This window comes from Populus alba, chromosome 19 (assembly GCF_005239225.2).
Source record: "Populus alba chromosome 19, ASM523922v2, whole genome shotgun sequence".
Taxonomy (NCBI): Eukaryota; Viridiplantae; Streptophyta; class Magnoliopsida; order Malpighiales; family Salicaceae; genus Populus; species Populus alba.
Window position 1 is genome coordinate 19,754,345 of NC_133302.1, and position 61,082 is coordinate 19,815,426.

The window sequence follows — 61,082 nt, forward strand, 5'->3', positions numbered from 1 at the left end:
CCATATGCAAATCAGGGAGGGAATTGCTTTCAAAACTTAACGTTGAAAGGTTGCAGCCTCATATTCGGATATACACTACAATAACAATGCACTTTGCAACGAAGGGCTGTTAGATGAAGCATTGAAAGCTTTCTGAAATATGAAAAAGGATGGTTGCTCTGCAGTGAAGGTTCTTATAATGTTATTGTCCGAGGATTTCTCCAGCACAAGAATGATATAGAGTCAGTGCAACTTATTCGTGAAATGAGCGACAAAGGTTTCGTTGCAGATGGGGAAACAGGAAACTTGATACTAGATCTGTTCGTCAAGGTGATGTGAATTTTCCATGGTTCTAATTCATGTGGCCAATATCAAGTAGCTTTTTTTCTCTGTAAATTTTCATCATCTTGTGTAAAATTGTGATGCTTTTGCTATAGTTTCGTCAGAATCCAGAAATCTAGATTTTCAGTAACTGTGTTGTTATTTTTATTATTTGTAGCCTGTAAATTCATGGTCAAATCTAGAGATTGCAAACATCCTTTATAATACATCATATATACTGATAAACATTAATTTCTGCGATAGGTTGGGCAGGCAAAATGTCCTTCATCCAGATAAAAAGGAGAAAGAGAGAAGGATATCAGAAAATTCACATGTATGTGAGCGATCGATTTACAGGTTCTCTCCCCTGGTTTTGATTTTTAGAAGTGATTGTTCACCCATAGGTTATGTTCATATATATATATATAAAATCATTGTGACACTAACAAGACTCAAAGGAGAACATATTATTATAGTTTTGAAACCCGACCTGCCTAGCGGATTGTTTTGGAACCCAAGGCTCAAAATGGGTCAAGTTTAAGAAAAAATAGGGAAAGTTAAAATCCAAGGTGACTTGACAAGACCCGATTAAAAACTCGGTTACAACCCGTTGACTTTTGTTTTTCTTCTTTTTTTTTTTTTTTACTAAAATAACATTGTTTTGATTTTTTTTTAAATTAAAATTAACTCGAGCGATCAAAACCTAGAACCCAGGTCTTGAATCGGGCCAGCTACCTTGCCAAGTTAAAAAACTCTAATTATTACTCCCAAGTTTCTCTCCTATTTAGTCATCAATTAATGATATAAAACTAATGTGATGTTTTCTGCTGGATTTACAGCATGAGATATTTTTATAAACTGTATGCATATATCTTTAGAATATAATATGTTTTCTTTAAAATTAAATTATGACAAGCTTTTCAAGTAAGTTGGCAATTGATTTTCCTCAGAACTTCAAGCCAATGTTGGGACAGAATGGTGTCGGTACTTTTCATTGTCCACTGAAACCTAGAATGATAGTCTTAAAGCAAACTTGATTCTCAAGACTTCCTTGGAGTTTTCTTGGGTGCTTCATGCCAATGTTGTCGTTGCTGAAGAGAAATTAAATCGTTAGTTTTTGAAAAGAAAATAAATAAAAAAAATTAAATTGTTAGTTGCATATCTAATTATAACTGGCCTGTGTTTTACATCAGGCCAATAATTTTTTAAAAAAATATCAAAAAATATAAAAATTATAGAAAATATTTTAAATATTTTGGTTTAGTGGTTTGCAAGACTCAATAATATTGGATTTGTCTTGTAGCTAAACTTAATGTTGTTGGGTTTGGTTGCCGAACTACATCCAATGACATTGGGTCTAACAACTCCATTGGAAGAAAACTTGGGTCTCGTTGTTTAGCCAGACCCAATAACATTGGGTCTGGCTAGGGGTCTAATGAAATTCATGAAATTCTTTGATCCCACAACAATGATCCGTTTTATTTGATTTAAGGAGGTAACAAATAATTAGTTTTAATAAATTAATATAATCTTTAGAAATAATATTAATGCTAAAAAAAAAAAAAGAACTTGATTTCGCTCTCCTTCCCTCTCACTTCCTGGTTTGATCAATTTTGAAATGGGATCCACTTACCTTTCCTACTAAATATTTAAATAGTTAAACATTCTCTTAAAATAACAACATAATTCCGGGTTGCTCTATCAATAATAAAAAAAAAATCGATTATTAGACAGTGCAAGAAGAACTAACTAATCGTCAACCCTTAGTTCTTTGGTCGATTATTGGTAAAGGAACCTTCTAGTTGGTTAAGTTAAGCAAAGTAGGTAACTATTACTGGGGTTTACTTGTGACAGTCAGCTTTGAAAGCCAAACCCAGCAACTTTTGAAAGAAAACACACAAAAAAAAAACAACACTGAACAGGTATTGTGTATATAGATTCATTGAATTGTAGATCACATTGTAGACATATATAGATCACACTATAGACATATAATATTTGTACTATAGACAACATTGTAACACCATGAGAGGCGTTGTCTTTTCTGTATTTTCTTCCAAAAGCTGCTGAGTCTGGCTTAACAGTCGGACCCAATACTATTAGGTCATGCTTGACAGCCAGACCAAACACTATTGTCCAGCCATACCCAATAGCATTGAGTACGGTTGCTAAGCGTGACCCAACAACTTTTGATACAATATCACTGGTGCTATAGTGTCTTTTATAGTGAAAAAGTTATGCTTACATAGCTACTTCTATTAAACAATTTCTCCATAAATCCTTTAACAACTTCTCTAAAACTGCAGAACATGATGCTCATCAGCTCTAATAATAAGAGCGCTGGCCAACCAAGAATCTTAAACCTCTCTTTATTCCTTGGACAGATAATGGCATCCTTCATGGCTTACCCGTACATGCGGTTGCAAACTATGTGATTTTTCATAGTCAAGCTTCTTCTTGTCGGATTCACATTTGCATGATTATCCTTGGACAAATAATCGGACATGGTATGATTATCGCAGCACGAAACTTGTTAAAAATGATCAAAATTCACCATGAGAGGAGCTATTTTGATGGGAATGATTAGTTTAAGAGGGTGTTTGGGAGTGTGGTAGTGGTTGCTTTTCAAATAGTTTTTTGTGCCGAAAAGCATGTCAATAATATTTTTTTCATTTTTTAAAAATTATTTTTGATATCAGCACATCAAAACGATCCCGAAAATACAAACCGCACTCAATTTTAACAAAAAAAAAATTAAAATTTTGTAAAAAGCAGGTTGGACCGCAGTGCCAAACGGCCTCTAAGTTGTTATGTGAAATCTTTTAGATTTAAAATTTATATATATTCATATTATCTTGTATTATTAATTTTTTATTATTATTTGATCATGAAAGCTTTAATATAACATTAAAGAATTATATCAATTCAAAAACTTAAATTATTAACTAACATCACAAAATATATAATTTATATTATTTTTGATATTATAGTATTTTTTGGTTAACAAACATTAAAAAAAAGTAAGGAAAATCTGGATTGGGTTTTCAAAATAGAAAGAGAAAGGGCACACACCGTAAAAGACAATTAAAAGTTTATTTGTGTCAATTAACCCTAAAAAACTAAAAGAAAAGGAGATCAAAAACCTTTGTTCTTTGGCTGACAACCAATATATGTTCTTGGATAAAAAAGAGACGACCCCCCCACCAAGAAGTTTGATGGAATTTCGTGGAAAGGAAAGATGGACAAGAGAGGAAAGTTGCACGCAGGTGTCTATCTCTCACCCTAACTTGAGACCAAAGCACATAAAAGTGAAAAAATTATGATAGCAAAGAAGCCATATCGTCAAGAAGTCAAAGAAATAAAGAGAAAAAAGCTTGGGCTAGACACTGCACACGCAAAGTATACGAAAAACACTGCTTAAATCCCTAGGGAAAACACTCTTTAATCTACAGAGATTAATTTCTGATATCTTTTAGTTTTTTTTTTTGTTAATTTAATTATACATTGAAATTGTTCATCTACATTTATTTGAACTACGTACGTGCAGAGACAAAGCGTAGTTTATACGTACTTGGTAAATTATTTCAATAAATTAAACAAGATTTCATTATAGACAAAGTGTCATGTTTTTTAAGGTAGGATAATAAAACGAGGAGAGTTTATCTGTGTCCTATAGCCAAAGATTCATGCTTTCCAGTATAAATGATAAAATATAAAAATTCATAAAAGAAATGAAAAGGAAAAAGATGAGCGAAAACATAAAAAAAAAAAAAAAAAAAAAAAAAAAGATGAGGAGCTCCATGCTTAAAAAACCAAACTTCTTTTATTATTGATTTAATATTTAGCTGTTTTCTTAAGTGACTCAAAACGCCTTGAATGATTGATGAATATGATCACATAGTTACAAATGCTGTCATGGGCGAATCCAATTCAAAAAAAGTTGAATTTTGTCCTCATGTCTTGTCAAAAATTTTGATTTCTGGAGTCTACTCTAATAATTTAAAACTGCCGTTGGACTGTTTTTTTTTTTTTAATTACTTTTTTATATTTTTTAAAATTATTTTGAAATACTAATATTAAAAATAAATTTTAATATATTTTTAAATAAAAAATATTTTAAAAGATAATCTCTTCTATATTCTTAAACAAGCATTAAAAGAGATGATAAAAAGAAATACCTCGTATGTAAATTATATAATTATTTTGTTAAATTGGATAGAAAAATAAAAATAAATATTAAAAAAATTCATTTATTGGCATTATTAAAAATATATTAAAAAATAGAAACTCGAAAAGTTATCATTTAATTTTCTTTTCTTTTCTTTTTTAAAATTTTCTTTGCAATTGCTTGACCCTCACAAAGAAAAAGATGGTGGGGCTTACAAAACTTGTAGAAAAGTTTTGGGAAGGCGGTGTTGCTTTTTCCGTTACATTCCTTTTTCCAAAGTAGTAGATTTTGAGATGAGACGAGGTTTGAGAACAAGTGCAGCGCAGTTTCATATAGCCAAAGATTCATGCTTTTCAGTAAATGATAAAATATAAAAATCCATACAAGAAATGGAAAGGAAATAGATGAACGAAAAGAAAAAAAAAACATTAGAGAGGTAGCTTCATGCTTAAAAAATTATACTTGTTTTAATTTTTATTTAATTTATGCAAGTTTGGACTTTATCAAATATAATTTGTAATTAAATTAATTTACAAATAATTGCATTATCAATATAGTATTATTTATTTATTTCAAAATAATATTATGATTAAACTTGATTAACCTAATAAATCATCTCACTGATTGACTTCACTCGTATAAAATCTGTTTTGATATAGTTTCAAGAAAATTAAAATAAAATATTTTTAAATTAATGTAGACTAATTAGACGTCTACTAAGAAGTCGAGTCCAGTCATTGACTGTACGGATTTTAATAATAATGACTACTATGACCCTTAAGTGTGAACGGAAAATCAAGATATTGAAAATGAGTTGAAAATTTTGATGGCAGTTCAGTCACTATTTTCTTCTTTCCGTGGAAAAAGTGAGGAAAGAGAGAACAGAAAGATGAGTATTGTGCAGGTTACATGAATTTGCCCTATTTTTTTTTTTCCAATATTCATTCCTAATAAAAGAAGAAAATCATAGAAAATGCCCATTATTATGAAAATTAAAAGCTACAAACACAATTAATATGTGTTTAATTAGATGCATAGCCAAATCCTGCCTTTCGGGGGGGGGGGGATTGGTTTAATCCATCTTTATATAAAACCTAAACTTAGAAATCATGTGAAATTCAATTTAAAAAATTAGTTAATTTAAATGATGTATCATAATTTTTTTTTAATTTTTTTTTTTATAAACAAACTACATATGATATCTTAATATGAGATAAAAATGTATTCTTAGGATTTACGATTTCTTTTAAATTTTTTTTTTTCATGTGTTAATTAAAGACACGAAAAAAAGTACAATTACATATTTTTCTTGCATTTCTGAGTTATTAAAAAGAGAGTCATAATTAGATTTTAAAAATTAAACTTGAAATATATAAAGTTAATTAACATGCATACATTTATTAATTTAAATAGTATGTTATGGTAGAATATTGATATATTTAAGATCCAATAAAAAAATATATAATAAGTATAATTATATATATATATATATAAAATTAATGGAAACATCATTTAATTAAGGACAAATGAAATACTTATTGTATTCTGAATAAAAGACATCTTTATATAACTATTATTTTAATTTCAATAGAAAAAAAATTAAAAATACATATAGAGGAAAAATCATTTGTTCAAATAAAAATTAGAAACTCGCATAATTATACAAGGAAAAACATTATTTTCTTTTCTTTTCTTCAAATTTTATTTCCAATTGCTTGCTACCCACGAAAAAGAAGATGGTGGGGCATACGAAACTTGTAGTAGTGCAGTGCAGTACTGTGCTTTTTATGTTATATTCCTCGTTCCAAAGTAACGCGGCTTGAGCAGAAGTGCAGTGTAGTTTTTCCCTATATAAATGTGATGCCTTAATTTGCTGTCCCCGGTGCCACAGCCAGCCACACCAGTTGAGCTCCTCACTTCATATTTCGTTTTTCCTTCGAAAAAAGAAGACTTGTAGTCCTCTTGTTCATCCCTCTTCAATGTCAAAAGCTTCATCTCATACAATTAAGAGGCCTAGCTAGGTCCTCGATTCCTGTTTTAGGAAGAGGAATGAAATACAAGCTTCTAACAGTGAGTCTATATATCTTATTTTATGCTACTTTTCTTGCAGGCACGCATATTTAACGGCAAAAGATGACACCTTCTGAATATAACGTTGGAGATAGATTTAGTCCGACTATGGTCGAACTCATAACTCATTTTCTAATGCAAAAATTACTTGGGAATGATCACCTAGTCAGCAGAATCCCCCTACATGATGTCTACCAGCGTGATCCCTGGGATTTACCTTGTAAGTAGACGATCCGAGTTTTGTTTTTCTTTCTCTTATAAATTTTCAAGTGCGGACTAGCTATCTAGTTGTGTTAACTATTTTCTAAGTTTGATTAGATTTTGCTGGGACAGATTCAGATGATGGAGAGGTATATTTCTTTTCTCATCTCCATCCAAAGTACCCGGGCACAAAAAACGGGAGAATCAATAGGTCAACAAGAACAGGTTCATGGCAAGCAAAAGGAAAGGATTATGAGATAATATCTCAACATAATGGAGAAGTGATTGGTATCCGAAGGATTTTTGTTCATTCTTGTAATGAAGATGGGATCAAGTATGTGATGCACGAGTTCAGTATACCTAACCAGGTGCGTAGTGTGTGTTTATATATACATGTGTGTGTGTCAAAGAGTAGAAGAAGATTATTGTTTATATTTCCTTCAAACAGCTTAAGTTTAGTTCTGATAATTAAGTGATCAGGAGTTAACATCTCACCATGGTAATTATATAATTATATTAGAGCGAATTCGTATGGTTCCATCATTTTTGAGTTGTGTTTCTTTAATCCCATTTGCTGATCCATCGTTTGTAGAATTCTCTGGTTCTGTGTAAAGTAATGAAGAAGATGCCAAGGAAGAAGGGTGAAGGAACATGTAAGAAGGTTAAAAAGAGAAAGGAGGCGGCTGAACTGCCACTGCCAATATGTAACGAGGATAATAGTACTCTATCATCTGGTCTAATGAAGAAGAAGATGCCAGATAAGAAGAGTGTAGGACCATGTAAGAAGGTTAAAAGGACACAAGATAGGGCTGATATGCCATATAACAAGGAAAATATTACTCCAGTACCAGATGAAGGTTCTGATTTCGAAAACTGGATTATCAGTGATAAGAATGATTATAATAATATTATCAATGATAAAGGTGAGGAAGGAGGTTCAATTTGTTGTAATCTATTCATCTAGAAATCTAATCATCAAAATAATTAATGTTCTTGAAAATGAATGTGCAGATCAGCAGACCGAAAAATCTACGTTTGATAATGGCGGAACAAATTGCCTGAAGACTTCTTCTGCTTCTGTATACCACTTCGCAGATTTTACAACTCCAGAAGATCATCAGGTGAGACTTGAGGGCGGATTCTCATGGGAAATTTTCAATCTTTACATATAAAAGCCTAATGCTTGGTTTTTTTGTTTCTCTCTACAGGGAGACCCTGAAATACTACCACATCTGCAATCATTCTCTGGTTATGATCAGCAGGATCTTAGCCTTGATCATGACTTCACTCTAGATGATCTACCATTGATGCTTCCAGAGCAAGTCAACACTAACAATGGCCCTGCAGGAACTTCCATGTCCGTACCGAAGGATGATCTTTACATCTGGCTTGAACCTCTGTGGCCTTGACCAGTCGGTGGAGAGTGTTTCTTAGCTACACCCTCTTGTGTACTGATAAGAAACATAAACTAGAAAATAGAAAATAAGAAAACAAACTCTCTTTTCCCCTAAGTTGATTTGATCACTGGGGTTAATATTATGTAGCTTGTCGAAGTGTGTAACTATAATCTTCTTCGAAAACAACCTAAATATTTAATCGCATTTAAAAATAATAACTCAAAATATATTTTCAATTAATTTAAGAAATTAATAAGGTATTATATATATAATATATATTTATTTAATTAATTTCAAATTAAACAAATATAAAATGTAAAAACAAAAAGACAAATTAAGTAGGGGCTGGATGTGCTGCTCTGGTAGGTCCATAGCGCCTGACCTACTGAAATTTAAGCTTGTATTTCGGCTTAGCAATATAAAAATTATTTTTTTATTTTATCAATTTTTTTTATATAAAAAATAGATGACGCATTATAGTCTATTAATTCAAATAATGTATTATAATTTTAGTTAATTTTTCTTATATAAAAAAACTACATAATATCTTAATTAATAATATGAGATAGAAATTTATTTGAAGTACTTTTTTTTCATGTGTTAATTAAAGATTAAAAAAAAGCGCAAATTAATTACATATTTGTCTTGCATTATTGAGTTACTAAGAAGAGAATAATCGGATTTTAGAAAATCAACTTGCAGTATAGGTGTGTGTATGTGTACAAGTACTTACCGGAAACACCATTAATTAAAATATAAAGACGGATGAGCTATTTATCTATATCATAATAAAAGGCGTCATCTGCTAGTTATGTAATTATTATGTTAGTTTGGATAGAAAAATAAATAGAGAAAATATAAGAAATTGTTTTTATTTAAAAATTAAATTAACACAATTAACAAAAACTAAAAAAATTAAAGGTGGCACTGTTCATATGAACAATTAGCCTTATGACTAGTTTTGTTTTTAATTGTATCATTTACGGTTTAATTATATGAAATTAACATTTAAATTAAAATACAGAGAAAATACATGAATGATCCTGAAATCATAATAATTTTTACTTTGTTTTCAATTTTTTTTTTCAATTCCTGAGTTAGAGAGAGAGAGAGAAAAAGTTGTTTAAAAACAATGAAAAAAAAAATTATTCAGTTCTTACAATATTAATAACAAAAATGATCAAACTTGATACTAATAAGTTCTATTTGACAATGAAAGTTCAATGATGGTGAGTTTTTTTTTTATAAACATATTTTTAAAAAATAAAATAAATTTCCTTTGTAAATTTTAAATTTGGTTGATTTTGATATTCATGGGTGATTTTAAAGTATTTTAAGATAGTATGTATTTTTAGAAAAACATTTTACCTTCAATTTTTTTTTAAAAAAAGTTAAAACCATTTTATTCTAGTCGTCCAATTTGATTGGCCAAGCTCCCACACCCAGGTTTTTGTTTAAAGCTATGATATGATGGGCCCCTCAAACATGTTCTCCTAATTTGATTAGTCTTTTTCTTAAACAAAAAATCCTTCAACAATGGGTTTTTGATGAATTTGTTATTTTTAAAAATTTTATATTTTAATATTACTTTAGTTTTGAATTGATTTTTATTTTTTATAATATAATTAAAATAAAAAATTTGTTATTGACCTCATTAAAATCTACAAAACCCGAATTATAGATTTGACAAGTTAATCTGAGTTAACTAGAATTAATCCAATATGTGATCATCTCAATATATATATATATAAATGACAATTTTATTTTTTTTAAATCAAAATTTTTTAATAATCATCTAAGTGTTTTTTAAATTTATGCATTTGATCTTTGTTTTTTATATTAGTTTTTATCTTTTGATTATTTTTATTTTTAGATCTACAAAATCACATCAAAATAATTCTCACATTATTTAATTAAAAATATAAACTTTACAAAAACTCAAATTGAAAGCTTTTAAATTGTTAGATTAAATTTAATAACAGTATAAAAAAATCACCCACAACTTCAATATCCTTTTTACATCATAAAAAATTTAGTTCAGCCACAGCGCTAAGTAAACTAGATTAAAAGATAATAAAAGAATAGAAACTCGCATCATTATATTATATAAGAAAAAACATCATTTTCTTTTCTTTTCTTTAAAAAAATTTATTTCCGAGTACTTGCTGCCCAAGAAAGAAGATGGATGGGGCCTACGAAACTTGTTGAAAGGTTTTGGGAAGGCGGTGTGCTTGTTCTGTTATATTCCTTTTTCCAAATCAACGCGGTTTCAGCGCAAGTGCAGTGCAGTGCAGTTTTTCCCTACATAAATGTGCTGCACCTCTCTCTCCAGTGCCCCGCCAGGTGAGTTCTTCACATTTTTATTTCGTTTTTACTCTTGATCTCTCTTCAGTATCTAAATCTTCATCTACAATTAAGAGGGCCTTTTGCTAGGGCCCCCCAATTCCTGTTTTAGGAAGAGGAATGAAATATATCCTTCTATCAGCGTGAGTATACATAATTTTATCTTTTAGTTTTTTTTTTTTCAACTAATAACGATGTAGACAGCTGCTGTTCTTAATCATATATTTAGCATCTTGTCACTGCTTCTTGTTGTTTATAGTTCGTCTTATGCTAGCAGGCACGCATATTTAGCGGCAAAAGATGACACGCATGACAACAACTTTCGAATTTAACGTTGGAGATAGATTTAATCCGAATGAAGAAGAACTAACATATCATTTTCTAATGGAAAAATTATTTGGGAATGATCACCTAGTCAGCAGAATCCCCCCATTTGATCTCTACCAGGTTGATCCCTGCGATTTACCTTGTAAGTAGATGATCCGTGTTTTGTCTTTCCTTCTCTTAGTTGTGTTAACTATTTTCTGAGTTTGATTAGATTTTGCTGGGACAGATTCAGATGATGGAGAAGGATATTTCTTTTCTCCTCTCCATCCAAAGTACCCGGGCACAAATGACGGGAGAATCAATAGGTCAACAGGCACAGGTTCATGGCTAGCTAAAGGAAAGCATTGTGAGATAACATCTCAACATAACGGGGAAGTGAATAGTGGTATCAGAAAGATTTATGTTTATTCTCCTGTTAAAGATGGGATCAAGTACGTGATGTACGAGTACAGTATACCCAACCTGGTGCGTAGTGTGTGTTTATATACATGTGTGTGTGTGTGTGTCAGAGTAGAAGAAGTTTAGTTTTGATAACTAAGTGATCAGGAGTTCACATCTCATCATCTTAATTATATAATTATATTAAAGCGAAAATTCGTATGGCTCCATCATTTTTGAGTTGTGTTTCTTTAATCCCATTTGCTGGTCCATCTTTTGTAGAGTACTTCTCTGGTTCTGTGTAAAGTAATGAAGAAGATGCCAAGGAAGAAGGGTGAAGGATCATGTAAGAAGGTTAAAAAGAGAAAGGAGGCGGCTGAACTGCCACTGCCAATATGTAACGAGGATAATAGTAGTCTAGCATCTAGTGGAATGAAGAAGAAGATGTCAGTTAAGAAGAGTGAAGGACCAAGTAAGAAGGTTAAAAGGACAGATGAGAAGGCTGATATGCCATATAACAAGGAAAATATTACTCCAGTACCAGATGAAGGATTCAGTGAGAAGAGTGATTTTTCAACCTATAATAATATTATCGATAATAAAGGTGAGGTAGGAGGTTAAATTTGTCGTAATCTATTCATCTTGAAATCTAATCATCAAAATAATTAATGTTCTTGAAAATGAATCTGCAGATCAGCAGACTGGGAAATCTACCTGTGATAATGGCGGAACTCCTGCTTCTGCATACCCTGTTGCAGATTTTACAACTCTAGAAGATCAGGTGAGACTTGAGAGCGGAGCCTCATGGGCAACTTTCAATCTTTGATAAAAGCCTAATGCTTGCTTTCTTGATTCTCTCCACAGGTAGACCCTGAAATACTACCACATCTACAATCGTTCCATGGTTATGATCAGCTGGATTATAGCCGTTATGACTTCACCCAAGTTGATCCACCACTGACAGAGCAAGTCAGCACTAACAATGGCCCTGCAGGAACTTCCATGTTCGACTCAGAGGAAGATCTGTACGACACTTTGTGGGATTGACCTGTCAGTGTACTGATCAGAAACATAAACCAGAAAGTAGAAAAAGAAACAAACTGCCTTTTCCCCCCAAGTTGGATGATCACTGGGGTTAATATTAACTAGTAATCAGTAGCTGTTTATGTACAGCAGAAGTGTGTGCTTTCTGTAAGTGGTTGTCTATGTTAGTTTTATTCTGTAGATGAGCAGCTTGGTTTTACAAAGGTAGTTGAACCTCTGTATTCCATCAACTCTGTTTTCTAGTTTGATGAAATAATTATTTAGAGCAGAGTTTGCATCACATTATACATTATAGCAACATGAAATCTCAAAGGAATCGTTGCATAAATAAATTTCATCATGCCATGAGAATCCAGAGCCCTCGTAAAAGCAGTGTAAGAAGCCCTCATAAATATTTAGATAGGAACTAAATGCTATTTAAAAGTACCTCTGAAAGAACCAATAATTGACATGGAAGGAAGACCATGTTTTAATAATAAAATTCCAACATGTCGGTGATTTATGATCAATTCAATCAAACCTTGAAGTATAAATCATCATTTTTTTCGGACTTTTCTTACAAACGATGGCATAAAACTCATATCCTAGTTGAAAAGTTTTCTTGCAAACTAGTTATGAGCATAACAGTTGCCTGAACTGCATGCTATCTTCAAGCACTTCCCTTGAGTCATCCCTGTGCCGGAGAAATCCTCGGTTAATAACATTATAAGAAAATTCATCTGGAGGGCAGCCATCCTCTTCCATATTTCAGAAAGCTTCCAATGTTCCATCTAACAATCCTTCTTTATAAAGTCTATTCATTATTGTGGTGTATATATATATGAACATCACGCTCCAACCCTTTGACAAAGAGTATTTGTGACAACAGCTCCCTTTCATCTTTAAGATTCCCGGATTTGCACATGGCATCAACAAATTCCATTTGTATGGACAGAGAAAGCACATTCTCATAATGTCTCGTTCTAACAGTTCCAGACAATAATTTATTGAATTGGATAATACAAGGGCGGGGTTTACCATGAAGCATGTGATTGAAACAAGGCAAGGGCATCATCAATGTTTATAGAAGAAGAAGCATCTTTCTTGTGTTTTTCTCCACTCCTAATGCTTCTGCTACTGCTACAAGAAGAAATGGAGTAGGAGTGGTTGCTAGTTTTTTTTTAAGTAACGACATTAGGCTCTCTTTGAGTCATTGTTTTTAACCTACTTTGAGCCTCTGAAACCTTGCTTTCTTTCCAAATTGTATCAACCAACATGCTGAAGGTAACAATACTTGGTATGATATTCAAACTTGTCATTTCATTTAGCAATGCCAAAAATATTTAAATGTATTTTTTTAATAATTAATTTTTAATAATAATATATATATATATATATATATATATATATATATATATATATATATATATAACCGAACCAAGTTTGTCAAACAAACCTTTAAGAGCCCAAAAATACCTTTTTATCATTATTTTTAATTTTGTCAAACATGATCTTAAACGCTAAAGATTCAGTCCAGTCTCGTTAGCTAGGCTTTCCAGCCCATTCTATAAACCGAAGCAAGCTTTATTTAAAGACACAAGAGGGCTTTAAAAAAGCAACACATGGCCCAGTGTCTTTTCTTTTTAAAACGAGTTTGGAAGGGCCTGATCCATAACCAGCAAGTATTATTTTTGCCCATCAAAATAGATGTTATGGCAACCAAAATCCCAAAACTTTCCTGCTGTCTTGCCCAGAATTATGAATAAATTTTGATCTAAAAATGATCTTCAATGTTTAATAATGAAATCTATATATAATAATATTGATTTTATGATTTTCATAAAAAAATTAATTTTCCTTGAATTTCTAACTTAATTATAAAATTAACAAAATGTAATTAGTGTCCATTAAAACAACTCATCATTTCTTTAATAAAATTAAATTTAATTTCATCAAATTACAACAAGATTCAATTTCCCTTAAATCCCAAACAAACCTTATCACACAAATCATGTATTAATACAATAAATTTCTCTAAAAAAAAATTGTAAAACACTTAAATATACAAATATACTATAAAAAAAAACAAATAAAAAATTTAATCTGAAACATAAATAGGTTATAACAAGATGGGCAAGTCGGCTTATTTTATGTATTGAAACTTCATCCAAAAAAAAAAAAATCTATGATCTATGTTGACAAATCCGACCATTTATATGAATTTTTTAAAATCTTTCTTGATGTAGAACTACTCCTACAAAAACTAATCTACATATATAAATTTATATTAATATGCTAATTAAAGACATGGAAATGATGTAACTTAAATTTAAGAACCGTTGAAGTTATCTAATGTCTACAACAATATGACAAATATAGGAAGACGTTGATGGGCACAAGTTTCTCCTCTCCAAAGCCAGCATGCTTCATGAGTTCATGAGCGTGTTGCCCCATTTACTTAATTTCTTTAAGGCATTCAATGGTTTTGTGACTAATGAAAATAACCATTTTTTTTATTTTTTTAATAAGTTAGTGTTCTAAACTAATAAATCATTTTCATCATCAGGACCAGCAAGGTTTCGATATTCCCGTAGTGAATAAAAAAATTTAAAGCTTTTCAACTCCATTAAAAGGCTGTTTGGCATTGAGGTTCAACTTATTTTTTAAAAAATTTCAAAAAAAAAATTTTTACTAAAATTTAGTGCGGTTTGTACTGTTTAAATCGTTTTGATATGCTGATATAAAAAATAATTTTTAAAAAATAAAAAAATATTATTGGCATGCTTTTCGGCACGAAAAGCTATTTAAAAAGCAACCACTATCACATTTCCAAACACCCTTTAAATAACATACAAGATAGCAGAGATTTGTTCAAGAATAAATGCCAGCAACATCATCTTTGGTTGGAAGACAAAAAATGTCAATGTCTTCTTCCATTAAGTAACGCTATGATTTGCTTCTTCGCGTTTATCATCCATTTTCTTTGTTTAATTATGGAAGCTACTTTAATGAAAAGTCCGTTGTCCACTCTTTTTTAAACCCTGATGCAGACGCTATTAACTTAGGATTTAGCCAAGTGTATGGTGGATATCAACCTCATCTTGCATGAGCTACACTATAAATACAAGGTCAGAACCTGGTAATTGAATCATCAAGAGCGAACCAGCTTGAGCAAATTCAGTTTCTAAGCAAAAGCTTTCCAGGCCCCTTTATCCTATTTTACCTGCAGAAAATGTCTGGCTGTAGCTGTGGCTCTGACTGCAAGTGTGGCAGTGGCTGCAAGTAATTACTAGTTCTTTTCTTGTCAAGATTCTACTAATTAGTCCCTTTAAAGATACTGAAAAGGGCACCAATAGATTAATTACTTGTATATTCTCTCCTTTTTCTCCTTGAATTTCCTTATACTATAGTCTGAAACTCACTTTTCTGTGGTTGCAATCTTCTTGTGCTTGGCAGATGTGGCATGTACCCTGACTTAGGTTTCTCAGAGAACACCACAACTGAGACAATCATTGCAGGTGTTGCACCAGTTAAGATGTATGTATCACATAATTCATGTACTATTATTTTCATGCATCAAAGTTTTACTAAGCCCCCGAAGGAGGCCGCTCTGACGCACTGGGACATTCAAATGATTAAGGATTTGGATTTCCAATCAATATTCTACTCTTATATTTAAGATCCAAAAATGTTCTTTTTAGAACACAAATGTCGTGTTTACTGATATTGTTCTGCTACTTCTGCAGGTTCTATGAGAGGTCTGAGATGGACTTCGGTGCTGAGAATGGCTGCAAGTGTGGATCAAACTGCACCTGCGATCCATGCTCCTGCAAATGAGGAAACATGGGCATGGTTCCAACAAAGCAGTAGTTAATCTATCAGTTGGTCAGCTCATGTATGTATAATGGTGCTTCTTGTTAAATAATAATAATAAACAGCCAAGGGTTCCTAAAAATCCTTTGTCTTGTGTACGCGTCACTGCTTTGTTGGCTGCTTCAACTTTCAAGGTGTTTTCATGTATGCTTGGAAACTTGAACTATGTGGAGTTGATGATTATTAATGAAAATGGGTTTCTGTTTGCATGGTTGTAAACCTTTTCTTCTCTTTTACCTCTAGATAATAGACTTCTTCTTACCTGCTTTTGACTGTATTGTTTTGTCCTTTGTTGTTAATAAAAAATAATATAAATTCTATTTTAAAATTTTATTTATCAATTTAAATTTATAAATTAAATAAATTTTTTTAATATAGTATCGTATTTTTTATAACCGAACAGTTAAAAATTTAAATTTCATCATGCTAATTTATTTGATAAAAATTAAATACAAGATAATGTAAATATGTATAAGTTTTAATCTTCAAAAAATTTCATTTAAGAATATATATATATATATATATATATTAAAAAATAATATAAATTGTATCTTAAAATTTTATCTGTTAGTTTAAATTTTTGAGTTAAATTGATTTTTTAATATAAAATTTAATAATTAAAATTAATTAATGATATAAAATGATATAAATATATAAAAGTTTCAAAAAATAAAATTATTTAACAGCTTAACCTAATCTTTCACATCCAACTAGACGTTCCTGTCACGATCAATTTTGACATTATTAACAAGTTTTGTGCCGTGATAGTCTTATCGTGTCCGATTATATAACATTGAAGTCTACAAGCATACAACCATCTGAATCCAACCAGAAGAAGCTTCCCTACGAAAAATCACTTCGTTTACAACCGCATGTTCGGGCGTGTGCAGTACAAAATGTTCATAATATTCCTAGGTGATATTTGTGACTTGCACGTCACAATGCCCAACTCGCTAAGACCGGATCTCACTCTAATTCTATTAACACATTTTCTCTTTTATTTGTTTGATTTAAAAAAAAAATCCAAAAAAACATAATTACTCGTAATCCCTCCTGAGAAGCAGGGAAGGGAAAGTAAAGTTTAATTTCAAGTTGTCTAATTCATCATGGTAATTCTTGAAGGCAAAGAAGAACAAAGATGCAAGGATTACTATAGCTATATAGAATTTCAGTTCCATTTAGAGACATTCACATGGAGAGCATAAGTAGAAAAATAAACTTCAGATTACACAATCCACCAAGCCAATCACACAACACAACAACAACACAATTTCTTAAAAGAACAAACAATTTCTTAAAGGGGAAAAAACCTTCCCTTTTGCACTTGAGACTGGAGAAATTGGGTAGAAAAATCAAGCATCGGACCAATGTATTTCCATTTCGCCCCATTGGCTTAATGGCACTTCCAGCGCCGTCCAAACAGCCTTAGATGCATTAACAATATTGTTAGGACAAGGAGGCTGGTAATCATGGTCAGCATCACAACCCATAGTAGAGTCACATTCATCGACTATGATGGGGACACCGAACCAAAAATATTATTTATGCACGCGTATGATCATAGACGATGGAGGATAGTCCAAACCATTGAGAAATTGGGCTTTAACTTGTGTTTTGGGTTTAATTTATATGAACTTTTAGATGGGTTTTATTAATTTGGTTTTATTTGTTGGGCTTGATTTAATTAATGTTAAGTATTTTATTTAGTGGGCTATAAGCCCAATCCTTTATTCTAGTTAGGGTTTTAGTATAAATACCCTACTTCTCTAAATGTTAAGGAACTTTGGAATGATTAATGAAAATTTGCAAGTTTTGCATCCCTCCAATCCCCCTCTCTTCCTCTTCTTTAGCTTCTTTCTTTCTCTCAAGCTTTTTTCTTTTCTTGCTTTAATTCTTTTTATTTGTTGTCCCGCGCCAAATTTGGTATCAGAGCACGGCTTTTAATTGTTCTTACAATTAATCGATCTAAGTGTTATGTTTAATCCTAGACTAATCTGAAAAAAAGAAGAAGTTATTGTTCACGACAACAGATTCTCCAACAGAAGGCTGTTTCCTACGCCACTAACAGATCACCAAAAACGTCTTCAGCGGCGCCTCCTTTAACCGACAGAGACCCACGGCTTCAGCAGCCAAATCAGAGCCACAAACCACCAGATGCCACTACCCACAACACCCATCACAGCCAACATCTATTCGGGTTCACCACAGCAAAGGCAACACAATAGATCTCCATCTGCCACCGTCCACAGTGCCATCGCCTTCAACAGCAGCATCGGATCCACGCATCAACTGGCCCCCGTCCACAACGACACCACAGCTCCTTTCCTCGCACCGCAGGTCCCAAGTAGAATCACAGATCCACTTCTCTTGCGTCGCCGTCAGCAGTGGCAACGAACTGCAGAAGACAAGGAAGAAGGAAACAGAAGCTCCCCACACAAAATAATTCACCCTGCCACGTCATCACCACATCACCTGACACGTCATCACGCTGAAGCAGCATCAGCAGCCACGCTAGCTCTCTGGGTCCACGCCATGTCAGCATGCAGCGCCATGTAAGCAAACTGGTTATGTCATCTGCATCAGCAGTCAATTCATCTAGTTTGCCACGTCAGCTCCAGCAAATTCCAGCTTCCTCCCAGTACTTTAGTCAGTAAATCACTCTCCCATATTTGTTGAAGTTCATTTTTCTTGGTTTTTCACTTGTCATTTAAGTTATTATTAATATTCCTTTTGTGCCAAAAAAAAAATTCCAAAAAAAAAAAATTCCAAAAAAAAAATCCTCATCAGTATTTTTATTTGTTAATTATGTTCATCAACCTCTTTCATTAGTGATAGCTAATATCTTCTTCTATTTGATAATTATAAGTTCTCGTTTGTGACATCGTGTTTGATTAATCATTTACACAAAAAAAAAATTCTAGTATTACATGCTTACAATTTTATTAGTGTAATTTGTTCTTGATTAATCTCCACATTTAAAAAAAAAAAGATAAAAAAAAAAATTAGCTTTATTTTTGTATTGTGATTTTACATGCAAGAATCCTTTGTGATCTCAATTCCATTTATAAGTTAGTATTGCATGTATTTGTGTCACGATCATCTAGTGTCTAAGCTCAAGTTTACACTTACCGTAGACTCAACCTTTAGTGATACCCTGATGATCATTTCAAAGGAACTGCAAACTTAGGTGATCAACATGTTTAGAAGAATTGAGCCCCAAGAGAGTTTTCGAATAAGGTACTCAAAGACCAATAAATATCACAAGAATAATCATTATAGACAAGATCACTCTGAGCGACACCAATATGACCATCATTTAGGTTACTCTAAACATGATGACTTTGATGAGCGAGTCTTGAGTCCTAACAAAATAGAAGCCCCCACTTTTGACGGTCGTCATGACCCTTGGATATTTGATATGCGGATTCGTGATATGGATCAATTCTTTGAGTGGCATAATTTGTCTGATAATAAGAGAGTTAGATTTGCTAAGATGAAACTCATTGATAAAGCCAAAATTTATTGGAGAGATGTTGAGGATTGCTTAGAGATGAGAGGTAAACCTCCTATAACTGACTGGATCAAAATGAAACAAAAACTTCAAGAGAAATACGTACCCCAGTCTTATAGGAATAAACTCTTAGACCAATGGAACAATCTAAGACAAGGGAATAAGTCTATCAATGAGTACATAAGGCAGTTTAACGATTACATGATTAGATGTGCCATAAGAGAGAGTGAAGCCATGACTTTGCGTAGATTTTGTAGAGGCTTAAATGATGATCTTAGAAGAGAAGTTGTATATCAAGGTGTATCTACCCTTGACCAAGCTTATACCTTAACTAAAGACTACAAGTTGGTCACAAAGGATCAGTGGAAAAATCGTCAGGACTCTTATAGTATCCCTATTAGGTCCCAATTCAGAAGTAGTGATTCTTTGTTAGTTGCTCCACCCCACAGGCCTAATCCTAGTAACTCATAACCTTACAAGAAAGATAAAGGCAAACGAGTTGTTAATGAGGTGTCTAAAGTGAGTTTAATGGTTAAGTGTACTAATTGTCTAGGTTTTGGTCATATCTCTTTAAATTGTACCTCTAAACCTTTAGTCATCCAAAAATTTAGGGATATAGGTAAAGAGGAATATTGTAGTGTTGAAGTGTATGAGCCTAATCTTGAGGATTTTAGTGACCTAGATGACGAGGATGTGCAAGAAGAAGGACCCAACACAATGAGTCCTAATGAGCTTGAGAATGAGGCTAAGAAAGAGTCTGATATGTCTGCTTTAATGGTAGAGGAAGTTTTAGGAAACTCTTCAGTGAAATCACCTATAAAGATAAGTATGGTCTTAGAAAAGTCTCATGATATTAGTTCTCCTGAATTATCTGATTCCTCACCCCATATGCTTGGTGTCCAGCACATCATAAGTTTAGAGCAACATGTTGAACTTCTTGACTTCTTACCACATGCACGTGATGAGGAAGATGAAGATAATCCTAGGTTACTTGATTGTGTCCATACCATATCTACACAGGTTTCAGACAATGCTTGTCTCATTCCACGCCCTCAATCATTTAGTGTTCATAGTTACAAACCTGAGGAACTGATGGAACACCTTCCCATATCCCCTCACAATAGGATGTCTAAGTCTGCTAAGTCATTACCATGTAGGGTTCATAATTTGCATATTGAGATCATGAAACAAATTCAAGCAAGTAATGAACAATACAAATTTCGAGCTGATTTACTTAAGTATCATGATGCACTTAATGTTGGAGATTATTTCATGATACAGATTAGACCTGAACGGTGTCCTTTGGAAACCGAGCATAAATTGCAAGTAAGTAGTGCTAGACCATTCAAAGTGTTGCAAATGATTGAATCAAATACTTATGTCATTAAATTGCCATTAAACTTTGATATTAGCTCTACTTTGAACATGAAAGACCTCAGTATTTATAAAATACAACCCATCCCTGATTCTCCTTTTGATACCCCTACCTCATTATCCATATCTTTGGCACAAAAGGAACATATTAATGCTACTTTGAATGCACAAGTTGTTTTTACCAGGGATGGTGAACTTCAGCAAATCCCAGTATATGAATTCGACGACCAGATTCAGACTATAGTTGGATTATCAGAGGAACATCACAACAGCTTGATCCTTGTCATTGAGAGCATTATCGGAGCTGTCTTGACCTATACTCGACGGGGTCGAGTTCTTCCAACCCCGGGAGAATTGATGGGGACACCGAACCAAAAATATTATTTATGCACGCGTATGATCATAGACGATGGAGGATAGTCCAAACCATTGAGAAATTGGGCTTTAACTTGTGTTTTGGGTTTAATTTATATGAACTTTTAGATGGGTTTTATTAATTTGGTTTTATTTGTTGGGCTTGATTTAATTAATGTTAAGTATTTTATTTAGTGGGCTATAAGCCCAATCCTTTATTCTAGTTAGGGTTTTAGTATAAATACCCTACTTCTCTAAATGTTAAGGAACTTTGGAATGATTAATGAAAATTTGCAAGTTTTGCATCCCTCCAATCCCCCTCTCTTCCTCTTCTTTAGCTTCTTTCTTTCTCTCAAGCTTCTTTCTTTTCTTGCTTTAATTCTTTTTATTTGTTGTCCCGCGCCAGACTATCATGGCTTTGACACTCCTTCCATTACCATAGATGTTTATATAATTCAAGCACTTGTTCTTGTGATTAAACCATCCTGTCGAAAGTGCGACGACCGGTGTGTCATCAGAATGGTACTGATTGTCACATTCTGATGGCGCGCCACCATCTCCACCCTTCTCGAAACTATTAAGAGTTAGAGTTGCCTTTGTGTGATTGGTCGCTGGTGGTGAGCATTTGTAAGTGGTGTAAAGCCTTCCTTTTATAGAGCAAAGAGAGTCATTCTCTTCATTGCATTGTCCTTTAGGAGCCTTTCTCCCCCTTATCTTACCGCTAGGCCTGCAGGTCTGAGCCTCAACACTTAAAGAACTTGCAAAAAGAAAGGACAGGCAAATGAGAAGAACACTGGACCAATCCTACTTCTTCATATTTTCTTTCCTCCACTATTGTTTTAGAAATGGTTTGGAGTGAAGAAGTTGCATCAGTGCAAGACTTTATATACATATTAGCCTCTCAAAATGGATGAAATCAAGACATTATTGTGGTCTTTTCATTTTTAACAATCTTCTCTGACTGTTATCTCAGCTCCTTGTTCAATATTATGAAGTATCAAGACTCGATCGATGTGACATACTGGCATGGTGTCTTCGTTTGATCAACCAAGCAATCTACTAAGACATGAAGCAAATCTGAATTTTCTAATACGTTGATCTCTAATTAGTCAAGACAGGCCGCGTAAAAAAACCCATCACAAATCATTGGGCCGTAATAGTTAAGTTAATAGAATAATTAGAAAAATATTATACTGTTTGCTGCATGTGAATGGGATTCATTTACCTTCAAATCCTGATGCCTTATTTTGTTTTTTCTACTCTAGCAGACTCCTAGCATAAAAATATTCCTAATTCCAAGTTGTTGGTCATCAATCTATCATTCTCATACTAGCATGAGTGTTTAAGCAGGCCAATGTTATATATTACTCCTTTGAGAATCATGAAGAGTTCTTGCTTAAAATCTTCCATGCTCCTGGTCATTCTTCTGTTCGCAGAGTATTGTTCACAAATTGAGGCTCAAAAATGTCAACCAAGTGGCAAAGTGGTGTGGGAAAGAAACTCCCACCTGAGGAGAATGACTCGGATCTGTTTTCGAGGCAAAGTCCTACTCAACCTACAAATGTTCGCCGCCAGTCTATAGCCATACCAAGGCCTTCATGACATTCAATGTCTTTGAAGAAAGTGGAGATTACCCACCTTGCTGTGACGAAAAATTCCATCCTAATGATACACCAGCTATAGCATTATCAACTGGACGGTACGATAATGCTAGTAGGTGCCTTAAACACATCAATGTAACTGCTAATGTGACTCAACTTGGGGTTGCGACAAAGATCATGATTATGAACCTCCTTGTGCTAACAACGTTGTGTCTACCTCAAGCACTGTATGGAAAGCCTTAGGTGTGCCTCATGATCAATGGAGTGTTCTCAAAATCACATGGTCCGATGCTTAATTGAATTTCAATTTGTGCCTTGCATGTTAAAAGAATGCAGTTTGTTTCTTATTTCCTATGTTGCTTTATTTCCAAGTGCATGTCAGGATTCAGGAGTGTAGCGTGGTGAATTTATATGGTATAATCCAGTTTACTTGCTAAATATCTCTAGTAAATGGTTTTAAAATCTTAATTCAAAAGATTACTGAAAGTTAGGCATGGAAATTTAGTGGCTCTCTTCACTGTCTGAATCAAGGTGTCTCATTTTCAAATATGCTGCAAACAAAGGTGTGGGATTCGATTTTGGGAAGAGATTAAAAGATGCGAGGTATACGAATTTTGCCAACATCACTAGATTTCTGTGAAGGACATTGCAAAATATACAGTTTCTGGTCTTGCACATGGAGATGATCTGATTCCTGATGTCCCATTTCCTAGTTGTCATAAGGGTGCTGTATTATCAACCTCAATGTTCCCATGTATTTGTAAGTTGCAAACCTTCATTTTCCTGGTTGAATCTGTGCCTTGAAAATTTCCAACGAGCAATGGCAGCTTAATCATTCCCATGCTGCAAACGCTTCATCACCTGAAACGATTTTATTGGCATTGTCAGTGGTAGAGAATTGCCTAGCTGAAAAGTTTTGGCTATTTTATTTCCTTTTCTGTTTCATGTTTTGACATATAGATGATAAAGAATTCCAATGGTAGCTACTCTTGGACTAACCTTTGGCCCATTAACTGGCCTTTTGCTTCGGAACTAGAATTTTTATGCCTAGAACTCGCTCATCTTCAAAGCTTTATATTTCCCAAGGGTGCTGTGAAAAGAAGTTCCTTGAGTATTCTCTGCCTCCTGTGCTTGCATGCTTTTTTTCTCTGTCACATCCTTGTTTTTATTAGCTAGGCAGAGGGAAAAATTGAATTTCTAATCTCTGCATCAATCCAGGCTATGTATTGACAACTTCTCTTCGGATTTATTGAATAAATGTTTAGTTGAGTGCAAGAAGTTTATAGTTTTGCAAGCAAAGTCTTTTGCTAATATTGTTTGAGAAACTGTCACTTCACATTTTTCTTAAAGACTTGGAAGACATCTTTTATTGGTTTATTGTCATCCAATTACACATGAGCCAATTTGTTTTCTTACAGAATTGACCACAATCTCCTTAGAATAGTGATTATGAATTTGAGGATTCTTTTCCCTGGGGAGTACCCCTTCCTGTCTTTTAATCTTCGTAAACTACAAGCCATCTTCCAAATTTGAGATGAAACATCTGAATTGTGCTTATGTCGATAATATTTTTGAACAACACTTTAAGACGACGTAGTACTTCTATGCAGAATATCATCTGCGGAATCAATTATGACATGTTCCTTGTTTGAAAATGTTATTTAAACAGAAAAATATTGGAGTTTCGTATACTTTTAGGAGATGCCATTTCATTTGAAAACCATATAAATATGGGCTTGAGTGGCAGAATACACAGAGGGGATTGGAGCAATAAAGTGAAGAACCAGTAGCCATGACATGGATCAGTAGGAAAGTTCTGTGATATGTAAGATCAGCAAGAATATTATCTGCCTTTCTGATGATGCCACTTGAAAGACAATGAATCTTGAAAAATGATCATTATTTGACATCTTATTTTTCATATAGCTTCCCTTGAAGGACTAGGAAAGCATGCTGATTAATACAATTCTAAACAAAGCATGTACCAAGGCAAAATCTTCTAATAGGGCTACCTATAAACCAGACAAAAGAAAACGTGAAGGAGAGGCGCGCGATGATGATTTTCGTAGCTTTAGTCACAATACATGATAGCCTGCTAGGCCTTTTCAAGAAGAGGATTAAGGAAAGTGTAAATAGAGTGGAGCAACAGAATTATGTAAGTTATCAGTGCAATCAAACCAGCAACTAATGCTCCTGTTACTTGGTTGCAGTACTTGGTTACTTGGCCGCAGACAGGTAGCCAACCTGCACTAGTATTCCCATTCTTTCCCACCTGAGCAACCGCCAAGGCCGCCGAAATGCTTGAAATGAGCAACATGGTGAATACCTACTTGAAGCAACAAAAGAAACGGCAATTACTACCAAAAAAATTCCGGTCAGAATTCTTTCCTGTATTCTTCAGTTCCTGAAATCATAGTGTAAGTGTACTATAGGCTTGTAGCACTAATGTTTGATATAAGGCTCAGTGTGCTGCATAATTACCAAATCCAAGGCAAGAACTAATCGCCAGAGTGGACTCCCTGGAGGATGAAACAGAACAAGAAAACCATAGACAGTAACAATTGCATTTGCTATCACAAAATACCTGCAGAAGTCCTTTTCAGTAGTGAAGACAAAGGTACAAGCAAGTATAACTGTAGAAGAATAGTTGATTAAACTTACTTGAAGGCCGGTGTGTCAGTGTACTTTGCTTCATATGACACTGCAAAGAATGTACCCTTCTCATGGCTTGTAGCCATGATAATCACTGCTGCAAGTGTGGCACCAACGGCAATAAGCCGTAGCAGGAGGCTGAGTAGCCTCTTGGGCTTCATCGTTGATGCTAACCTGAAAGTTTGAGTGCACTAGAAGCGTTGAAAGCTGCTGTTTGCAGACAAAGCTGGAATATAAAGCAGAATTGGTGAAGGCAGTACGTTTCTTTATACGGTTGTCAGCTAAGAAGGCAGAAATGAAGGGTGGTGGTGACTGGTGCGCTAGTTTTGGTCCTTCCTTGTGCTTAATTTGTTAATTAGTTGAATTCCCCACCCGTCACCAACACCGTCCAGTAAGGTTTTTTTCTACTTTTTCTGCCATGCAGACTTTAAGGGCATGCAGCCTATGGCTTACATTGGCTTGTGGAGTTGTTTTTTCTTGATGTGGATGAATTTCATATGACTATGAATGGTTAAAAGAGGAAGAATCCCTATCGAACCCTGTCCCAGTCCATGCTTTAGGTAATCAGTAATCTATCATCTGACGACTTATAAGTGATTTATGTATGAATATTCAAGTAAAAGCTTAGAAAAAGCATGGCCATGGACATGTCATTTAATTTGACGTCCTACCAACTAATAGCACTATAATACATCATATCCCCAAATGCAAATTTGAAATTCCTCCCCCTTAAATACCAATTAGTCAAGAAGATCAACTATAGATGATCAGTCTCCACCCTAAAAGATTGGCCCCACCTCAAATCACTCTAATCTCAAATTTCAAGTATCTTCAAATAATGAATCTCTAATGAGATGTTAATTACGACATGAGAAATGATAGTAATGGAAGCGATGATGTTAGAATTGGTTTCTTCATTAACAAGCTAAAAGTTGTGGAAAAAAACATTGAAAGCTGTTAAAAAAAACAAATATTGATTTAGACAATGTTTGTTAATATCATCATAAAAATAAATTTATTCAGGAATTATAATGATATGATATATAACTAAAGAAAAGGATTGGATCGAGAGAGAGACTGATTAGAATTTTTCCTTACTTATTATTTTTTATTATTTATTCTCATAATTGTTTTTTATCCAGTTTAGTTCTAAAACTATTATAAATATATTTATCTAATTTATATTTTAGCATGGGCTTAAATGAATTAAATAAAAAAATTTAGATTTATTCTTATAAATTTAGTGCTCTTGGCCTTTATGATATTTTTCTTGTAATAAATCAGGTTATCTTTTCCTCCTCGATTTATTCACACACGTAGGTTTTATTCCGAGCAAGAACGGCATGACCTTCTCCAAATGATAAGAAGCAAACAGTATGAATTATTTCCAAGAAAACGAATGTTGAATGAACCCAGAAACGTGCTAGCCTTCCAAAATAAGTTTGGCATGATTTTCATTTTCATATTCAATATTTACTGCAACACAAAGAATTAATGATCCAATTCAATGCAGAAAATCTTATTGTTTGAGATAGTGGAAGAAATTAAAGTTGAAGTTTGCAACAATTTAATGAGAATTGTAAGGAATTAGCGATGAGGAGAAATGAAAAGAAGTGGCATAAAAAAATAAGATGAATATATTAAAAAATAAGTCGTAGATTTGATGGAGGATCCAAAAGAATCCTTGCTTCTTGACAATTACTTGTTGTTTTTCATTATTGACCTGTAACTTCTTCGATTTTTCTTTACTAACCTCTAACGTTGTCATTGTCCAAGGCAAGGTTTTGCCAAAATAGTCAATACAATCATGACTGTTTAAATAAAAAAGATTAATTTTCTTTTCCCAGATTCATTGGGTTTTTAATTTTTTTTATTTACTTCTATGTATCTCATTTTGTTTTATTTGTTTAATTCTACTGTTTTTTTTTTCAATTTTATTAATCTTTAGCGAGTATGCATTTGGGTTTAGTTGAAACGAAATGGACTCATCCATGGTTTATCCATATTTTAAATTTAATTCAAATTATAGTTTCATTTAAGTTTCAAGTCAAGATTGCGATATTTAAGTGGAGATTCACATGTTTTCATGATTATTTAATTTATATGAACCTTTTATCTCTTCAAACAAATATTTTTATTTTATTTTATTATAGAATCCTAATTAAAACTCAATAAAATTCATGACAAAAAAAAATATAATAATTTTTTTACAAAACAGCCACTTAAAAACAAAATCTCAACATTTTGTTTCCTTTGAAGTGGTACTAATGGAATGTCATTAATGTGTTAGAGATGTTTTCTTCTTCTTCTTTTTTTTAATTTGGATCAGCTTACTTGTATCTCAACTAATCTCTCTATGTTTTTAAAGTTAATGATTAAATTCAAAACCTTCAATAATTTTAAAATTTATAAAACTCAAATTAATAATTTTTAAAAAATAAATTCAAAATCTAACTAGTAAAATATATCCCCAAAATAAAATGTCTTTGTAGTTGAATCCAAAAGTGTCTTATTTAGGGTGTCTTCTATGTATGTAAAAAGAGTGCCACTTAATCGATGTACTATCAGTTACATTTGTTGCATTAGAATTAGCGATGAGGAGAAATGAAAACAAAGTTGAATATTTAGCGATGAGGAGAAATGAAAAGAAGTGGTATAAAAAAATAACATGAATTTATTACAAAAAAAAAAAAAAACAAGTCGTGGATTTGAAGGAGGATACAAAAGAATTCTTACTTCTTGACAATGAATTGTTATTTTCATTATTGACCTGCATATAACTTCTTCAATTTTTCATTATTGGCCTCTAACTTTGTCATTGTCCAAGACAAAGTTTTACCAAAATAGTCAATAAAATCATGTTTGTTTAAATAAAAATCAAATTGAGAAATAAAAAAATGAAATTAGGAAAATAATAAAATAATCACAAATTGCTTGGCTATCTGGATCACACGAGAACTGCTCTGCGTTCATCGTGCACATTGGACCACAAATATGAGTGAAACGAAACACTGTAAGAAACTTGTTAAATTATGAATCGATCGTCCTAATGTAGGCAGAGCATGAACTAGGAAATTTCACTTGTGTTATTTTATTTTTATTTTTTTATTAATGAGAAATATCCTTAAATCAAAATTATGTTTTGACGAAGTTGTTGAAAATCTCGTCTTTCAAGACTGATGAGGTTGAAAGACGGGCAATGTTGTGCCGTAGTAGTTATAACAACTACAAAACCAAGTCTTTGAAATTAAACTCAATACTATTTAAGGTTTAAATAAAAAGGAATAAGATGATCTTACCTTAAAACTAAAGATAGCATTGAACCCACATGTGCCCGTACAAGGAAAAAAAATGGATAATGTGTTTGTAATTTATAATTTTATAGTATTTGAAGATAAAGACACAATAGTGACAATTAATCATTGAAAAAAAAACCTAATCTTGGGCTGTTGATGATTATAAGCCCTATTTGTTTTTTCGTTTAAAAAATGTTTATAAAAAAAAATAAATTTTTTTTATTTTTTTTTTATTTCAAATTAATATTTTTTAGATCATTTTGATATGCTGATATCAAAAATAATTTGTTTTAAAAAAAAATATTATTTTAATATATTTTTAAGTGAAAAAACACTTTAAAAAATGACGACAATCTCATTCCTAAACATGCTACAACATGTATTTGAGTGTGCACGTACGTTTTTATTGTCTTGGTTGGTAGTGAATAGAGTAATAACTTGAACGGAGTTGTTTGTGTTTTTAAAGTGTTTTTTTATTTGAAAGCATAATAAAATAATATTTTTATTTATTTTTTATATTAACACATCAAAACAATATAAAAATATTAAAAATATAATTTAAAACTAAAAATAAAATTTAAAAAACACAGCTCTGCCACACCACATTGTATATAGAAACGCTATCTAAATTGAGTAGGGCTTATGTGTTTAGGTGTACATGAGGTGCATGGGATTTAGAAAAGTGCTTGATAATGTGGTTATAATTATGGTTTTTTTAAAATATTTTTTATTTGAAAATATATTAAAATAAAGTTTTTTTATTTTTTTTAATATTTTTGATATCATCATATTAAGAAAATTAAAAAATATAAGAATAATTAATTTTAAACAAAAAAAATTAATATCATAAAAACACAATTTGAAACAAAATTCTAAATATTCCCAAAGTAGATTAGGCAGCATCTTCTCTAATTGTTGGAGAGTAGCTAACATCTTGGGATGCATTGAGCAACCAAGGATCCCAAGCCCAAAATGTGGCCTCGGAAGGTATTGGGCCACCAAGTATCCCGAATCCAAATTCAGGCTCGTGCTCGTATGAGTCGAGGTTGGGCTATTTACACCTAGGCCTAAATCTTTTTCTTTATTGGAATGGGATGTCGAAGATTGTAAGGTCTGTGAGTTGAGCAATGAGCCTTCCTTTAGAATCGGGCTGTTCAAAGTTATAAAAAACAATGCAGCTTCACACCATGATTTCTTTTCATTACATTGATGACATGATATTCATCATATCGCTTAAAGAAGAGCTCTAGATATTGTCAGTAGTCTACAAGTCAAAACCCTTCAATTTTTTCTGAGCAACCAAACAGACAAGAGAAAGAAAAGAATGGCACTCTCTTTCTCTCGAACTTCTCTCTCGATAACCCAGAAATGCTTTCCTTCAAAAACCCCCACAACAAAATCAACAATCCTAAACCTCCTCTCTTATAAACCCCACAATCTCAACAAGTTCTCTACAATCTCAAAACCCAACTCTTTCTCTCTGACCATCACAAAACTCTCAAAAAACCCAAAACCCAAATCCCATCTTCAGCCAGTAAGATCACTCTTCACTGGCATAGTTGAAGAAATGGGCACAGTTCAAAGCTTGGGTGATACCAAAGATGGTGGTTTTGACCTTAAAATAGAGGCAAAAACAGTACTTGAAGGTGTGCATTTAGGTGATAGCATTGCAGTTAATGGGACTTGCTTAACTGTTACTGATTTCACTAATGAAGACTTCACTGTGGGGTTATCTCCTGAAACTTTGAGAAAAACATCTCTAATTGAGTTAAAGACTGGATCTTTGGTTAATTTGGAGAGGGCAGTCCAGCCTGATACTAGAATGGGAGGACATTTTGTGCAGGGTCACGTGGATGGCACCGGTGTGATCGTAGAGAAGGAGCCAGAGGGTGATTCTTTGTGGATTAAAGTGAAAGCAGATAAAGGGCTGTTGAAATATATTGTGCCAAAGGGGTTTATTGCAGTGGATGGGACTAGTTTGACAGTTGTTGATGTTATGGAGGAAGAAGAGTGTTTTAATTTTATGTTAGTGGCTTATACACAGCAGAAAGTTGTTATTCCTTTGAAGGAAGTTAGTCAGAAGGTGAATTTGGAGGTGGATATTTTGGGAAAGTATGTTGAGAGGTTGCTTAGTAGTGGGTTTGTTGATTCCTTCAAGGGTTCTTCATGATTAAAGAAAAATGGAGGTAATGAATGTGGTTTTGTTGTATTGAATTTGGAATTATTTTTTTAACTTTTTAATTTAAAGGAAATTTGAATAAAGATGATAGGTTTTTGTTGTTATTTCGACTGATTTATATTATTTGTGGCTGTGTCCCTGTGAATGTTAGACCAATTCATACTTTTTATCTATTTTAGTTTGTAGAAGTGGCAATTGTGAAAACACCAACATGTTTAGCATGAACTTTTGTAAGATTCTTACTTTGTTTCTTCTCCTTCCATACCTTTTGTTGTCAACTGGGAAACCTCCAATAGTCAATGAAAAATTAAGTAGATGATGTCGGGCAACCATGGGAGTATTAAATTGAGAGCTATACTGCCTTTTAAGCTAAACGAATCTGGTGGAAAAGGTTTGGAATAAAGTTATTGAATTCCAGAATAATGACTATAAGAAAGATCAAAGTTGGATGTGTTCTAACTAACCACAAGGAAAAATTGGAGGTCTGCTAGTTAGCCTATGCTAGCTGCATTGTAATTTTTAATAATGGATGTGGTCGTGATTGTTATCACAGATCGCAGCCTATCTCTCACATAAAAGAATGGTCATGGTCATTGTTGTCATGAATGCATTAGCAACTCTAAACAAATTTTAATAATGCATCATTTTCTCATAAGTTTACTATACATACGCAATAATAATAACTATGAAAAAGGTGAAAAAAATATGAAAAATGAACTTGAAATACAAAAATATTCAAAAATTAATTTTATAAGTGAACTGTTATTGAGCTGTTATTTGCAATACAACAGTCATTGCCATTAGATAACAGTGTTATAGCTATTATTGGTTTTATTTGCCAGTAATGATTCTATAACACTGAATAACAGTAACAGGATACCTTGATTCTGTTAAATAATGATTCAACGGTTGTTACGTTAAATAATGGCTGTTATTTAAAACTGCAGGCTGCATAGTAGCCTTGTGGAGGGCCTAGTGGACTTCTTGAAAGAACTGCTAAAAACAATATAATCTATGGTCTAATTCCAGACTTAGGACTCATCCCCTAGGTTTTGGTTTTGGTTTTTCTTTTTTTCTTCCAAATAATCACTGACTGGAATGCTTAGTTGTTGGTGGGAAAATGATGTGAGGCAGGTCTTTAGTTGTGCCTAGGATTTGTCAATTAACTTGTCAAGCTGCAGAAACCAGTGACAATTACCTTATGATATCATTGGGGATATATAATTATCAATCAAGGCTCAATCTTTGCTTCAGAAGTTCCAAAATTGGTTTTGTTAAATGCTAATGATAGCCTTCACTAAATTTCCCAAGTTGCAGTGCATAGTTCCTTTTTAAGATTAATGAATAAAAACATGATAACAATTCTGTATTATTCGATAAAAAAGAGTCTTTTTTATGAAAAAACACTGTTTGATTGGTTAAAAAAACACTATAAATGCTTAGTCTTTGCCTTTCTTATTTTTCTTCATCTATCATAAAATCGTCAAGCTTTCTACAGTTTTATCATTTTTGTTTTGTTTGAATCGACAGTGAGAGCTGCAGTTTAAGAGATTTTGCTGCTGAAAACTTCACCTCTCTAAGAACTCATGTTATTGCTGCCATTTCAACTGGGAGTCTAGGACAAGGTTTTCTAAAGTTCCATTTTAAATTTTATTTTCCCTTATTTGTTAGAAATAAAAAAAAATAACCTAGCCAATCTACACTAATTTGACAAATACAATCTAGTTTCCTTTAGCTTGGCAACTTCAAGCAAACATTGGGCATAATATGTGGAGGAATATCATAAGCTGTTTTTATTTTCTTCCCAATAATAGATAATTTTATCCCTAAAAATAACAATGAAGTTCGTTCTTTCCCCTAGTGTGTTATTATTCTCAGTGTCTTAAATTTTTTGTCCTGTGAGCCACATAAAAATTATGATAATCTATTTGTTAAATCTAAAAAAAAAAAAAAAAAAACCATTCTAATAAACAATCACCATGATATGAAACTTGGGAAATTGGGCTGATTACAAACACTTGGAAATTTAAAAGGGGCATTGCAGATCAAGCTGTTTGTTCTCTTTGTTTAGCAGTGAGGAGACTTGTCTCCATTTGCATGATTGTGTCTTGGCAAAGACAGAGTTCTTCTCTATAGGTAAGGGGCAATGGTGTGCCTCTATTTCAGGGTTGGTGTTGTAGAGCTCAATCCAGTGGTAGAAGTTGAGATATTTGTGAGGTCAAAATGCCTCAATTTGTGGTAGCAGCCACCACTCTTAGACCTTGGAATTGAATCGTAGTAGATGGAAGCCAACTGATCATGCTTGGATTATTTTGAACACAGTTGGGGCTTTTGAGAGATCTCCTTGCATTGCTGGTGCTGGGGGCATACCTGCATGATAATAGTGGATTTGGCGTCGAGGTTTTTCATTTCAGGTTGGCTTTTGCTCAGTTGTTGTTACCTAGATGTGGGCCATCTTGAATAGGTTTGACTTTGGAGCTAGCTTGGGATAGGGATTTTTAAGCAGCTGCAGATGGAGATTGATTCTGCTTTCATTCTGTGGTAGTTGCAGAAGCGATCTTGTGCTTCTTCTTCCTTGTTTGGTAAGTTGATGGAGCTTAGCGAAATTGGGTTACTAAGAATCATCATGCAACTTGTGTGTCTATAAGAGAGCAACTCCTGTGCAGATATCCTTGCCAATTTGGCTGCTATGGTGATGTAACACCGGCTTTGCTTGTTGATCCCCCTTGGCGGTGTGATAACAGTCCTGTTTTTAGGGCCTTGCCAATTGAACTTGTGCAATGTCAACTCAGGCTTACGATCTGTCCAGATAACTCGTCCCTGTTACAAACCATCTCTATTCCCGAGTTGTGTTTGGTTGCCTAGCTAGAAAGAAAAACAGTTGGCAGCTGGAAAATGCCAAATTCTAGTTGTAGGTAGTAATAATATTGTGATGGACAGCTAACTTTATTGGATGCATGATCTGAATGCATGTTTCGGTGTCTCCTCTGTGCATACTTTGCTTCAGTCTTTTCATTAATTCCGATTTTCTTACATCCCGTGAGTCATCTGTGGGAAATGTTGCTTTTGATTGTGGACGAGACAGGAATCTTATAACTGCAATGTGCTTTAAGAACATGAACAACGGATTCCCATAATTACCTCTCTTCACAAAAGAGTGAAGGAGGGAGAGGGTGAGAGGTCATACCGTATCTCAATATGCTTGATGACAGCATTTACTCAGGCCCTACTCATGATATGATTCGGAGCTAGGTCTTGTGATGCTGGTGACTAATAATTACATCACCAACTAACAACAAGCTCTTTGACCCCATGTCAAGTCTACTGCTACCAACCAATTTATCAGATTCCCAGTCATTATTTATAAGAGAATGCAGGAGAGCCACCTAAAAAACAATTCACAATTCAAGCTTGATGCTATCCCTCTTTGAATTTCTTTGTTATTTATGTTGGTGTCAGGTGGAAGGTGGGAAAATGAGCTGTGGACTTGATTACGGACAGCCTAACTAGCTGAAGCTGACATGCTCAGGTAGTTTGTGATACCTGGATTTGCTCGGGCCTAAACATTGTCGAGCTGAGAATATGGAGGATGACTGTATGTGTGGGAATAGTTCGTAGATTGAGGTCTTGTCTGCTCAACGTCACCTGCCTGCCTGCTTTCCAATCTCCAAGCTGGCCCTGTCGTGTTCTTCACTGTCGTTATTAATGATTCATGAATGAGCTTGACATTGAAACCATGTGATGCAGCTGCATAGACTATCTGAAGTTAGAATATATTTTTCATCTGGTAGTCTTCATCTACTCATGAATTTTCATCCATCAGATTTTTTTCAGCCATTAATTCTTTGATCCAACAACTATAAACAGGATTTTTTTTTTAATGTTAGCTATTATTGATTATTAATAGTCAATCTCTTACCATCTTGGTGTTCATGAGACAATGAATCGATACCATATGATCACAGGGGATCCATGTAGGATTTTATTAGAAACAAATAAGCAAAATACTTGAATGATCACCATCAATATCCAGATGACCACACCGTGATGATTCATATCTTGTATGAATGGTAGTGGATTGCAACACCCAATGGACCTTTCTCAACAAATCTATAATATTTTAAAGAAATTTTGCAATGTTTGCAAGTATTTTGCAACAATTTTCAATACCCGTTGCTGCAAGTTTTCTATCACAAGGAAATGTAATAAATTAATTTAAAACAATATCATTATATTCAATTTATTTAAAAATATAGAATAATTTAAAGTCCGGATGACGGGTATTACAAGATAATTTAAAATAATATTATTTTAAAAAATAAATTAAGTTTTAATTGAGTTACGAATTTAGCCATTAAATCTCTAGAGTTTAATTAAAATAACTTTCAAGATATTTTTTTAAAACTCTATAGGATCTTAAATATCATATTGAGTTTAATAAAATAAAATACAGTGAGTGATTGGCTGGTCTCTCATGCTATCAAAGCAAAGATGATGTGGGCTTAACAATTATTTTTCATACATATAGCAAATTAACGGCTATGAAAGTAGTTTTTTTAACGAGTTGTCCTTCTCATAGTGTCACGTGCGCCTCCTTGTTCGGTAAAGGTCATGTTTTGAATTGTCGGCTCCAACTTTTTTTGGTGCCCGCTAAATTATTGTGAAGTTTTAAAATTAAGCACTGTTCTGCATTTTAAAAATATTTAAATTAATTTTTTAATATTTTAATATACAGATTATAAAAATTAAAAAGATATACTTTTAAACTAAAAATACTTTTACAAATCATTTGCATCACAATATCAAATAAACACTAAATTTATAATTAAATATTATTCTAATTTTTTTACCATTTTTAGCTATTCGGTTTACCGAAACGATACAACTTTTCAACTTTAAAAATAAAATCAGAGCTTGTTTATTATTGTGTTTTTGAAACATTTATAAAAAAATAAAATTTTATTTTATTTTAAATTATTATTTTTTAGTATTTTCATGTCATTGTGATATATGTGTCAAAAATAAATTTTAAAAAATAAAAAAAAAATATATTATTTCAATGTATTTTTAAATAAAAATTACTTTAAAAATTAACTACTATCACACTATTAAACCGCTATAAATGTATTCTTAGCTCTATGCAATTGTTAAAGGCTTTTGGGATGATGAAATCATACCGTCCATGCACTAGATTGTGAAAATCTTGTTGGATTTCATTTCACAAAGTGATAGGTACCTCATTACATATGATTGTGTAACGGTTCACCATCAAGAATTTAAAAATGTATCGTGAATATGACCTCTCTTTTTTAAGTTTATAATAGTTACTTTTTATCAAATTAATGGAGCTCATGGGATGCCACAGTATTAAAATGTAATAGTAGACCTTTGATTTGTTAATTTTGTTGACTACTTTCTATTGTTTATGTTATGGTTTAGGTACTAATTTAACAATTAATCATGGTAAAAAAAAATTATTCAGAACCAGTTTGAGCTGATTTTACATTAATTTAAATGAGAGTTGATCTAATCAAATTAAATTCATTAATAAATTAACTTATAAGCTGAATAACCTCATCAAAACTCGTAATGAATATTTTTAATTAATATAAGTGTTTCAGTATCAGGTTACGCTTATCTTAATTAATTATACAAGTCTTGAAATTAATAATCATACAAGTTTTTAATGATTTTGAAAAAGATTTTAATTTATAATTATTAAAAAAATAAATTTAAAATCTAACCAACTACCCTTAAAATTAATCATGAATTTTACTAATGAAGAAGGTAAAAAGCTAGATAATTTCTTAGAATTCCTTGAACATGTCACCTTCGTCTATTGAATCCATACAAAAACATGTTCCAAAGGGCCCACCTGTCAACAGAACCTTTGTTTGGAGGTTAACAACAGTGACAGCTTCACCTAGGAAACTTGGCATCTGCTTTCTCTCTTGTCAGCTGAAAACAACCTCTGCTTTGTTTTTGTTGTGGTGGTTCCGTTCCCTACCTTCTCCTTCAACTGCTAGGCGCCTCACGAGCACTGCCGCCCAAACCCACCTCTACAAGATTTGGGATAAAAATAGTGGTTGACAAAATAATTTGTATGGCACGTGTCATGATCCCAGATGGCTGATGATCTCTTCTGTCGAGAAAGGACAACCTCATTTATAGAAAAATCGTGAGCTCGTATGACAATGTTTGTGTGGGTATCGTTTCAACTAGAATCTTTAAAAATGTTGAGATTTCTTTCATTTTAAATTAAGTTTTTTAATATTTTTTTTATTTTGTATCAGTATAAAAATAAATGTTAAAAAATTATTATTTTAATATATTTTACAATAAAAAAATATTTAAAAACTACTACTCCAGCTTTTTCTAAATAGCTACATAAGTTATCAATCAACTTTAAAATTTAAATCAAATTTTAAATTAAATTATATAAAAATTAACGATTTAGTAAAAAAAAAAAATCAAATTTCAAAATTTAATTTGATTTTTTATAAAAAAAATGTTATTTTAACTCTAATTAAATTTTTTTTATTAAACTATAGTTGTTTTTTTCCTCTTAACTTTACTCTTTCTTTTTTTCCGCTTAAAGTGATGTATTTTTGGATCATTATTGTCTATTATGAATGTTTTTAAGTTTATCCATCAAGATCATACCAATTCATGTACGATGTTATTAACTTGCATTATTAAGTGGAATTCCATAATACGTTTTTGTCATCTTAGAAACTTGTCCTTTTAGTTTACAACTATCACTCTCTAGTTTTTTTTTTTTTTTAATGTTTTAATATAAATTAGAGACTTGAATCAAATAAATCTTAATTTTAGAACAATATATTTGATAAAATAACTTGACTATAAAATTTCTTGTCAAGAATTAATAGTCATAATAGAATTAAAACACTAATTTAAAATAAATAAAAATAGTGAGAGGGTATTGAATTCGTATGTTGATAAATAACTTAAATATATAATAAAATTTATGTTTTCAATATATACTATATAATAATAACTCAAATTGACAATAACAAATTCTTAACTCTTTGAAAATAACATAAAAACTGGTTTATATCGGTATGAAATAATTTAATAAATAAGGTAGATTGATACCCAAGAAAATGCTATATTTTCCCCTAATTATATGTATAATAACTAATTTATACACCCAATTATTTAAAAAAAAATTAAAAATAGTTTTGAGATTATCATGAGAAAATAGAAGGGTATAATAGAAAATTGGGATCACAAATTCAAAACAAAAATCATTTGTAGTATCTTCCCTCTCCACCACTCCATTCATTTCCAATACCTTCTTGTTCTTTCCCATGTCACAATCCAGTTTTCATTCTCAATAACTTTGTGAAGCTAGAGATGCTTGCGTGCTCCCATCTTGTCCATACACGTGTCGACCACTAACTGACTAATTCATGAAAAAATCAACCTATCAGGACTAAATCCCGACACGTCGTCTTTAAGAAACCATCATCGACATGCCGCGAAAAAACCTCTGCTCGTTTTTATTATTACTATATTGCCCCTTTTTAATTTTAATCGGATTCTAGAAGTAAAGTTCCCCTTTTACAGGATTACCCTTTCCTTCCCTTCCCTTTTTTAGATCGAGTTTTGAGTTTTCTAAAACGTTTATATCCCACCCAACTCTTGTATCGTGACGGGAGAGTTATTACTCATATGCCATGGTTCCTTCCTTCGAGAGGGTATAAATATTTATATTTAATATTTTTAGATATCTATTCGAACCATTTATTACTGATAGTAATAGTTAATAAATTATATTTATTTTTCATAGATATATGAATCAAATATATCATGATGAATTCTGCAAAAAATTTCGATGAAAAACACAATAAAATCTAATAAATAAGATTTTAAACAAGTATTTATATAATTTTTTTCTGTTCATAGAAATGATTCATCAAAATAATGAACTGTTATTGATATCGACATGACTGAGATCGTTAAATGTTTGAAAGTTTTTTATGCAATCATTTTTCTTTTTATTGTTGCAGGATATCTCGTTCGTACATATAATTTCAATTGGCTATAACGTGATTATTATTGTTATAATAATTATTTTTTAAAATATTTTTTATTTAAAAATATATTAAAATAATATAATTTTTTTATTTTAAAAATTTATTTTTAACATCAATATAGTAAAACAATATAAAATTATGGTGCTAAAACTTAAATTAATAACATCCTATTAATTATTCAATGAGATCAGCATTTAAAAAAAAATGCTAGTGTGAGAAATATTAAAATTTATGATTTATCAAAAGTAATAAAAATATTTTCTCATAATATTTCTCTTTTTTACTGATATTTAATTATTCCTTTAAATATAATTTAATGAAATAACTAGTAAAATATTACTAATCACCGCTTGAGCACTATAAAACTTCTCGTGGTATCATTTAACCATAAAAAAACTAAATCTTTCAATTCAACAAGGGGATGAACAAAGCCACCCATTCAACGCATCAAATTCATGTATTGATAACATCACTCTAAAAGACCAAATTTAAACAAAAGGAAATAATTCAAAGAACAAAGTCAAAATTGTAAATTCAGAACCCGGAGAAGGTGATAGTTGCCGCGTTAATATTCGAAAGTTACCCTCACTGACCAAAAATCTTCTCAGTCACTCTCTCTCTCTCTCTCTCTCTCTCTCTCTATATATATATATATATATATATATATATATATATAGACACACACGCAGACACCCACCACTCTCTCAGCTCTCTCCAAGAAACCATTTTCCAATTTCCTGTCCTCTACAAAATTTCAAGGATTTGAATTCCAAACAGATCACCATGCCAATGAAGAAACCAAGTCTCTTTGCAGCCTCTGTTGCTGCTGCTGCTGCTTCTGCCTTCCCTGTTTCCTCCACATCTTCTGGCTGTAACTCCAATGTTAAGGTAAGACAGTTGACAAAACAATTCTGGGTTTGTGTTTTTTCTTGAATTTTTTCTTGGGAGTTGTTCTTATCTCTGTTTTTTTTTCTCTTTTCTGGGTCTTGCCCTGTCTTGTGGTCCTGTAATTGAGATTTTTTTTCTACCGTAAAGATTCTGCCTTTTACTCTCTTGTAAACCCCAGAGTTATTTTTTGGGTTTCAAGGAATTTTAAATCAACCCTTTTGGTGCTTGATCTCTTTAAATTTTCTTGGTTTATTGATATAATTCAAGCTTATTTGTTAGTTTTGATTGATCTTTGTTTTTCCAAACTATTAGTCTTAAAGTTTGATACCTTTTCTTTTATAGGAAGCTGGCTCAAACAAAGATCAACAGAGATCGGCCTCCATGGATAAATTTGCACCAAGGTATGATGGGTTGAGGTTCATTGAAACGCTGGTCACTGCTCACAGATGACGAGAGAATCAACATCTGGCCTTGATAGCTCCATGGACGATACTGATTAGTTGTACTAATTCTAGCTAGCACCCATCATTTCTCTTTAATCCAGAGAAAAAAAAAGATGGCTAAGAAAGTTTGATTGTTTTTTAATTTCTTCGAGTGAATATGGTTAGGAGATCAACTGTAATTTTCACTCAAAAATTGCTAGTCCTGATCATAATTCATGGCTGATTTTCTTTTTGCCCTTAATTTTTGTGGGATTACAAAACGATTGCTTGGCAAAGGTTGCTTGCTAAAGTCATGTTCCAATACTTTTAACTTTTTACAGCAATATTTTGTACTAGGCAGGCATCTTGAGGTTACGTGTGGATGACAAAGTTTTGGAGCACCACAACTCCGATATATGGTTCTGAATTTCTGATGGAAGTCCCAAAGGGGAATTCCAAGTTATAAATAATTTTCTTTCACGTGGGGTTGCTTTATTTATTATTTAATTACAACCATGTTTTTAAAAAATTCAAAATTTTTTAGTTCTAAATTAGATTTTTTTATATTTTATCATTTTAACATACTATATACAAAATAAATTTAAAAACAATTAAAAAAACTATCATCTTGATTTATTTTTAAACGAAAACTATTTTTAAAAATAATCTTCAATATACCCCCACAAGCCGAGAAAGAGAAAAAACGGAGTAATTCCATGCTTGGATGCATTTGGGAGCTCATTTGTGATCAACCAAGTTCAATTGGCATGTTGCCTGCATCCATTTTTATTTTTTTTTTGTTCTTGAGCAGACGAGTAGGCCACCTAAAGCGCTATTGGGTTTACTTCAAAATTATTTTTCTTGGAATAAAATAGCCAAATTCTTGATTTTGCACCAGGCTCTTGCTTGAGTATTTTGGGTTTCCTAAATTTGATCTGCCACCGCCACGAAGCGTGCCAAGTTCTTGATTAAGCACCATGCTTTTGCTTGAAATAGTTTGCCAGCAACATCAAAAGACATGTGACTAGTCTGCAGACAGCAACGGAACAAGCTGAACAAAATTTAGTGGAACAAGAATGTGCTCAATGGCCTAAATGGCAAGGCAGCAAGAAAATGAAATTAAGAGGGGCTAAATTAGAAAAAAAAACTATTATAGGGGAGCTAAAATTGCTTTCTTTCTATTTTTAGGCTAAAACTATAAATATTGTTAGGGGGTTGAAAAAATAATTTCCTTGAAGATACCGACCGGGATCTCTACTAGCCTCCTTGTCTCCGCCCCTGCCAAATGGCCGAGTGGTGTCCCTTGCTTCGAAAAGAATGGTAAAAAATTGAAGCAACTTTTTTGAATTTGAACCCATGATAATGGGGACTGATGAGCTGTATATTTTCAATGGTCAAAAAGAGAAAAAGAAAGGAAGTGGTGCAATAAGTTTATGCATCCTTGGAAAATGGATGTTCTTGATTCCACTAATCTGGTATGATTACGCAATCTAAATACCATAATTAATTCCAAAGCTAGTTGCTAAAGGGTTTGTATTATCTAGGAAATATTTGTTTTCTTGTTTCAATCTTTGTCTTACAATATTTTTTATCATATATTATTCAAAGTATCTAAGAATATGCTTTTACATGGTTTTTTTTATTTTTATGATTATGATATTCTAATATAAAAATAAATAAAAAATTTAAAGATTATTTTAATATATTTTTAATTAAAAAACAACATGTATCATTTTGTCAAACACAAACTTAATGATTGGATTATGGGTGTGTTTTTTTTTCATTTGATTTTATGTTTGTGGTGTAAAAAACACAGTTGGGTATTTGATAACAATAAAAATTACATTTTATACTGTAGGAGCTCACTAAAAAATTAAGATTGAAACATAGTTTTTATGAAGTAATTTTTATATTTTTTTTTAACTGAGTTTTTTAAGGCTTTAGATGTAACTTCATTTGTAATGATAGTGAAAATTACAATTATTTTGTCACTACGTTGTAAGCTAGGTCAAATTTTTTCTAACATAAAAAAATTATTCACACGATGCTAATGTTTTTTAAGAAGCAAAAAAAATAAATGTGAGATCCAGGTCATTGATTTGACCGGATTCAACAAAATTGATTAATTTAATAATATTATTAAAAAAACATGAGAGTAAATAAAGCAAACAAAATTCTTTTGCAATAATTTACTATAAAAAAATAAGCTTTCAATACAAATTCAAGGACTACTTTAAAAATTTTGAGGACCAAGTACGAAAATTAAAGAGAAAAGAAAAAAGAAGAGAACAAAAGAAAAGGCCACCATCACTAATTGAAATTTGTTTACTGCAAACGCCGGCCAAAGATAAAGGGGTTGCTGAGAAGATTCAAATATCACCCGTTTTGCTAAAATTGAGTTTGTAGTGTTTTTTGCTGCAAAAATGACTTAACAACATCTCGACCGAAAAGCAAGCAACCGCTAAATTATAATCTTCACCTTCTTCCTAGCTATAATCTTCTTAAACTTGGTAAACATACATACATAACACGACTTTATTTCTCCTACACTAATGCTATTTGAAGTATTATAGGAACCCTAAACTCGAAAGAAAAAAAAAAACTTGTTTTTATAGATATTCATTCTATCTAAATTCGGTGTTCTAAACCTTTCAACCCATCTATATGTCTACGAAAGAACTTGACCTTGATGAATTTTTCTAGGAACTTCATAATTGAGATAATGCAATCGACTGCATTTTCTTTGGCCTTGTAGCTGCCTAAACCAGAAACATACTTATAGTGGGCTTGATGCTGAACAACTAAAATGGGTCTCTTTCACGCATTGACTAGTTTGCCATTGGCTAATTTTATGTTAACTTCGTTTACATGTCTTGTTTTGTCCTTGATATGTAATTGTGCATCATTGTATTGCAGCTTGTTTTAAGCTATCAGGTCTTATATCCATTATAGCCTTCCTCTTTTAGTCACTTCCACAAGTAATCAATGCTTCCTTCTCCCCTTCAATGGAAGCAATGAATGGGAGAGCTAAGGGTGACAATGACTAGAAAGATGCATGGAGTTTGCTATTGGATCACTGGAGAGGTAATGTGCTGTCGTAAAAAGCTAATAGATTTAACAAGGGAATGCTTTTTCTTGGACAGCGAAAACAGAGGAAAAATGTAAAGCTATGTATATGGGTAAAAAGTTATATGGTAATCACCTAAAAAAGAGATAAGGAATCCGATTCTTTATTTGTGAAGGGAATGGACATGTCAAATCCAATTATTTGGGAAGAGAAAAATCTACCCTAATCCAAAGAATATTGAACCTTTCTGCTGGGAATTTGATACAGAACACACCCAGGAAGCAAGGGCCATGAGATGAAAGTTATAACTGCGTTGGAAGCAATAATAGATGTTTATCCAGATGCTTTTTCATCCAATTGTCCTTTCTTGTGTGGTCCTCTCTCTAAAATCTATATTTTTCTTAACACATGATTCATGACTTTATGCTTCCATAACCTATGAACACTCTTACAAGATGTGCAAGTTCGGCAGACATCTGTACTACTGCAGGATGACATTGCAGTTCCAAGTGCATAGAGGGTAACAGACATTGACATAATACCAGAATCTTCAAATATACCAGGGGACAAGCGAACAGATCGAACCCGAATACCCCGGCATGATAGCAGATTGAAATTCTCTCAAATCCAATCTTACAAATTGACAGTAGAACTTAGTCAACGGCAATGATACATCAGCATTAATAATTCAAGAATTTCTTCTGAATGTCACGTAGCTACACAGGTTTACAGTAAAATAGCACATGGCTTGTCGAATTCGAAAGAATCCGATAGCAAATTGTGCACCAATTAATAGTTAAAAGAATGCCAAATTGTAGCACAAAGCTGGTGGAGAAAACAATGATGGAAGAACCACAATAAGATGAAGCAATACTTTGGGATAGGGAGGTGAAACAGCTAGGAAATGAATGGTTATCCATTCTTAACCATCTATAATAATTGGAGTAACAACTCTATGAGGCCGGCTGTGAGCATCAACAATGAGGATTGAGTAGCTGCAATTTGAACTCCTCCACTTTTCTTGGATTGTTCCACGTTTTGGCGATCAAGACCATTCTTATCTTCTCTGCACTCATTGGCAAACATGCCAGGAGGGTATTTCCTATAGAGATTTATGTAGCTGATCTCGGTCTCAATTTTTTTTCCCTCTAAAAGCTTCAAATCCTTAACAATCTCCGTAACTTTAGCATGTAGTACAGATAATGTTAGAAAATAATATAAATTATATTTTAAAATTTCACCTTAGTTATTAGATTGTGATAATTCTTTGATATAGTATCAGAATATTAATGATCAAGCAGTCACAAGTTCATATCTCACAATCTCTATTTATTTGATAAAAATTAAGCACAAAATAATATAAACATGTGCAAGTTTCAAGCCGAAATAACTTTTACTTGAGAGGTGTGTTAAAAAATAATATAAATTATTTTTTAGGATCTCATCTAACAGCTTTTGATTTTAGATTAAGATAATTATTCGACAACTCCCTGAATTTGGCACGCCTGTAATGTTACAGTGAAGCCATACCAATGTCTTTGATATCAGATTTTGTTTGTGCAGAATGTGAAGCAGAGTTCAAGACGGTTCTTGGTGGCGACTCCATGTGGGTTTTGAGAGAGAAGGCTGGAGATGGAAGTGAGACTTTGAACGTCAATGGCTTTGTTGCTGAGACTAAAAGCACGGTGGTTTTGTGTTTTCTGCTCGGCTTCTGGGCTCTTTCCCTCTACGAAGGAAAGTATTTCGTACTCTCGGTTGTGGGCTTGGGCTTGGGCTTTCACATTATCTTATAACATAAATAAGGTCTTATATTTTTTGTGCTGAATCGCATCATTGGATTTCCCTGCCAGAAAATCAACGTACAAGTCCCTTCTTTTTGTCATTGCATGGTTTGAAAAGTAGAGTTTATTACACTTACCTTCTTTTTTTGTTCCATCAAGTACGGGACTTGTATGTTTTCTTCTAATCAAGAACTCTTGAATGATTGGTTGGCATAATTCCTCATTTAGATCCAATGACTGAACGGCATGGTAGATGCCAAGTGTAACACTCCTCTAGTGATGTAGTCGGGTTTGCAATAAAGAAATAGTAAAGTGTTGATTTATTATAATTAGATAAGAATTTACTATAAATAGATTATATGAATGACATAACAAATATATTTATAAATAAGTGAAATATAAATATAGGTTTAACAGAGTTTATTACCACGCGTTAGATGAGAATCATAACTTAAAAAAATTATAATTTTTTGATTCGATATTGAATTACTTTTAAAGTAATCATAAAATCTACTCAGATTATCATTAATTTTTAAATATAAAAAAATCTTGTTCTAGGATCATGATTTTGGTAATTTTATAATTTTTTTTTTTTTTTTGGATTTTTTTTATTGTTTTGGATTTTATATTGTTTTCTTGTTAAGATAGAATTTTTGATTATTTAAGATTTTGTAATTTTTATAAAAAGATGGAATTCATTGTTCGTCATTATTATTTTAAAGAGAATAAATCTATAAATTTAAGAGTTTATATTTACAATAATTTTTTTCATTATTTGTTGTTGTCTTAAACTTTTATTTTTAGATCCATACGGCATGGTATGCCAAGTGCTCTGAATGGTTTGGGGAAGGCACACTCATAAGACTCCTAGTTTTTCTCTTCCTTCAATATCTGTCACTGAAGTTGGAAATCAGGTTTGTGTCGCTGCTTGCAAATTCAAACTTGATCATCTTTTTCTGGGCCTTTCTGCTTTCTCTTCCTTTCTGTGTGAAGATTTTCTTACAAGATTTTGATCGGTTAGACGAGATAACGCAAGACAGCTTTCTTTTGGACGCTTGAATGGTAATGGAACCCATCGGGTCCCCTTTGAGCGGTGATTGAAAAGATTCAACCTTGTTTTCAACACAACAGTGTAGGAAAAAACAAAGGATTCTCTTGTCACCATAGTCTTTCTTGGCGAGAAAATTCTGTGGCGATAAAACTAGCCCAACTAGACCAGACCAGACAGCTAACCAAATCTCCGAAGCTCAGATCATATATATTTTCATGTCCATCCATAAATATGATACTTTGGATCTCTTATCTCGTCAGGCAATGCGTACCAGTAGAAATAATTTAGGTTAAACAAGGAACAGGAGATGTGGTGACGTTGTTGGCTTGTTGATTGAAGAAAGATGCGGTGACTTGGTCAGTTTAAGCTCCCAGACATCATGATTAAATAAAATGCTGTCAGAGATTTAGAATATTTGCTTGCTTCCATGAAAAGACAATAAAAGAAACGGCTGCAATTGGAAGTGAGACTCATACATCTTATCCCATGGTGAAAATGATGGATAACAAAATAGACCGACTTGATCGCTTCGACTAGACTGCAACGAAGCTCTAATCTTGAACTTATCATCAAATGGATCGCAATGAATAGTGTATTGGAGCATGCCTCATTGCATTGACAAATACTTCTTTCATATCATGAAAATATCTTCTTTTATCTCTTTGAATTTTAACCAAAATGATATTTGTCTAGATATTTTGGTTTTATAGGATTTTACATGGATGATGTTTATACAGAATCAACTAAATTGGAGTGGAGATATCGGCTCAATAAAATAACATTCCTAGATTGATGTTGGATTTTTGGGTATGTTTAGAAATGCAGTGTAAATTGTATTTTTTAAAATTTTTATTTTTTATTAAAAATAAAATAGTTTTTGTGTTTTTATATTATTTTGATGTGCTGATAAAAAAAAAATTTAAAAATAAAAAAATCAAGATGGTTTTATAGGAGTTTACATGGATGATGTTTTTTGTTATAACGGGCATTGAATTCTTATTTTGCCAGTTTCTGCAAGTTACTAAGCTTTATGGATGGCTATTTCTTTATCATCTACAAAACTCATAGTTTGATTATCCATTGCAGGCCATGCATGGAAGCTGTAGTTCAGCATTGCCAACAGTACTCAATACCTGCCAGGATACGTGTGACTTCCTAAATTAATAATGGTTCATTTTCAATGATTAAGCGTATAAAACTCTACTAGGAGAATAGAAAACCTGGGACATATCTTAAATTTTTGTCTAAAAAAAAACATTCAGCTATGTGTTTTGTTTAAATTAAGAGAAAGGGAATCAGGGGGCACTGTGTACGGTAAGAATCAAGATTCCATTGTTTTTTTTTTTTTTTTTTTTTTAACTTTTCCAAGACCCCTCTAAAGAGGCTAGTCTCCATGTGTTCCAAGCTATGGTCGGCAGTGACATGCACCCGTAATTAGAGTCGATCGATTCATGTATTTCAGACTGAATCCCTAATGTCGTTGGCCCTTGTTGTTATTAACCTCTTGATTATATGATATTTTTGCTCTTAAGAAAAGGTGGTGGTGAATAAATTCATTCAACTATGTGAAATTGCTTTGATGGCTTCCAAATTAATCCTAGATAAATATTTAATTTGAGATTCACAGGTTAAATTCCATATAAATTAGGTTTTGATGGTATCCAAATTAATGATATATCGTAGATAAATTCATAGGTAAATTCCACACATTGCTTCGATGATATCAAATCTTAGATAAATTCATACGAGATTGATAGATCATAAATTCCATGCACTGCTTAGATGGTTTCCAAATCTTACGAGTCTATTTTTATCATCATTTTCAGGATTATATAACCCCTTGGTGTTGGCCTAGTGGAGAGGAGCCGAGACTTGACTGTATGTTCTTGTTCAAGATCCCAAGTTGGACTCTTGCCAAGTGCAAACAAATTCATGGGACCATCGGACTTGATCAAAGCCTATGAATTAACTGTTGTTTATTTACAGGAAACTCCTTACCAAGAGCCATCTTTGGGATTAGTTGGGTCTCATCCTGATTACCTGGTGCTAATCCAAAAAATAAATCATTTTCAGGATTATTTAGCTGATATCCATATCATGCTTACATAAAAAAGAAAATATCTAATAATTAGTTAACTTTTTTTTAATGGAGTCAATAATGTACAGCGTATTATGATGTTTCATAGTAAATTCATGTAGCATATGACACTTCTTCATTTGATATTTCTTCAGCAACTTGAAAATTCTAATGTCAATCAATTGTTGTTTAATTAACTATTAGATTAGGTAATTAGATTAGGTAATCCTCGTATTTTCTTAATTTCTCTAAGCCCATCAAAACATTTAAATATTTTCACACGGTTCTACTCTTATTCTACCGTTCCCCTTGCAACCTTTTCTACTTTTTTTCCCGGCTAGTGTTCTTACTTAACAAACTGTCAGCATGTTTTGATTTGACTATGCTCTAAATATGATATCATTTACTAATAATATTATCGATTATAAATCTAGGGTTCCATTACGAAACTATCCAATTGAGAGGAAGTGCTACTTGGCTCCATTACGTACATGCATTTTAGCTAGCTTTTGAATATCTTCAAAATACCATAAACTACTGAATATGCTGATGCTTAAGAAGGGGATTAAACCTTAGCTAACACTCCACGCGCTTATATTAAATATTAAGAGATATCTAATCAAATATACCATTGACTTAATTCTCAAGGCCATTGATTTATATATATCTTGCTAATTTAATATGAACAATTAGGTAGTTCTTAAGCAAAAATTAAGTGGATATATCTTGCTAGCTAATGATTTATGGTTGACATGGACTAAATTATTAATTAGTTGCCGTATCCATTACTGTTGATCAACAAATGCGAAGTCAACTCCATACTATGGTGTACAATGCAGGTAGTTGAAGAGAAATATAATTCTTAACATATTACTTAGTCAACTTTTCATTTCTTATTTATACATGTGACTCAAATATATAATAGTCAATGTAGAGATTATAATATAAAATTAAATTTATCAATATTTCCTAGATATATACATTTTATATTATATAATTTCCTATAATAATAATGTTTTTAAAAATAGTTTCTTGCTTAAAAATATCTTAAAATATTTTTTTTTACAGAATTTTTATTTTATTTTTAATATTAACACATCAAAATTATTAAAAAACAGTAATAAAAAATCACTTTATGTTTTTCAAGCTAAATATAATTTTTAAAAGCAGTTTCAAATGTACTCATGTGTACCCTTAAATTAGTTACTTTTATATATATCCTTCTCTACTTCTATTTTTATATAAAAACATTTCCATACCCACCTCCATCCAAGTTAATAAATGAATCCATAACTAAATCTCTTTGATGGTTTCCAAATCTTGGACAAATTAATGATGATGCCTAGCTTTGAGAATCATAGCTAAATCCCACCAATTACTGTGATGGTTTCCAAAATTTGGATAATTAAATTCATAGGCAAATCGCACACGTACTTTGATGGTTTCCAAGTCATAAATAAATTTTATACGAGATTCATAGATCATATGAGTTCCCCATGTATGCATCGGTTTGATGGCGTGACAAAAATCTGACAAGTCTGAAGTCACTTTCAGATTATTATTTTTTAATACTGTCGATTTCAGAATTACGGAAAAACCACATTCAGAATAAGAAAGATTATTAGGTTAATTTTTTTTTAATTCAGTCAATTACGTACTACTTGTATGCATATGAGTAAGATGGAATATGACATTTCCTCAGCGTTTGAAAAAAATAATAATAATGCTAATATTTTTGTGGTTAATTTACTATTAGATTAGGCAGTCTTCTTATTTCCTTAATTTCTAAATCCATAATAAAATCTAAAGTTGTTTTCCCTTGGTAAAGGAGGATATATATATAGACGATACTAGGACTGAAATTCACATGATGCATACACAAGGATCATGAAAATATCTTCTTGACAGTGAATGCTTTCCAAATCTTTGAATGTTAAATTTCTTAAGATTAAGATTAATATAACCAGCTCAACATGGGAAGATTAATCAAAAAATTATTAGTAAATAGTAATATTCTTTGGATTGATCCTACTAATAATTTCTTGTGTTTACCTACCCTTGCTAGCTAAAGTTCTATGTACATATATATAGGAATATATATAACATCAAAAATTCAGTAAACAATTTCTAAACATAAATTAAATATGTCGGTCTGGTATTATAATAATTTTTCCTGTTGAGGTTCGAAAAAAATAATTAAAAACAATTATAAATTTTAGTTTTTTATTTTAATAAAAATCAAGGTCTAAAATTTTTTATGATTTGACATTAATAATCAAACACTATTAAATCTATTATTACTGCAAAATCACAGCTCTCTGAAAACAAAGCGATATTCAATATAGCAAGTTGTATGCGTGTTTAACTTTAAAGTTTTCTAAATTAGAACCTGTTTGGTTTTCAGTTTTAAAAACATTTTAAAAAAATATTATTATATTTTTTATTATTTTAAATTAAAATATTTTAGTGTTTTTAGCTATTATAGTTTTCGTATCACACAGAATTGTTAATGTTAATTACAAAATATTAATTAACAATGACTTCGTAACAATCATGAGTAAGGCTTCATTTAGTTGAGTTATTATATAATAAATCCAAGTCCAGTAAATTATAAATAAATGAGTCCAAAACATATTTGGTGTCTTCCTTCAATTTTCCTTCATTAATTATTCTTATTTATTTTTTTAAAATTGTGATTACTGCATAATACACTTTCATCAATTTTCTTTTATATATGTCGTATGTATATAAGATATGTATATGTTTTAAATATTTGAACATTTTAATATTATTTCTAGTAACGAAAGAACCCCTTACAATGTATTATGTTTCAATAACAGTGGCAATGCGAAAGAAAATCCAAAAGCTAGAAGAAGTTTCCATCCTATAATTTATGGGTCGGCCTCGAGCGATGCCGTTTGTTTGCGTTTCTTTGCGTTTGCTGTTGCAGAAAACCACGGAAATTTAATGTTTGGTAACGTCCAAACCGTCCATTACTGTGCATGAACCCCACCATTCATGGCGTTTAAAACGCAGGATTCTTAAAAACAGCTCAATGCTACACATGAAAAGTTGAGTCACCTTCAACTGTTCTGATCGGACTTGATCTGATTAGAGTGTGTTTGATATTGCGGTAGCTGTTGTGGTTGTGATTTGAAAAAAACAAAACTGTGTTTGAAATTGAGCTTGAATAAAAAGTAGTTTAATATGTTTGGTTAAGAGTGCTTTTGAAATTGAGGTTATAAAATAATTTAAAAATATATATATTAATATTGATGATGTTTTTAATTTAAATATTATCGATTTAACTATTACTATTATGTCATGAAATAAATAATACTTTATATAAAATATTTTTTATTGTTTCATTAAATTATTTATAATTTCACTACGTACGAAATTTATCGGACAAGAACTACAGTTTCCATGATTTTTTGAGCGTGCAACAAAATCAGGTAAAATATCATTAGAAACAAAATTAAAATTACGATCAAATTCTACAAATATCACGTCATCATGTAATCTCCTTCTAATTTATGTAGTGTTATTAAATAATATTAAACACTAATTTTTTTGAATAAAACACAATTAAATATTAAATATATTTTTTTTTTGCAAAGAGTGAATTAATAATTCACTCTTCACTGTTCACAATAGTGGAGAGTGAATAGAGAGTGAAAAAATAAAAGATAGGAAAAATAGGAAGAGAAGAAAATGGTTTTAGTAGGCCAGCCCTCCATCACCGTCATCATCATCTTCAAGTGTAGCAACAATTACGAAGACTAGGGGAAGAACAAAAGGAAAACTGTTAAGAATAGTCATCGTGGTTGTATAGAAGAAAAATGGTTTCAGCAGGCCAGCCCAACGCCTCCAGCAGCGGCACACCCATGTAAGAACAACCCTCATGGTTTTCTCATCTGGACAAAGTCCACCCATACCCGAAGCACTAGTCAAGGAAGGAAGATGGGATCAATTTTATGAGCCCGTTTATTGTGTTTATAAACACAGTTGCATGAATAGGAAACAAAAAGCATCTAATTTCTGCTTCAGCAAAATTGGGTTTTGAACGCAAATAAAAGTGGGGTCCATGCATGAAAACTGCGGCTTATTTTGTAACCAAACGATATGTTGGTACTGTTAAATAAAAACACTGCCGCAAACGCTTAGCCAAACGGGCTCTTAAAATTAAAAACATTGAATTGTGTCCGATGTTATAAAATTAAAAAAAAAATTAATTATATTTTATTTAAAATATTAGTATTTAACATTATCCAATGACATTTTATAACTTAGATGGAGATCGCTTAATAATGTAGTATTTGTAGAATTTGATCGCAATTCTAATTTTATTTTTGATGATATTCAACCTGATGTTGTGTATTTAAAAAACCAATGAAAATATAGTCCTTGTTGGATGTATTTCATATGTGATGTAGTTGTAGATAATTTAATGGAACAATTAAAAATATTTTATATAAAGTATTATTTATTTTATAATATAATAACACTAGTTAAATCTACAATATGTAAATTAAAAATCATCAACATAAATACTTATTTTTTTAAAATTATTTTATAATCTCAATTTGAAATACATTCTTAATCAAATATATTAAATTATTTTTTTTAATCTCAATTTCAACCAAATATATATAAATACCATACCAACTTCAACTAAAAATTACTTTTTATAAAATAATTTTTTTCAAATCACAACTACAAAACCTATCACAATACCAAACACACGCATCAATAGATAAATATTGTTTCATGTTGCTGTCATTTTCCCACGGTTTTTCTTTTCTAGAATCTCAAATGCAAGGAAAAATAAAAGTGTACTAGCTTTTTTTAAGAGAAATCTTTCATCTAGAGTGAACTGATTAATTATTTTATTGCATGATTCCTACCAGTACAATAAATAATGACAATTATTTGTGATGACAATGATTAATTTTTTCTCACATGTAGTCATCTCCCTGTCCGATCTATCAAATGGGAATATTGTTGTTGTTGCTGCTGTGCAATTTTCACCATTGTTTGTGTGTGTGTGTGTGTTAGGGATTCCATTTACTTTAATTGATTTTACATTGTGCTAAAGTGATTCATGTGTTTAACTTTATGAATTATTAGTTTCTTTTGGGCTACGTGAAAATTAAGTGGAATGCATCAAAATTAACTGAAGGAAAGGATAACGTAATGTACATTAAAAAAATAAAAAAAAAGGCGGATGAAAAGTATAATTTTTCAAGTTCAATTGTGCTTGGTTGGTTTCTATTTGTTTTTGTGTTTTAAAAGTATTTTTTAAAAAAAATTAAATTTTTTTATTTTTTTTTAAATTAATATTTTTTTAGTGTTTTTAGATTTTTAAAAAATAAAAAATATATTATTTTGATACATTTTCTGAGTGAAAAATACTTTGAAAAGTAACTATAATTAAACTCCTAAACAAAAATAATAATTAAAATTAATTTAATTTAGTGGTTTGGGAAGTGATTGTTGTGGTATGGTAATCAAAATATTGAATAAAAAAAACATTTTTAATTAATTTTTTTTACAAAGCCGCCTTAGTTTTTTAAATTGTTTACTGAAAATAAATAAATATAGCCATTCAATATTTTTTTTTCACTTTTAAAAAAAATATATAACACAGAAAAGGAAATTGTAGTAATACCAAACGGCACGTTAGTTTTTAAATTCTTGCTAACTGTATTTTTTTAAAACGTGCTTAGCATATTTGTTTTTATTGTTTATTTATTCTGTGTGCGGTGGGTTCTGACAGTACTCCTTACTTGCACCTGTCTTTTAAGGTTTATTAAATAAATTGAAATCTAAAATATTTAATAAGATGTTTGACCTTAATGGCTTTTCTATCATATTGAGTTTAATATTCGAGTTATCAATAATAATAATAATAATAATAATTTAAAGGTTTAAAATATTAGGTTAATCTAATGAATAATTTTATATTATTTTTTAATATATATTTTTAAGTGAAATTTTTTTAAACTTAAAATTTAAAATTTATATAGATTCACTTCTACCTTCCCATTAGTTTTATTAATTGAAGTTTAATAAATAACTTTATATTATTTTCTAATATAATAACTAAATAAACTTTATTTAGGCTTGAAATTTACTTATATTCACCATTTCTCCATGCTTAATTTTATTTATTTAATCAAATAGAAATGAGGTGGTATCAAAAAATGTTGTTTAGGGTTGCAGTGCAACTTGCATTTCATGAGTTTTTGAAAATAATTATTTAAAATATTTTTAGATTGTTTAGATATATTGATGTCAAAAATATTTTTTTTTAAAAATAAAATAAAAATATTATTTTAATGCATTTCTGAGAAAAAAATATTTAAAAATAATTGTTACCTCATTCTCACACACTCTCTTAATTATTAAATTAAAGCTTGATATCATGATAAAAAATATATATATAGGTCTACCTACAAACTTAAATTATGAAGGGAAACTTATTACATGGTTTTTGTTTATTTCAAGGATGGCTATAATTTACCTTTGAGTTTTAGACTTGCCAACTTTAGGATCGGTGAGAAAAGTCAAGATTTAATTATTTGCCTAAGATAAAAGATTTAGGAAGCAATTAACAAATACGTGGTAGCTAGTTGTTGGTATGTGTTGGGTATGCAACACTTGTCAAGAAGATGACACAACTTTGCATATTAATTTGTTTCCATAGCTATGAGAAGCAAGCAAGACTGCGTGGCAGAGTATTTAAAAAATGGAGATGTTCAAAGTGTGTAAAATATGTTGATGTTGAAGCAGCAGCAGAGCGCAGGCCTAGACAAAAAGATATCGATGCAGGCTTCATCTTATTCACATTATTTTTTTATATAAAAAAAAGTGTAAACAAGTAAAAATATTAAAAAAATTAATTAAACTAAAAAATTAATAAAAAACTGAAAATAAAACAAGCGGCCAAAGATAATATAATACAACTCATTTTAAATAGTAAAATCTGCTAGAAGAATATTTTATTTTTTTAATATGAAATTTGAATATTTTTAATATATATATATTTTATATTTACAAGAAAAAAAATTATATTTTTTTAATATGAAAAAAAAGTTTTTTGGTATTTTCATTTAAAAAATAATATAATATCTTTTCAATATAAAATAATTTTTTTTTAAAATAATATTTTAAATTTTATTATTTAAAAAATATATATTTACATGGATTATATTTAAATTTTTTTATATAAAATATTATAAATTTAAATATTTTTTTAAATTTTTTATATTAATTCAAGTTAAATCGAATTAACTTGGAATCCAATGATTATTAACCGGGTCAACACCCATTGATTTGATAACTATAATTGCGACTCACATCTTAGATACGGACCTGGCAGACCGGTTTTATAATTATGATCACAAGCGCCAAAGCGAAAGCCACGTTAGTAACGTGAGCGTACAAGAAGCGCTGTGTTTATCTTTATATATATATATATAATTTATTACACTTTCTCTGTATATTATTTATTTGATACTTCTCTCTATAAATCTGTCTGTTTTGCTACCTCTCTTTCCCACTCTGTCATCACCACCGTTATCTCTCCATCTCTCAATCACAGCCATAGCGCCATAACTTATAGTCCCTTCACAGTTCATCTTTCGGCTCTATTCATTGATATAACTTTCTCTCTCTGTTGTTGAAGAAAGCTGTGTTCTTTTTTGTTTTCCTTATTAATCCATAATAGCTATGTTTGATCAATAAAGAAACTCGTAATCTTTTGTGCAGAGAGCCAAGTGTTTCTTTCTTTATTAAACAGAATCAGACTTGACAATTCTTGGGTATATGTTCTTTGTTTGTTTGTTATCTTTAATGTCTGTCTGTCTGTTGTTTTGCTCTGCATTTTTCTGTCCTTACAAAGAAAATCTGGATCTTTGATTTGTGTTAATGAGTTAATTCATGTTTTAGTGCGACAATTTGCTTAAGGGATACGTTCTTAAACTTGGGTTGTTGTTGTTTTTGGCTTCTACAATGTGAAGATCGAGCTGTTGTTGTTTATGTGTGTCATGATTGATGAAACTGTGTTTCAAGATAAGTTCCTTTTCTTTTGAATTCTAAAGAGGGAAGTGATTCTTGAATTGTTAATATTAGCCCGTGCATGTTTGTTTAGAAAGGAATCACTTGAAGTAAATGGTTTCATAAGAAGATTTTGTCTACAGGCTTCATTTACGAGAGGGTCGAGGAAAGGATCACCCCGGTCCTATTAGTTTTCTTGGGTTAGCTTTGTTATTGGGGTGGAAGAATCATCAATTCCTTTGATGCTAGAAGTTTTGTGGTTACCAAGGCATGGAAACTTAAATTTCTTCCAAGGTGGTATCGGTTTTGTTTCTTGTTTGCTACCTTCCTTCTTATCCTCTTTGTTCTTTTCCTATCACCCGGTGGTGACAAAGTGGCTATGTACTCTGAAAAAGGCTGAGAAATTTTGTATTTTTGTGGCTGCACCTAGAGAAGTCTTTGTTTGCAGTTAGAAAACCATGTGCAGCTGTTTTTTTTAGTAACAACTATTGATTTCTTACTAAAGTTATCCTTGAAGGGGGTTGGCGTTTCGTGCAAGTATTCGTCTATTGAATCTTTGTGTCATCTCATGGCTATATATATCCATGAGTCTGTTGTCGGGATGATAATCCTTAAATTCTCCAAGATAATTAAAGCTAGTTAAAAATCTCAGAATGTCCTCGAGTAAAACTTTAATGACTATTCAATAGATGTAGTTGATCTTCTTGAGAAAAAAACAGTTTTCATCGAGGTTTTAATTCTTAGATGTTAAGGCGTCCCCTATCCAAGGTGAGAAAGGAAGGTAGCTGGATGGCTGATAATCAAGTTGATTTGATGTTAGCTTTTGCTAAATTTAGTTAGGTGACCTTATGGTGGCCTAATTCTCACCTACACAAACTGTACGTGCAGATCTCATCCAGGCTTGCAATCTATAAAAATCGGCGTCTTCCTTCTTTCCTCATAGGCCTTTAATAGGATAAGAACACCCCACCCACTTAGCTAAAACTCTGACATAGTGTTTTAGGTAATTCACTTCGAAGGCTTGGGTTTCTTTGATCTTATGTTTCTAATGACTTTGCAGAAGTACTCATTTTAGTTTAGAGTATATTTATGTTTGATCCATTTTATGCTACTTGCCATTCATAAATTCAGTTTATATAATGCTAAAAAAAGCATATTTGGTAGCAGAGATAACTGTAAGTGATTTTGATCCAATGATTTATGCCTAATCCTGTTTCTTTGGCATAATTTCAGATCCGAGGCAGCAAAAAAGCCCGACGTGAACAGATGCTATGGCCACAGAGCAGTACTTGGAGGAAACCGTGGCTCAGAGTGACCATAACAGAGAACACAAGCCATCATTGCTGAAGTGGAAACCTATTCCTAAGACAGCCATAGATTCTGACGATAGCCCCTCCAATGGTTTTGATTGCAATATTTGCCTGGATTCCGTTCAGGATCCGGTGGTCACACTTTGTGGTCACCTCTACTGCTGGCCCTGCTTATACAAATGGCTTCACTCCCAGAGCATCTCTGCTGAAAACCAAGATCAGCTGCCACAACAGCAATGTCCTGTTTGCAAAGCCGAAGTTTCCCAATCCACAATAGTTCCTCTCTTTGGCAGGGGCCAAACCACAAAACCCTCCAAGAGAAAAGCTCCAAATCTCGGTTTAATCATTCCACAAAGACCTCCTGGTCTTGCCTGTGGGTTTGACTCGCCGAGAACACCTATCGCCACAGGTAGTCCACGCCCAATCCAGCAAATTCATCATCGACATAATCATCCACATCAGTCACAACTCCACTATTCCCAGCCAGGGAGTTACTCTGCTTCCCCTATGCAGAGCCCAAGGGGCACTACAATAAACATGGCTGATCCAGTGGTTGGGATGTTTGGCGAAATGATATACGCAAGGGTTTTTGGTAACTCGATAACCAACATGCAGAGTTACCCAAATTCGTATCATCTCGCAGGAAGTGCTAGCCCTAGAGTGAGAAGGCATGTAATGCAAGCTGACAGGTCTCTCAGCAGAATTTGCTTCTTCCTCTTTTGCTGTGTATTTTTATGTTTTCTCTCGTTCTGACCAAAGATTTACGTTGTTCTGATCTTGAATACCTCTAAAAATTTACTAGTACAGCTGGATGCGCTAGAAATTGAGACATGCTGCGTATCCCGGGCTGCCTTATATGTAACTATGAGTCCTTTGTCCTTAGCTTTATCATGTAACTTGATGAAAAATCTTGTTCCTCCTGTTTTGGGCAGATGATCAGAGATTTGGATTCTCGCTCTTACTTTCGTCTTTTGTGGGAGATGGTGTTTTCTTTTCCCTTTAAAAGCTCTGAATTAAGGATGAGTTTTTTGAAGTTAGAAATCCAGAAAAAAGAAATCTTAGTGATGAAGTGTCGAGGGAGTAAAACATTTTTTATGGGGTAAAATGTTAAGAGAGAGTTTGAATTTAGTTGGAAAAATCTTAGGATTATTTTTTATTATCATCTTACTTCATATCTTTAAAACATATCCTCAAAGACCAAAAACAAGAATATTTATATGTTATAGTCTTGAAAATCATATTTCCTCCACTCAATGGAAAGGAATCGAATCTAAAGTTAGCTTCGAACGACGTTAACGTGCTCCCTTCTTTTTGATAAGCAAAAGCAGCCTAGTAATCTCAAGACTCTTTTGCTTTATAATTGTCACTAACATCTAGGTTTTTGACCCTAGATCGGCTCCGCCTTATCATTCGGTTCGAGACTACGAAAGATAAATTTCTTGTGAATCTGAGCCCATCCCTCCAACTTGCGCCACCACTAGGGAGTTCTCTTCCCTGCATGAAATCCTTGCGCCACCACTGGGGAGGTTGGCTCGAAGAGAGAATGCAGGCAAGTTTATGGTACATGTTCTTATCTAGAACAAAATGATGGTGGATGCTCACTGGTAGTGATCATTTGAGCAGTCACTTTCCATGTTAATTTGTAGTGGGGGTCGTGTCTCTTTAAATTAAGAAGCCGGTGCCTTCCATGGAGTCCCAAAGTCTACTGGTGGTCCATAATGAAGACAAATTCAGCTCCTTTAAATGTCAAATCTTACCTTCTCTGTAGAGATGCGTATACGGTGTCTTGTTTGCATGAAAGGATAAGGTTTTCGAAACTTTAGAAACTTTAGAACCGAGACCCGGTTCAGCGTTAAGTGGAATTTAGGTTAGTTTAAAATGTTATTATTTCAAGAATTTTTAAAATAAAATATTAAAATAAAATATTTTTTTAAATATACATATTGTTCTAAAATCAAGTTTAGATAGTCCAACAATTCACTTAAAGATGTGATTTGGAAACACGGCCCAAACAAGGTATTATAAAAATTGATTTTTTTTTATTTTAAATTAATTTTTTTTAATTTTTTAGATCATTTTAATTTATTAATATTAAAAATAAAATATTACCAATAAAAATTAAAATATACTAGTTAAAACATGGCTATGTCAAAATCCATCTTCTTAATATGAAAATTAAATATTATTGTTCTTTTAACTGTTCAGGATTAACTTAATTAGAGTAGTGTTTGGAAACGCGGTTGAAATAGTGTTCTTAAAAAATTAAATTTTTTTTTTTACTAAAATTTAATATAGTTTGTATTTTTTGAATCGTTTTGATATATTAAAATCAAAAATAATTTTTTAAAAATAAAAATACATCATTAACATACATTTCAACATAAAAAATTATTTAAAAAATAACCCAATACCGCCAATCACGCTCTATATCTTTGTTTTGGATTAAGAAAATGGTAAAAAGTTGGCTGTGGTGTCCACAGGTGGGGGATTCAGTGAAGAAAAGTCCAAGAAAATGGGTCAGTTCGGCCTTGTGAACCTGTTAGTCTATCATGTTTGACTCCTATACCTTCCGGCGTCGGAAGGAGCTGAAAGGGGTCACCGCCACCATTGAAAATGGGTTACTTTTCCCCTTAATAAACTCCAGTTTTTGCAGCCAGCTTTGAATGGAGTTTGTGTCTCCTTAGAGCCAAAAGTGTTCACATCCACCTTAATTTCAAAGGAGTTTAGGAGATTAGGACCGTTACTTTCATTGTGAATTGTAGCATGAAAATTATATTTTAAAACAAAAAAATCAATTGAAAATGATTCAATTCTGCTAACTAGATTATAAGGATATCACCTTATTTTCCTGCTATGGAGTTAAACCCAACAATTTCACAGAAATACAAGTACTAATTATGCTGTAAATTAAATTATGTTGTCAAGAAAGTCTTTAATTAAGTTTTGTTTAAAATATTATTTTAAAAATTAATTCAATTAAATTTGAATAACTCCATCAAAATCATGTGAAACTTAAATAATTAACTCTAATACTTTTTTATTTATTTAAGAACATTATTTTAAAAATAGTATTTAAAAAGATTTAGTTTGAGATTAAAAAATTAAAAAAAGATATTATTTTAAAAACATTACAAGACACTAGCAAGCTCTTGAACGGATCCTTAGTCCAAATCATACCTAGGGGGCCACGATAACTATAGATTTAACTCTCGTGAAGATATGTTACAGGGTGTATTTATTTTTATAATTCAATCTATTTCTTAAAATGTTTTCTAAACTTAAAAAATACATTATTTTAATTAAAAATATTTTTTATAA

The 61,082-nt window shown here is 31.9% G+C and overlaps 6 protein-coding genes, 1 long non-coding RNA gene and 1 other non-coding gene across 10 annotated transcripts in view; 7 read left to right on the plus strand and 1 right to left on the minus strand.

Annotated features, from left to right (window-relative positions):
• LOC140955074 (mannan endo-1,4-beta-mannosidase 2-like) overlaps positions 1 to 318 on the plus strand; it is a 1,602-nt gene extending 1,284 nt beyond the window's left edge. Inside the window, exon 3 of the mRNA XM_073406613.1 lies at positions 165 to 318. Coding sequence (XP_073262714.1) covers positions 165 to 318 — 154 coding nt within the window. The remainder of the gene's footprint in view (positions 1 to 164) is intronic.
• A 6,044-nt stretch (positions 319 to 6,362) lies between these two features.
• LOC118038494 (uncharacterized) lies at positions 6,363 to 8,350 on the plus strand. Its single transcript, XM_073407065.1, has 5 exons — positions 6,363 to 6,758; positions 6,857 to 7,107; positions 7,332 to 7,662; positions 7,751 to 7,860; positions 7,948 to 8,350. Exons 1-5 carry the CDS (start codon positions 6,602 to 6,604, stop codon positions 8,146 to 8,148), a joined length of 1,050 nt encoding a protein of 349 aa, XP_073263166.1. The 5' UTR covers positions 6,363 to 6,601; the 3' UTR covers positions 8,149 to 8,350.
• A 2,049-nt stretch (positions 8,351 to 10,399) lies between these two features.
• Positions 10,400 to 12,493, plus strand: LOC118038496 (uncharacterized). Of its 3 annotated transcripts, none has more exons than XM_035044874.2 (6): positions 10,400 to 10,479; positions 10,757 to 10,948; positions 11,033 to 11,271; positions 11,467 to 11,788; positions 11,877 to 11,965; positions 12,049 to 12,493. In XM_035044874.2, exons 2-6 carry the CDS (start codon positions 10,780 to 10,782, stop codon positions 12,229 to 12,231), a joined length of 1,002 nt encoding a protein of 333 aa, XP_034900765.1. In that variant the 5' UTR covers positions 10,400 to 10,479; positions 10,757 to 10,779; the 3' UTR covers positions 12,232 to 12,493. The 3 variants fall into 3 exon arrangements, with proteins under 3 accessions (XP_034900765.1, XP_034900763.1, XP_034900762.1); XM_035044872.2 differs by lacking the exon at positions 10,400 to 10,479 and adding an exon at positions 10,486 to 10,622 and having other exon boundaries at positions 10,754 to 10,948; XM_035044871.2 differs by lacking the exon at positions 10,400 to 10,479 and adding an exon at positions 10,486 to 10,622.
• A 2,840-nt stretch (positions 12,494 to 15,333) lies between these two features.
• LOC118038493 (metallothionein-like protein 1) lies at positions 15,334 to 16,299 on the plus strand. The gene is made up of 3 exons (XM_035044869.2): positions 15,334 to 15,489; positions 15,664 to 15,744; positions 15,954 to 16,299. Exons 1-3 carry the CDS (start codon positions 15,440 to 15,442, stop codon positions 16,042 to 16,044), a joined length of 222 nt encoding a protein of 73 aa, XP_034900760.1. The 5' UTR covers positions 15,334 to 15,439; the 3' UTR covers positions 16,045 to 16,299.
• Positions 16,300 to 24,805: 8,506 nt separating this feature from the next.
• Positions 24,806 to 26,034, minus strand: LOC118038492 (CASP-like protein 1C2). Its single transcript, XM_035044868.2, has 3 exons — positions 25,582 to 26,034; positions 25,402 to 25,504; positions 24,806 to 25,246 (listed from the first exon to the last, which is right to left on the minus strand). Exons 1-3 carry the CDS (start codon positions 25,731 to 25,733, stop codon positions 25,016 to 25,018), a joined length of 486 nt encoding a protein of 161 aa, XP_034900759.1. The 5' UTR covers positions 25,734 to 26,034; the 3' UTR covers positions 24,806 to 25,015.
• A 4,018-nt stretch (positions 26,035 to 30,052) lies between these two features.
• Positions 30,053 to 34,968, plus strand: LOC118038491 (riboflavin synthase). The gene is made up of 2 exons (XM_035044867.2): positions 30,053 to 31,054; positions 34,507 to 34,968. The coding sequence occupies exon 1, from the start codon at positions 30,193 to 30,195 to the stop codon at positions 31,036 to 31,038; it is 846 nt and encodes a 281-aa protein (XP_034900758.1). The 5' UTR covers positions 30,053 to 30,192; the 3' UTR covers positions 31,039 to 31,054; positions 34,507 to 34,968.
• A 4,617-nt stretch (positions 34,969 to 39,585) lies between these two features.
• Positions 39,586 to 40,679, plus strand: LOC118038490 (uncharacterized). The gene is made up of 2 exons (XR_004685770.2): positions 39,586 to 39,995; positions 40,338 to 40,679. It is a non-coding gene; the product is annotated as an uncharacterized lncRNA (long non-coding RNA).
• Positions 40,680 to 55,783: 15,104 nt separating this feature from the next.
• Positions 55,784 to 58,725, plus strand: LOC118038489 (uncharacterized). Its single transcript, XR_012168903.1, has 2 exons — positions 55,784 to 56,219; positions 57,688 to 58,725. It is a non-coding gene; the product is annotated as an uncharacterized protein (transcript).
• The last annotated feature ends 2,357 nt before the right edge of the window (positions 58,726 to 61,082 follow it).

Excerpts from the sequence above, each read along its gene's own strand:
- LOC118038494 (XM_073407065.1), top strand. The coding sequence starts at position 6,602 with ATGACACCTTCTGAATATAACGTTGGAGATAGATTTAGTCCGACTATG. Across the intron at positions 6,759-6,856 it reads TGATCCCTGGGATTTACCTT|ATTTTGCTGGGACAGATTCA; the intron begins GTAAGTAGACGA and ends AAGTTTGATTAG. Across the intron at positions 7,861-7,947 it reads CAACTCCAGAAGATCATCAG|GGAGACCCTGAAATACTACC; the intron begins GTGAGACTTGAG and ends TTCTCTCTACAG.
- LOC118038496 (XM_035044874.2), top strand. The coding sequence starts at position 10,780 with ATGACACGCATGACAACAACTTTCGAATTTAACGTTGGAGATAGATTT. Across the intron at positions 11,272-11,466 it reads AGTACAGTATACCCAACCTG|AGTACTTCTCTGGTTCTGTG; the intron begins GTGCGTAGTGTG and ends CATCTTTTGTAG. Across the intron at positions 11,966-12,048 it reads TTACAACTCTAGAAGATCAG|GTAGACCCTGAAATACTACC; the intron begins GTGAGACTTGAG and ends TTCTCTCCACAG.
- LOC118038493 (XM_035044869.2), top strand. The coding sequence starts at position 15,440 with ATGTCTGGCTGTAGCTGTGGCTCTGACTGCAAGTGTGGCAGTGGCTGC. Across the intron at positions 15,490-15,663 it reads AAGTGTGGCAGTGGCTGCAA|ATGTGGCATGTACCCTGACT; the intron begins GTAATTACTAGT and ends TGTGCTTGGCAG. Across the intron at positions 15,745-15,953 it reads GGTGTTGCACCAGTTAAGAT|GTTCTATGAGAGGTCTGAGA; the intron begins GTATGTATCACA and ends CTACTTCTGCAG.
- LOC118038492 (XM_035044868.2), bottom strand. The coding sequence starts at position 25,733 with ATGAAGCCCAAGAGGCTACTCAGCCTCCTGCTACGGCTTATTGCCGTT. Across the intron at positions 25,505-25,581 it reads ACTGACACACCGGCCTTCAA|GTATTTTGTGATAGCAAATG; the intron begins GTAAGTTTAATC and ends GGACTTCTGCAG. Across the intron at positions 25,247-25,401 it reads TAGTTCTTGCCTTGGATTTG|GTATTCACCATGTTGCTCAT; the intron begins GTAATTATGCAG and ends TGCTTCAAGTAG.
- LOC118038491 (XM_035044867.2), top strand. The coding sequence starts at position 30,193 with ATGGCACTCTCTTTCTCTCGAACTTCTCTCTCGATAACCCAGAAATGC.